Source organism: Hylobates moloch, unplaced genomic scaffold (genome assembly GCF_009828535.3).
Source record: "Hylobates moloch isolate HMO894 unplaced genomic scaffold, HMol_V3 SCAFFOLD_11, whole genome shotgun sequence".
Classification (NCBI taxonomy): Eukaryota; Metazoa; Chordata; class Mammalia; order Primates; family Hylobatidae; genus Hylobates; species Hylobates moloch.
Window position 1 is genome coordinate 25,286,603 of NW_026652286.1, and position 72,089 is coordinate 25,358,691.

General features: G+C 36.5%; 1 protein-coding gene across 2 annotated transcripts; it reads right to left on the reverse strand.

Moving 5' to 3' along the window:
• Positions 1–12,314: 12,314 nt before the first annotated feature.
• Positions 12,315–53,658, reverse strand: SLC17A6 (solute carrier family 17 member 6). 2 transcript variants are annotated; one of them, XM_032166400.2, is made up of 12 exons: positions 53,299–53,658; positions 50,267–50,519; positions 48,677–48,795; positions 32,209–32,323; positions 30,765–30,852; positions 28,921–29,007; positions 26,070–26,212; positions 21,575–21,724; positions 16,858–16,990; positions 15,671–15,781; positions 15,093–15,220; positions 12,315–14,361 (listed from the first exon to the last, which is right to left on the reverse strand). In XM_032166400.2, the coding sequence occupies exons 1-12, from the start codon at positions 53,382–53,384 to the stop codon at positions 14,026–14,028; spliced, it is 1,749 nt and encodes a 582-aa protein (XP_032022291.1). In that variant the 5' UTR covers positions 53,385–53,658; the 3' UTR covers positions 12,315–14,025. The 2 variants fall into 2 exon arrangements, with proteins under 2 accessions (XP_032022291.1, XP_058302561.1); XM_058446578.1 differs by having other exon boundaries at positions 26,070–26,208; positions 28,917–29,007.
• Positions 53,659–72,089: the final 18,431 nt, after the last annotated feature.

Genomic DNA, 72,089 nt, shown 5'->3' on the forward strand with positions numbered 1-72,089 from the left:
CCCAGCTACTCGGGAAACTGAGTCAGGAGAATCAGTTGAACCCGGGAGGTGGAGGTTGGGGTGAGCCCAGATTGCACCATTGCACTCCAATCTTGGCAATAAGAACAAAACTCCATCTCGAAATAAAATAAAATAAAATAAAATAAAATAAAATAAAATAAAATATATATATATTAACCACCCACCTCCTTAGAGAGGCTTTCTTGACAACCTGATCTAACCTCAACCCACCACTATCCTCTCTATCTCATTATCTTCTTTTATTTTTGCTCAAATATATACAATTTTGGGACTTTTTCTTATTTATTTACTTTTAAAAATCTGCCTCCGACACATGTAATAAACTTTACATGTCTTGACATACATACATACGTGACATACATACAAATGTCATGACATACATACATATGTCATGACATACATACATATATCATGATGTACATACATGTGTTTGGAATAGTGCCTGTTTATGTGTGGTCACACAGTCAATTTCTGTTGAATGGGGGGAATGCAGGCTTTAAATACAGGTGAAGAGAGAAAGGCTTTCTCTCCCTGGACTTCAATCCCTTGATCCTGGTCTCTGAGGTAGGTAGATGTTTTTAATATAGCTGCAGGTAAAGAAGAAAAAGGTGATCTCTACCTCAGGGACATAGACCAAGAAGAAGGCATGATGTTAGCCCCAAGCCTTGACCAGGAAATCAGCCTGGAGTATTCTATAAGAGATGCCTGAGGAAGGCCCAAATCATGCACCAGCCCACAGATTTCTGAGTCCAAATCTGAGGGCCAAATTGCTCTGGAGGCATTTAAATAAATGCCAACATTGTGAACTCGGGAAGCAGAGCTTGCAGTGAGCCAAGATCGCACCACTGCACTCCAGCCTGGGCGACAGAACATGACTCTGTCTCAAAAAAAAAAAAAAGCCAATATTTAAATAAATATGAAATGTCATACAAACATCTAGATTTTTAGCCTCTCTTGAAAATAAGTGATATCATTCCCACATGGCCGCAATCAGCCGGGACTGAGGCCCTGTTCTGCTGGGTGTGTTTTCAACGTTACCATATCCCCACTAGCCATTCTTCTTTTATTGCATAATATATTTGGTCCTTATATGCCTTTGAGTTTGTAATCCTCATAGTGACAGTTAAAAATCACTGTATTTAGATCTTTTTCTACAATCGCATATTCTTTTGGGGAATAACTTACGTTTAAAGCTTAAACTGTACTGTGAGTAACTAAAGGGAAAATTTGACTGGTAAACAGGAGATTATAGAAGAACCCCATATCTTGGTGTAAGGTGTACCCTGCACAAAGGGACTTGGAGAAGAGATCCGTTGAGAGTGTAAACTCAGATGGAATTCCACATGCCAAGCAATGTACCCAAGCATGAGTCAGCCTCAACCGGAAGAAGGGGTGTCCTTTTCAAAAATCATCTGTCTATTTGTAATGCGTTGGCCAATTGTGGGCCCTATGTAGCAGGTAAGAGCCAATGACCCCTTAGGACAGCATGAAAGTAGCAAAAAGAGTCCTTGCCAAAACTCTTAGTAGTTGTACAAAAAATGACCTGTGGCTGGGGATCGGTTCTCAAGCACCTGATGCAGCAAGGGCCCAGGTAGTGGCTCAGATAGACATGAGATCCCATGGGAAGCTCCCCAAAAGGAAAACTGCACATTGAGACAGGAGTAGACTTCAGGTTTAACTGTTAAGTAACCACATTAGAACCTAGAAGCAGAATGACTCACGGGGATTCTGGTTTTGCTTTTCAGGCAACTTTTCAGTCTCATATATTCTGCAGATCTCACACTGAGGTATACACAGTTGGTGGTTCTCAAATAAATACATTACCCCAAGTAATAGCTCTGCCTTCTGTGTGACTGATGTTGCTATTACACTGAATAGTTTCCCTGAATTTTCTGAGTGAAGTGTAGACTATGATACAAACCGCCAAGTAGAAGAAATCAGACTCTTGAGTCATTTGAGATGCCAGTCACACAGCCGAGTACACTTGTTTTATGCCCTTGTCTCCAGTGCTCATTTTATTTATTGCCCTTTGACATAGGACTTCTGCCATTTGATCCTTAAGGGAACCGACAACGTGTCTTGTCAGACAGACTTCTTGTCAGAAGAGTGGCAGTGTAGTGTCAATATGATGTCTTCCTCACCGTCAAGAATTCATGTTCGCTTTTCCATTGCTGACTAGCATTTCACATTCTGCATTTCAGATGTTATTAATGGTAAAATCAGATGTTCACATTCCTGCACATCTTGGAGACAATGCTAGAAAATCAATGCCCATACTAAGCCAAGTATAACAGTATTGGTCAAGAATCTTATTACCCATAGTAGAGGAGAGAGAAATGGAGAGATTATAAACAGTAGCTGTTTGTGGTCACTAATTGAACAAGATCTTAAAAACTAAGACCATGATAGATTCTCCTAAGAACAGGAGGAGGTTGCTATGCATTGAATTATGTCCCTAAAACCTCATATATTGAAGTCCTTATTCCTACTGCCTCAGAATGTTACCTTATCTGGTAATAGGGTCACTGCAGATGTAATTAGTTAAGATGTGGTCATACTGAAGTAGAGTAGTAACTAATTCAATACGATTGGTATCTTTATAAAAAGAAGTGCATATGAAGAGACAGACATACACACAGGCAGAACACCATGTCAAGATTAGAGTCATGCTGCCATAAGCCCAGGGACTAACAGAAGCTAGGAGAGAGGCCTGTAGCAGATCCGTCCATAGCACCTTCAGCAGGAGCACAACCCTGCTGGCATCTTGATTCCAGACTTCTGGCCTCCAGAGCTTTGAGACGGTAAATTTCTGTTGCTCTAGGACATTTAGTCTGTGATATTTCGTTAAAACATCCCCAGGAAACTAACATAGAGGTGTTGGGAGTTTGCAGATTTTGGGTTGAACACTATTCTCTTTTGTGCAATTGTGTATTAGTTAGATAGGAGTTACAATTTTGGGAGCCATGGGAAAATATGAGAGACCTAAGAGATGGTTCTTACCTTCAGTGAGTTTTCTGGGAAGCAAAATAGTAAGGCAATAATAAATAATATATAATAAATAAAATATTAATAATAAAATAATAATAACTAGCTGTCAGTGAACAGATAAAAGCATGATAGACAAGCCCTCTAGACCCATTCCCTTCCTTCTTAGTGCTACCTTTCTCACCACCCTACACAGGGGTTCCATGCAGTAATGTGACTGCTCCTGCCCTCCACAAAGGGTGTTCCTAAGACACCTTTTTTCTAAGTAGGTTCCTAAGACCTATTTTTTCTAGAAAGCAGCTCTTTCCAATTACCACTGCTCCTGGGATTCATTTCACTCGGATCTATCCCAAGAATGAGTACTGTGTTGTATCTGAATTAGCACTAGTCTTGTGTTCTAGTCCAAAATTGGACAAATCATAGAAAATCCCTGAATCTTGATTATTTTTCATTTGGAAAGGGGGGAATAATGACTCTTCTCCATTATATGTCAAATCATTGGAACAAGGATAAAATAAGGGAAAATGTTTGAAGGTATTCTGCAAATCTGCCATATATAATAAAATATTCATAGTTGCAGTTAGCTTAATATGTTTACATGCAATTAAATATTTATCTCTTACTAGAAGTCTCTGGGAGACCTACCACCTTCAACCAGATGGAAGAATTTGAAAATTTTGCATTTGTTTGGTACCTTAAAAAGATTTACAAAGCTTGCAAATCAAATAATCTTATTTAATTTTTACCACAATTCAGTGAGTTATGCATTGTTATGCCTGTTTTGCAGATGAATGTACTGGATCTTGAAGATATTAGGTAGTTTGTTCATACGTGTCTAGAGGTTGTGATGTGAAGTCAAGTCCATTGCTTCTCGTGTTGCATTTGTAACCCCTAGTGAGAGGTTAGTTTGTATTAACCCAGCCTTTCTATGGTTTTTAGAATAAATCCTTAATAAAGGCAACAGTAATGTTCATTATTACAGATGAAGAATGAGATTTTGACTTTGAAAGCCTTCCAACGACACATCAAGTTTTTATACATGTTTTAAGGCACATTATAAAGAACTAGGCTGTCAGAAGAAAAGAAAGACAATCTTTTTAAAAGCACAAAAAATGAAGGGGATATGGTCAGAAGCTTAAGTTAAATCTACCGTTAAGATGAGTCTATTGTTCCCAGGATTGAGAGCACTGATTTGTTTGTTTGTTGGTTTTTGTTTTTTTGTTTTTTTTTTTTGTTTTTGGAAAGAGACTAAACTGGAGATATCTCTAGCATAAATATGACTCTAGGTACGAGACGGAAAACAAAAATAATATTGATACACTTTCTCTTCTCCTTGTGTATAACCTTAATGTTTGAGACTGGATTCCAGAAAAGAAGAAAGAGAAAGAGAGAAGTGTTCTCATAATAAATATTGTGTGTGGTTCTTTTTGTCCAGAGTTATGGAAGTCAGGGACAAGTGGATCACTGTGCCTTTGAGTCATTATGCAAGATGCAGAAAGTATGAATTGTGTCTTTGTCAGTCTATTTTGATTATCTACATTCTGCTCTGGGGTTTGAGTTGTAAGTGGGTGGATAAGGAAGGAATAAATATGTCAAGTTTTGTCTTGACATCTGGAAACACGCCACCATTCCCAGGATACACCATTTTCCCCCTCCATGTCTTCCTTGGCACTGTAATACAGAAGCCACCTCCAGTCTCTCTCCACTTCCACGTAACGTTTTAGACAGATCTGATCATCTTAGTCCCCACCTAAAATCCCTTCAATTATAAGATAAAATTTGAACAAGTTAGTTTGACATCTAAAGCATTGCACAAGCAGCTTAATAGTCCTATCCAGCCTCATTTCTGCTCCTAAGCATACTTGATCTTCCAGTCACACTATCTTCTCACTTATCTCCAAACAGTATGGTTGACACGCCTCCACAATTTGTTAATGATGTGGTCTCTACCTCTATGCCTTTCCTCCACCTATAAGATGGACAAACACCTATTTCACTTTCAAATTCCAATTCAGTGTCTTCTCTTTTTCCCTTTTCAGACCTTTCTTCTTTCAGAAAAGTTAATTTAATGAGGAGGATAATATCATTCTCCCTACCTCTATAATTTTCTGGCCAAATCAAATATAACCATGTTTTCTTCCATCCATAAAGTTTTTATTGAGCTCCTAATCTATGTTATGCCCTTTACGCAGCATTTAGAACAAAAGATCTGCCTTGTGAGTTTTACGGGTTAGTAGGAGAAATATATTAAATTCCTAAAAAAAAAACAAATACCTCTTTGCAAATTATGATAAACCCTGTGTTAAAATGCTCTGAAAAATGTAAAGTGGTATAATCATGTAAGAAATGATTTATCTGTTGATATGTGGAATTTACTGCCCAATTAGGAGATGTCGTATAAAAAAGTCTCTTACATTTGTGCGGATGACATTCTCTTCCTACCTTTGTTTACATTCTTCTCCACTAAACCATGAGATTTTCAAGAGCAAAAAACATGTTTTATTCATTTTTGTAACCCCATAGTGCATTAACAGGCCAGCACATAGCTCGGTAGATGTTGAATGAAGTAATGAATAGGCAGAGGGTAGCTCTTGAAATAATGTTTTAGTATTGTACATTTAAGTTCAGTTGTTTAGCATTTCTATCTCTTAAATAAATGCCACTTGCTCTATATGCATACTCACTATCATTTGAGTAGTGCTAACACTAAAATACCAAACACCAAACTCTTTTCACCTTAGGGTGTTTTTCACATACCATTTCTTGTTTCTGAAACTGTCTTCCTGTCATGCTATGCCAGGCTAACTCATAATTATCTCTGAGGTCTCATGGTATATGTCACATCCATGAGTAAATTTTTCCCAAATTATAGACTGGGTCATGTACCCTGTTTAACCTTCTTGAAACACCTAACTTCTCTTTTATAGCATCTACCAGAATTATAATAGATTTCTCTGGTTATTTCTTTATTATCTGTAACTCACACTGCATTGAGAGTTCTGAGGAGGCAGCGTCCACTTAGTCTTTCCCTCCATAATATTCCTGGTACCTGTCACATAATACATTCTCAAAAATTTTTGTTGTGTGGCAAATTGATAGACTTACTGAATAAAAAAGTGGTTTTCAGTTACAGCAGAAACACTGCTGTGAGTCCCACAATGTAGGTTTGAGTTACCCTTCTGTTACTAACTAGCTGGGTGATATGAGCAGTCACTTCACCTTTCTGACTTCAGCCTTTCCATTTATAAAGTAGGCCAGGTGCAGTAGCTCACACCTGTAATCCCAGCACTTTGGGAGGCCAAGGAGGGCAGATCACGAGGTCAGGAATTCAAGACCAGCCTGGCCAACATGGTGAAACCCTAGTCTCTACTAAAAATACAAAATTTACCTGGGCGTGGTGGCACATGCCAGTAGTCCCAGCTACTCGGGAGGCTGAGGCAGGAGGATCACTTGAATCAGAGAGGCAGAGGTTGCAGTGAGCCAAAACCATGCCATTGCACTCCAGCCTGGGTGACAGAGTGAGCCTCCATCTCAAAAAGAAAAAAAGGTAAAGAATTTTCATATTATTTTCATTCTTTCCAGCATGCTAGTGTGCTATAATATATTCCATTAAACTAGTGACCAGTTATTAGAACTCAGACTCATGCTTTTTTATACAAGTATTCCAATTCACAGGAAAAGATTTAGGTAGTAAAGAGTTTACTGAAATTCTAAAATTCAAAATTCTGTAAAAATATACAAGATATTCCTAGACAAGTCAGGGAGTAGGGAGTGTCACACAAAGAAGCCTATCAGGTTGAAAGAAGCCTCTCTCTCCCATAGTGTCTATCCTATTAGTTATCAAAATGAGTGGCTAATAAAGTCAGTAGACATATAGGCAGAAAGTAAACATGTAGTCTTATATTTGATTGAATTCTTAGAACAATTTACTATATTTCTTCAAGTTGACCTGAGGAACTCAGTAATTTTTCGGAGAGATTAAAGCCAGAAAATTTTGGAACTGAGATTTTATGAACCATTGAAGCAGACCAATTCCTTATTTTCCAGATGGGGAAGCTGAGGCTCAGAGATCTGGTATGACATGCCTTTTATTTACCAAAGGGAAGTGGCAGGTTCAGGGCTCAAACCCAAACAGTTTTGTTTCTTCTGCTATCCCCATTGCAACTGCAAATGAGACAATTAATGTGCCTTTAGCCTAATGGTGACATACTAATTTCCACCTTCCATTTATGGAGATAGACAGCCCGCCCCCACAATGCCCTCCCTTTTCTAAAATCCTCAAGAAACAGTCCAATAGACTCTGATGAGATCTGTGGGAAAGATGGCTTTTATCTGTGACATTTATTCTTATGCACACTTTTGTTGGCTTTGTGCAAAAGAACTTCATTTGGATTCATAAACCTGTTCAAAAATGTGTATAATTCATTTTTTACCTTTTTTTTTATAAAATGAAAACATTCTGCCAATGCTTTAAAATTTATGGCTCCAGAAAACTGTCAAATGTTCTCGAAGATCATGGCAATGTCTTAATTGGCAGTACAGAGATTAAAAATAAAAGACTGGAGAGCAATAAGACTATATCTGGTTTGCTGGGTTTTGTATTTTGAAATACAGAAAAGTAGCATAAAATATAATAAAAATAGTTATGTGGATTCCCAGAATAAAGAAATATTGATATTTTATTCTTTGCTTCAGATATTCTTTCAAATTGAAAAAAGGCCAAATTTGAACTTTCTTTCATGCTTTCTGGCTTCAGCCAAAAAAAAAAAAAATCAGTGTAGTGTTTTATAGTGCCTATTGTTCTGTATTTGTTTTATGTCATATAAAATTTATAAAATATAAATAGAAAAGTAATTTAGGTAACCAATCTGAGTTACTTAGCAGTGTTAAAAATAAAAATACCTCAAGAGAGTTTCCAAAATGGTCCATTGTGATGGATCTGACATTGTAATCACACTTGAAGACTTCATACCTTATATTTACTTAGCATCATAAGGAAAGGGTGCAGAGAAATGACATTTATTAAACACTTACATGCTTACATACATTAAGCATTTATTACACTGTTAATACACAGGGTGCTGTGTTAAGCATTTCATACTATTTGATTTAGTCAAAAACTACCCACTAATTGGGTATCAAAGTACCATATTATGGATGAAAAAGCAAGGCTCAGATAAATTAAGGAACTTTTTTTTTTTTTGAGACGGAGTCTCACTCTGTCGCTGAGTCTGGAGTGCAGTGGCGCTATCTCGGCTCACTGCAAGCTCCGCCTCCCAGGTTCACGCCATTCTCCTGCCTCAGTCTCCCGAGTAGCTGGCACTACAGGCACCCGCCACCACGACCGGCTAACGGGGTTTCACCGTGTTAGCCAGGATGGTCTCGATCTCCTGACCTCATGATCCGCCAGCCTCGGCCTCCCAAAGTGCTGGGATTACAGGCATGAGCCACCGCGCCTGGCCAAATTAAGGAACTTCTACAAGTCACACAACTATTCAGAGGCAATGGACTGTAGTGATAAAGAGTTTAGGATATGAAGCCAGATGGCTTGGGTTCACATTCAAACTTTACATTTTAGCTCTGTGACCTTGGACAAGTACCTTAACTTCTCTGTGCCTAAGTTCCTTTATTTATAAAATGAAGTTTACAATAGTACCTACCACAAAGGTTTTTGTAAAGATTAAGCAAGTATATATATATACATACACATACACATATACACACACACATATGTGTGTGTGTATATGTGTGTGTTTGTAACTGAGAACCGTGGCTAGCATTTCAAAAGCCCTATAAAATTATTTCTATTATTATTATTATAATCATTCTTGAATACCTCATTCACATGGTCTTTTTAAAATTAAATCAAAGGTAAATACCACCTAAACAAGGAAACAGTAAAAGACAGAAACCAAATGTAAATGGGGAAGGAAGATAACAAATAACGACTGAGTCAAAAAGTGTATCTTGGAGCTCCCTAGAGGAAACAAAGAAGGAAACGATGGGCTTCATGTCTTTCATGTCTAATTGGTGACAGCACACGAGTGCATCACAAAAAGCATTCCTCAAACTGTTAGAAAGGCAAGGATCTTTATCTAATGCACATTGGGCAAAGTAATAAAACACGTCCTCAAATGTGGTTTAACGAGACTGAAGAGATTTCTTCATTTTGCTTGCTCTTGGTGAAAGCTAAGGGTTTCATTCAATCAATGATGCTGAATACGGGCAGGGGTCAGGATGATACATCCAGGTAATGCAATTTTTAGATGCCTGGCTGCATTTAGGGAAAACCTTGGCGAAGCTTGAACACTTCAAGGGACTGAACAGTGTTAGACAAACCTTTATAAATAAGGTGTTTTTGACAGTAGTTGAATGAAAATTCAGGTCTGAGTTCTTGAATGAAGATAGAAAAAAATTAAAATCCCTGCTAATTATATCACTACCAAAAGAATTCAATCTTAATAGTCTCTATTTGTGGTTAAAACTGAGAGTAGATGAAGGAAGAAATGGAAAGGGAAAATACAGCTAGTGAGAAGCCCAGAAAAGGAACACAACAAAAAGAAATGTGAAGAACTGGAAAACACACTGAAAAGTTTAGACCATCTCTTCTTCTACAGAGATTCAGGTATTGGAGACACTAGATGCTGATATCTCCCATGACCTAGACTCCCTGCAGCATGAGGCTTTCTGAGGCTGAGAGAAGCTTCCTCACCTGAAACTATGATCAATCAATCAATCAATTTGATATGGGGAGCAACTTGAAGGCAATTCATCTTCAGGAGTATGGAAGTTTAAGAAAATTCCTTTTTCAGAGTTGTTATTTAGGGCCCTGTGTCCAGAAGCTTCTCTCAGTCACATTTGTGTGGTCTTGCTGGGCAACTAGGGGCCATATAAATAAATGCCTCAGGGACTGGGTCATGTTCTCACCTGTGAATCTTCAGTGCCTCACATAGCATGAGTGATTAATAAACACTTATTGAGTTGAACAAATTAATTAGTAAGAGAACCCCAGAAAATGCAACTTGCCAGTAATATTTCCTGTAGATAAATACAGGGATAATAAACCACTGATGGTAACTTGATTATCCATCATGGTTATAGAGGTTGAAGATGTGTATATGTCACTTTGCATTTCCCAAAAGAGTCCATACATTATAAAGGTTAAAGGGTGCAAAGATGATAACACAAAGATATTCATAACACCAATGATTATAGCAGCCAAATATTGGAAATAACTAAAATGTTCATAAATAAGACATGGGATAGATAGATGAAATACAGTTCTTACTAAATAATCGAATATTAGATTATAGAACTTTATTATTCAAATAGGAAAATACACAGGCTCTACTGTTAAATGAACATTATGTAGCAATAGTAAATCAAGTATAATTTTGAACTTGCAAACTAAATAATATATAATATTATTTAATTAATAGAATGTAAGTTTTATGTGTGTTTTTCACAGAAAGGATTCTCGAAATGTTAACAGTGCTTATCCCTGGGTAGAATAATTATTGATTACTTTATTTTCATTGATTTGAATGCTGTCCTACACCTAATTAAGCTCCCCTACTCTCCAAATACTACACTTATGTCAGAAAAGTAATAAAATGACTTAAAAGTAAAAAGAAAATGCTCTCTTGCTGTGGCCAGATACTCGATATTCTAGTTCTATCTTTGCCTGGGGAATCTTTAGGAAGTTTACTACACTGTTTTAGACCTGCCCTCCTTACCTGGAAAATAGAAATACCGATAATGATACTTGGCCTTTTAATTATAAAAGGCAGATTGAAGACAAAATGTGGCAATTCATAGGAAAGAATTTTGCAAACTGCAAAAAAATAGACACATATGATAATGGCAGGAAATTGAGAAAAAAAATCAGAGGAAGAGGAGAAGGGGACAACGAATTTTTAGGGTTGAGAGATGAGAAAATGAATGTGGCTAGTGGTAATATTTGGAGACATCATTAGAACAATTTTTTTTTAGAGATGGGTGTCCCTCTGTTGCCCAGGCTGGAGTGCAGTGACCATTCACAGACGCAATCACAGTGTGCTACAGCCTCCAATTCCTGGGCTCCAGTGATCTTTCTATCTCAGCCTCAGGAGTAGCTGGGACTACAGGCATGCTCCATCTCTCCCAGGTAAGAACAATTTTCTTATGAGAAATGTAAACTTTTTGTTATGGAATTTGAGAAATTATATAGTGTTAAATTCAAGTCATTTTTATTCCTATTATCAAGCTCTGCAGAGAATGGCCTGTGAGCCTCCTTAAGAATTAGGCTGGGTCTCTGGCCATTGTTTTTTTATGCAGAAGATTGGAAGATGTGAGTGGTGGACACGGGAGTAGTGGTAGAAGCAATAAATGGTCATTTAATTAACTCAAATGGAAAACTTTTTTAAAGAGTAAATAAAAATAAATGCACAGCTAATCATCAAAATTTCTTTCCAATTCCATAACAACCTCTGTGTCCCCTTGATCAAGTCTGTTCCTTTTATTGCCCTTCAGTGTTCTCACTCATTCAACAACAGATATCAACTAAATCATCTAAATCCTCTGGGCAGTAAAGTTCTATGAGTCTTAGATTTTTATAGATTCTATACATAGATTCTATACATATTTACCCCTATTGTCTTTTACATATCTATAAGATAGGGAATCTGAGCTAGATTATTTCCATTCCAGTGACAAAGACATTCTTTTGGCTGCCTTGATAAACTTTGCTTACTGCTAATTGGTTTGGCGGAAACATTATAATATAATATCATTATACCATTTTAGCTTGATAAAGCTATCCAAACCTTCTGAATTTCTGTTTCTTCATTTGCAAGCTGGGAATAAAAAGAGCACCTACTTTGGATGGTCACTGTGTAGTTACATGAGATCCTAAACCAAAAAATGACTAGGACAGTTACCTAGCACAGGGTATGTGTGCAATTAAAATTAGGTGGTAATATTGATGTGACCTGTTTTTAGTTTTTTCCTAAATTTTTCTTTAAACTTAGCAGCAGTTGTGAGAAAACTCATTGAAATCTGGAGTTTGACTCAGAGACCTATTTATTGATTTAAAACTCTATGGAGCCACATTCCACACAATCTAAAGAATGCTGTGTTCTTTTCATTAAATCCCCAATGGCTCAAAAGCTTCTTGTTGTTCTTGAAGCCTCGATTTGGCTTCACTGGAGCCTCCACCAGCTAAATTCACATTAAGGCTAAATACTAAATAAATCCAAATTAATGTATGACCAATGCACTGCTTTGTAAAAAAGGATAAATAGAGCATTTTATTAACACTTTTTTGTTGCAACAAAATGACAGTCCACATATTTTCATTCAACACAACAAAAGCTGTGATCACATTACATCACTTTGAGGCACAAAGCAAAGGGTATTTTTTTTTCTTAAGGTAAAGAATGATTCGCATTTTTTAAACAAACTTTATGTTTTATATTTGCAGTAGCAGGTCCTCCAGTCACTAGCACTATACAATGAACAGATCAAATATCCAGAATAGACAAAATACACCAGTAATATTTTGAATTGAATTGGGAAATGTATTATCATAATTTTAGGACATTATAAAGAGGTCTGATGTTAGCTTTTTTAAAAGAAAAATAAAACCATTCCAACCACCCAAACAGCTACTACAAGCAAAATGAAGGTAATATACAGACAGGAAATTTTATGCATTGCACTTATTGCTTGGTACACAAATGTTGCAATTCTTGTTGAGTTATATTAAGAAATGACAAGCAAAATGCCTCTTCCCCACCTAAAATTCTATGACTCTACGAAAGTAGAAATTGCAATTCCCTAACCCAGCATTAGGTGTATGCTATTTTTGGTTTCGTGTGAAGATTGTTTATTATGTTTCTGTGTATGGACATGTATAAGATATACAGATATATATAGAGAGAGACCATTTTAATATAATGTATTGTCCTATATATTTAAGACAAATATTTCTTAATAGGACTTTAAATAATAAAATTGCCTACTTACAATATCTCTATGAAGTTAATCTTTTCATATTATATATAGCTCTGTGGCACAAGTTTCATATAATATTTAATTATGAAGGAAGAAGGATATCTAAACCATTTTCTATTTCTTTGTTCTTAATATTGCATTTTAAGGGCTATATCTCCATAATAAATTTCTTATTAGATTCTTTGTGGTGTATATATCTTTTTTTTTCTAACGCAAGTTACAACCAGTACAAAGTTGTAATAAAAAATACATTGAAGTTTATTTCTTTTTATATTTTTTGCAAAAAAGTTATGTGATATGTTACATGAAAAGTTTGATTTTATTGAAATGTGAAGTGTTTCATACTGTTAGGTAAATGGATGGAAGAACACGAAGCATACCCCTCAATTTACATGTTCTCTTTCACAGAAATATGTGTTTGTGCCCAAGCATTTCATAGAAAACCCTGCAAGATATTCCTTTTGAGGACTAACAAAATATCTCACATTATGCAATTCTAATAGTTATTCAGTACAACTTTGTAGCTGATAGTTCACAATGTACTTCTTTAATTGAGAGATATCCCAACTCCATGATTTTCACTTAATAAGTGTCGCCTCTACTTGATGCAGCCAACTTCTGTGTGCTATCTTGCAATACAGTGTAACAAATATATAAGTGCGTTTTGCATGATCAAGCAGTTTTGGCTTCTTAACTTTTGTAGGATGAGATGTTGTGCTTTAGTAAATAGTGATGAGTTTTAGCTCATATGAATCCAATGGGTAACTACTTGTTTCTATAATTTTGACCAGTTAACCTTTAAGTCACAAATGCAAGAATGGATGACTTGAATGGAAATGATGGAACTTCACAATTTTACAGATTGCACTTGATGGTAACCTCATGGGTTTGTTTTGTTTTCGTTTTTACAGCAAGACTTGCCTGGTTGATATGCTTGCAAGTTTACATCACGTGTTTTTAAATTTTTTGTGCAATCACAATGAATTTAATCACAAACACTAAAAATAAATCCAGTAATTAGTTTTGTTATGAACAATCAACTCGGTCCTTATAGCTATGTGAGTCTTGTACTTCTCCTTGTACAAATTCCTCTTTCTTTTCCCAACCACTGGGCCAACCTCCATTGGCCTGTGTTGTGGCACCATAAGACTTGGTGGTACCATAATTTATATAATTTTGAGTAATGTCCCCTGTTTCTTCATCGAGTTCATCTTCATGAATAAATCCACATTTTTCTTCACTTGTTTCCTCAGGGTCTGCCCAGGGTTGTTTCTCTCCTGAGGCAAATATTGCATAAAATATAACTCCACCATAGTGGACTAGGGCAGCGATCAGGAAGACATACTGCCACTCTTCACGTGACTGCAGTGACAAAAAGCAGCACTGTGAGAACAGACTCCCCATGATTTAAACGCCTAACATCTTCTCTGAATGCACCACCACTGAGTTTTCATAAAACACTATATTTGGGAAAATCCATGTCCTGATTATGTAAAGCAAACACTCTATATAACACTTCTGTACTATTACTTTTATTATTTGATGTTTTAAATCTAAAAGTTTAGAAATAAAATTCCAAATATATCTATGGCCTGCTGATTTTTAAAATATTCATAATCTCTTTTCATTTCCATTGATTTACCTATCTTTTAATTCCATTTCTTTTGTTTCTTCACTTCTAGTAAACCAGAATTTTAAAGCTCTGCGTCACATATAAGTACAAATAGCTAATGATAATATTCTTCCTTGGACAACTGCAGAGGAGTCTGAATTGAGGTTTACAAACAAAGCTCAGAAGATATCTGCTTGAGTATTTTAATAAGCTAGAGACCAAAGCGGTTTTTATCACATCAGGGGTATCAGAATTATTAAAAAGGGTTGAGAAACATATTGCTTATTGGTTAGGGAAATGGACTTTCTTGGAATTCTTAAAACGATATTTTATTCCGAGCCTCATTTATATTTCCCACTCAGAGATGTGGTTACTGGACAAGAAAGAATATGCTAAGGATAATATTTTAACTCTTTTCCAAAAAGATTATCATTTTGAGAAACTGTCTTCTATGACTAAATGTCTGTTTTGACCATCTTACCTTATTCTTTGTCATTGCACCAACAATGATAGGACAAACCATTCCTGACAATGTGCCAACACCATTCGAAATGCCCATTAAGATACTGGCGTATCTTGGAGCAATATCCAAGTGGTTAACATTGAAACCTGAAATACACACGTAAGTTTTGACTCAGGGCATCCTAAACTTCTTAGAATAAGTAACTATAGAATCACACATCACAACTCCTTAAAATATACCGGGTATACAGAGCACGTGCTTAATTACTTTGTGATAATTTCTCTCGGGGATATAATGAGAATAGAAGGAGGTATGAATTATTATCCAGTACTTAATATGTGATGTTCACTCCACAGAGAGGAGGTAATATTTTCTTAACAACAACAAAAAAAGGCAGTCCAGGAGGAAATTGAGTATTAACAAATCTAAATGTTTTCTAAATATTTTATTTTTTTCATTTCCTAGTGGAAATATTTGACTATTATACAACATATAAAAGATATATATGAATATATCTATAAAAAGATATATGTGTCTTTTATCAGCAGTCAAAATCAGAATGTCCCAAGTACAAAGAAAAATAAATTATAACTTACCAGATATAGCAAATCCACTGAATCCCACTGCAAGTACCAAGAATGAGATTGCTACCCCTCTAGTATGAGAATAGCCAACGACCAGGAGCAGTGTGGCTTCCATGCCAAAACCTTCAGAAGCAAACACATAGAAGTTCTTCAGAAATTTTTGAAATTTTACCAATGAGCCAAAACTGCTAAAAATGTTGCAACTTATTGACCTAGAAATTCCACTTCAGAGAGTCTATCTTCAAAACTAATAATAATAATAATTTATCCTAGAGATTCATGAAGCTTTCTTTGTGTTTTAATGAAAACACCCAGGCCGGATGCGGTGGCTCATGCCTATAATCCCAGAACTTTGAGAGGCTGAGGTGGACGGATGACCTTAGGTCAGGAGTTCAAGGCCAGCCTGACCAACATGGAGAAACCCAGTCTCTACTAAAAATACAAAATTAGCCGGGCATGGTGGCACATGCCTGTAATCCCAGCTACTCGGGAGGCTGAGGCAAGAGAATCGCTTGAACCCAGGAGGCGGGGGTTGTGGTGAGCCGAGATCATGCCATCGCACTCCAGCCTGGGCAACAAGAGCGAAACTCCATCTCAAAAACACAACAACAAACAGAGAAAAACATCCAAAACAACCTAAAGTTTCAATGATGGGAAGAGGTAAGTTAGTTACAATAAATACAAATGGCATTATTATTTATTTATTTATTTATTGAGATGGAGTTTCACTCTTGTCACCCAGGCTGGAGTGCAATGGTGTGATCTCGGCTCACTGCAACCTCTGCCTCTAAGATTCAAGCAATTCTCCTGCCTCAGCCTCCCAAGTAGTTGGACTTACAGGCACCCCCCACCACGCCCAGCTAATTTTTTGTGTTTTTAGTCGAGATGGGGTTTCACTATATTGGCCAGGCTGGTCTCGAACTCCTGACCTCGTGATCCACCCACCTTGGCCTCCCAAAGTGCTGGGATTACAGGCATGAGCCACCGTGCCCAGCCACAAATGGCATTATTAAGCAGTTACTTAAAACTAGGAGTTATGAAAAGTTTGATGTAATATGAGGAAGTTATTTTAAGTGAACAATGAAGGCACAAATGTAACTGCATCTAAGTAATTTGATATGTGTAGAAAAAGTTATTCTCTCGTGTAGATTAAACTGATTGAACTAAAAACATGTCCTTAGTGCCACTTATGTACTTACCACCACAATTCATGATCTTTCTCACTGTCGTAGTTGAAAGAATCTGCTTGCTTCTTAGAAAATCTGCAATTTGTCCCCCAATAGGCACAATAATTGTCATTACTAAGTGTGGCACAGCAGATAGCATACCAACCTGATGAAAAACAAGGGGGAGAAATAGACAAAACCGTAAATAATATGGGCAATTTAAGGACCTTTGTTTCTGAATCTGTCATCACATCTTTATGGACAAAGGAAGGAAAAATACTCTTTCCAAATGATCACTTACTCATTCCTAGAAAAAGTAATGCCTTCCACAGAATAAATGGGAAAAGCTAAGTAAATTTACTTGGATTCCTTTCTACCTTCTATGAAAAGGTAATTTTTTTTTTTTTTTTTGCTACGTAATGCATCAGTAAATTTTGAGTATGAATCAACTCTTCTGATGTTGTTAAATGTGTTTGCACAAATACATCCTTAGTGAAAGAGAGGAAAAGTGGTGAGAGACAGAGAGAGGAGAAATACATTTGTCACATCTTGAAGAGGCTGTATTTTAAATTCATGTTTAATTCGTATGGGAAAAATGCATATTTGCACTTTAAATATATATATCATGAGTTTTATAGCACAGACATAATTTCTATAGAGTAAGATCTCAGGTAATGCAGATAATTTCTTCAATTTTAAGTATTTTCTGTGTCAAATATCAATACTTGATCACATTTTTGTATGGTGGCATATAGTTTCTGAATTAATTTCATGCTAAATAGCCTAATTTAAAACTTTACCCACCAAGATCAGTTAAACACATATTTTTAACCATTACTTACACACAGAGCACTGTGTTCTAAGCATTATGGGGACAGTAAGTATACATAAAATGCATTTAAATTATGTATTACCACATACGTGGACTTCATAAACTTTGAATGTAAACAAATAAGGAAGTTTTTTTACTAAGTATACTTTGAAGAACAATTGTTGGCAGATGGCATTCATAATTTATGTTTAAGTATGTCTTTCCAATTAGATTATCGAAGGTTTGAGACAAAGATTCCATTTTATTTTACACTGGTGTATAGTATGGTATCACAATCGTGGATTTGAGTTGTAATAATTAACTGAGATACTAAATGATTCCACAATAGGTTAACTGTTCAGGCTATATAATGATCTCTTCCATCCCAGATGGATGATTTTAATGGTGTTCTTATTAAATTAAAAAAATTTAGAGTCAGAAGACTTAAGTGATTGTGAGAGCCAAGTTTTGAATCAGTTCTACGTGAATCGAAAGACTGGGCTCTTAGCCTTTATGCTTAGCACCACTGCCACGAGAAGGAAAAATCAAATAAAGTCAGACAATATATATTAATGTACTTAGTCTAGTACAAAACTTGGTATGTAGCACGGGCTCAACAGGTACCTAAATAAAGATGTCAGGTAAACTGACATTAGAAAAAAAAATCATTATTGCTTTTGAGACTAGCATCTTGAGAAAAGTACAGGGCTTTTTATTCTTAATATGGAGTAAATTTATTTCAAGCAGTCAATGTGTAGAAAGAAACCTTTGAACAACAACAAAAACATTCTGAAAGACACTATGTTAGGATTTATATAGAATTACATGGCATATTTTTGGCATTTATAAAGGCAGGCTAAAAGTTTGGGAGTAACCACATTGCCTAAGTCCACATAAACGACTTGCATTTTGACCCAGTATTTAATAAATCTGAAAAGTTTTTTAATTGAAAATCCTCTGTTATTTACTATCTATTTGAACAATCATTTTGACTACTTTGGATAAGAAAGGAACAAAGCTATGGTTATTTTTTCACACTTTTAGCAAAGTGTGTGCAAAGTACTATGAAAATGCAAGGCGCTAATAATCTACAGGGTTAATGAGACAAGTTTTAGACTATTTTAGCATATTGATTTAACATTTAAGGGTATTGACTCTCCTAGTTTCTTAAACAATATGTGGATATACTCTGTATTTGACCTCAAAAGAGCCAAAGAGGTTTCAAAAGTTTATGAGCTATTCAGTGGTCTTCTTGGCTTTTGGGGACTTATCATGAGTAATCACTTGACACATGATCAAAATGATCAAAACCCTCCTAAAGATCATTCATGTCAATCACATACAAGTTTGCTTATTATTTTAAGGTTTTGCAAGGCTAGGATAAATGTTTTTGAGCTTATAATTGATTTATTCTTCATAGAAACTCCAGGTAATTAGATTTTTGCCTCATCCGTCTTTTAGCTTTTCTGGGTCATAGTCTAGATCGTATGTCTTCCTATCTGATCCACGTCTTGTTCACAAATAGCAGCAAAGCACAGCCAGCCAACACTATTCTTCTCCTCCCCTAAATAGGAAGCTCAAAAGGAATGGATGTCTATTCTCATTTGGCTTGCCCCTATAATCTGACCTTTGAAAGTGCTGGTTAATCCTAGCACTGACCTGCTGATACGCTATTTTCAAGGGCCTGAAAATGTTACATATAAGCATAGGCTGATATATTAAATTATATATATATATGTGTACATATATATATATATATATACTTGTTTTACAAAATGAAAAAAAATGTATTTACCTGATATATATTGTATTAGCCTATGCCAATATATAATGATATATATATGTTTATCTCAGTTAACTAATATAATTAACTTATATAGTTAACTGATATAAAATCTATGTTACAATTTTATTTATATATACGGTGCTGTCTGAACTAAGTCAGTATACTTAGAATGAAGATTAAGCCATTGCACTCGTGTTTTTTTCTGTAGGATACCGAATTTAACTAAAGCTGCAGAGAATGACCTTCCATGTAAATATTTTACTTACTTTACCTAAATTTGGCTGCACTTCTTAAATAATATCATTATTATTTAATGGTATTAATACCATTATTTAGAGATAAGAAAATTTAAGCCAATAATTATTCAAAACTCTGCCCAAGATTATATACCAATACTTTGTTGTAGAACTTAGATTTGAAGCCATGTCAGTCTAGACCCGAAGCAAATTCTCTGTGTTCTCCATCATCTCCTATACAATTTTTTCAGCTAAGTCAGATTTTTTAAACTAATCTAATTAGTATCTGAAGACCAATCTGTGTGTGTGAATTTATCCACAATTTTATTTAAAAATATAACTAATGAATGAAATAAATCAACCCATCTGCTGGTTGATTTATAATTACTTTTTGCAAAATACCATGGCTTTTACTCAAGCATTCTCAATTAATTGGAGCTACAGGACCAAAATGACCACACAGTTTCATTAACATCAGTTGGCTTCCTCACTCTCCCCCCGAGAACTGGCTTTATTAATAGCCCGTCAGTATCATATTTGTCCTAGATTATGAAAATGGACTCACACCTCCAGCAGCCTTTGTTGAGAAGTATAACACCTCTCAGAGTTCCCAAAGGCTACCCTGGAATGTTTGATCAGCTCTAGAGAGAAGAGCTCTGTCTAAAGCAGCCATTCTTCTAGGGGATGGAGGAAACAGTTTCCTTAGAAACAGGAATTACAAAAGAGCTCTTAGAATAGCTACTCCTAAACTGAGGTTTTCTTCAGTCCCAGGTCTCAGATAGTCTTTCAAGTAGAGATAGAATATGAATAGCGAGCCCAGCTGGACTTATGTAATGACATGAAGAGAGATAGCAAGACCATTGCCAGCACAGACAATGTATTCAGGTCTTAGCAAAGGGCTTGGCACAGAGATGGCATTGAGCAGATACTCACTAAATAGTTGAATGGATATATGATTTACCTGAATTTGAATGGCATAGTAAAGATAATTAAACAGAACTCAAAGAATCTTTGTCTAAACTTGATTTTGTCATGCATCACTAGCGTGGCTTTAAGCAATTTAAACGATTTCCCTAGTTTCTGTTTCCCCATCATTTCAATAGAAATGACGATTGTTGTTCAACAGGTCAACCAGCAAAGGTTGTTCATGAATATGGGAGTAGTTTCTAAATTTCAAGTTCCTATATAAATATAGAGTAGTATTTTTGTGTTCATTTTATCCTTATAGAAAATCTCAAAATGATTATATTCCCATAGCTCTGAACAAATGTCTGTGGAAGTTAGCATGCTGTATTCTAGTTGGTAACTTACTTTCATGTTTACACCACCAAGCTGTGAGCATTTTGAAGACAGAAACCATGTTTTTATTTCTGCATCTCACATAAAGTTCTGCACATTGTGTTCAACAAATACTTGTTAAATTAATAGATTGGATGGACAAAATATAAGAGTGTTTTCAGATTTTCTTTTTACAATCCTCATATCTTGTAGCTGGACGAGAGTTCTAAGAGCATTGAAGAATAATTAGATTGGAAATTAGTAAGTACAATTCTATTTGAATGGAATACTTTTTTTGTTTGTTACATTGTCTGTGACCTGAGACTTAAAGGGAGTTATGTTTATTTACAGGGAAAAGATTACACTGCTGCTCGCCCCAATTGTGCTCTAAGTTCCATGAAGGCAGAAACTAGGTTTGTTTTGCCTGTATTCTCAGTACCAGAGAGCAATTCTAGCAGACAATAGAATACAGTAGACAATGAAACATTTTACTTTGCTTCTATTTCCTAGCAGTTATTTGTTTAATGAATAAATGAATAATCTCTGAAAATTAGAAGATAAAAATTTTTGCAAATGAATTTAGTATTCACTTGAATACATAGGTAATCCACAATTTATGTAAGAATACATTTTACATACCTTGCTAATTTCAAATCCAAAGACTTCCTCAAAATATGCTGGCTGACTAATAAGCAATAAATAAAAAGTCCAGCTTCTGCAGAAGTTTGCAACAATTATTGCATAGACTGGCATGGATGTAAAAAACTTCCTCCATGGAGTCTTGAATTTCTGAAATTCCAAAAAGAGAAACATTATGACCATTTTAAATATTTTCAAACTTAAATGGGAATAATAGGTGCTTTGCATTTTTAGGATGTATATGACAGGTCATAAGTAGGAGGTAGGAAGATGTAGTGAAGCATTAATTATAACCACCCAGTTAAACTTAGCTACATAAATAATCATTGGAAGAGAAAAAAATAAGATCTCAATCACTGCAACTTATTAGATTGTTCCAGCTTTAGGAATATACAGGACTACATAATTATAGAAAATTGATTCCAAAAGCATAGGTCCTAGTTTCTAAGTTTTTTTTCCATTTGTTTTATTTTTTTAATGGTGATAGATCGTATCTCAGCAAAAACTCACTGCCACATCAGTGAGCTTGTGATATCCAAAACATTTCATTTAAAACATTGAAAATCCAATGTATTCATGAAAAGAAAGATACAAAAACTTAAGAGTACAGTATTCTAGACCCTACCTGAAGTCAATTATTCTACTACCAATCAATCTAAGTCAATTATTCTACTATCAATCAATCATAAATTCTCTTGATAGCTGGTAGCTGTAACTATAAATTCTGTGACACTGGAGTTCAAGATTCTATAAAACTCAGAACAGCTGGGTGAAAGCATTTGTCTACCCCCAGCGTACCTTCGGCACATAATTAGTTACTAAAAATATTCAAAGCACTCAACATTAACAACCTAAATATGACCAGCTTTGCATATGACCACTTTAAAAAATTAAACCTAATTGTACTTAAAGTTTCAATGCATGCCAAAATGTAAGCAAGTACGTATTCTCCCCCAAGACTAATATTTTTAGCCATTAAAATATCTCTCATATTCCCCAATTATTTCTCAATTACTTTATTTTGAACACTAAAATACTGTTTGGTGAGGAAACAGTAGCCTAAAATAACTTTGTTAAAAGCTAACTTGGGATCCTTGACCTAACTAAATTACTGAAAGAGGAGGCAAACATCTTTCACATGGATTTAACAATTATTCCTGAATGGAAAACCTCTTAATTGCTAGTATTGGTTGTGGCTGTAATTAAGCCCTTTAAAGATCACTTTAAATGCAACACAGTAGGAAGTTATGATGTGGTGATCATAAATATATGCAAGACAAAAAAGAAACAAAAACAAAAATCTGTCCTAATAATATGTAATGAATACTGTGGCTTTGGATAAAAAATTTTAGTGGCAGTGTCATAAATGGGTTCCAAAAGTACAGTTTTTAAAAAGAAATCAATGTGTTCTGGGAAAATAATTCCAGATGAGTACACTTATTTCAGAGATAATAAAAATGTCAGAAGACAGAAATGTCTGCATTATGGGTATTATGTTAGCATAAGAAATGACTCCAGAATACTATTAAAAGTAAAAGAACTTTTCCCTGCTGGGCAAAGATCCTTTCATTCATACCAGGATCATCTTTCCTAAGAACTTGATTCTTTACATGGTAAAGCACTTCATCAAAAGCGATAGAAAAATATCTCACCTTATACCTTAAAAAATTGTTGGGGGATTAAAGGGAAGATTATGGTATTCTGATAATGTTCTGTTTATTGAACTCGCTGTTTATTTTTAGTTTATACAAATTAAGCAAGCTGATTTTTTACTATTAGTGATTTTTTTCTGTACATATGCTATATTTAAATATATTTTTAAAGAAAAATAGATTTAAAAAACTTTGCAGTAAGTTGCAATGTGTGATTCTTAATCAGATTCAGATTCAAAAAAATTGCTAAAAATAAATTTGAATATAGGTTAGATATTAGAATATAGACGGTATTAGAAATTTGAATATGATGTAGGTGTTAAATGATGATACAGAATTGTTCTTAATTATGTTAGGTGTGATAGTAGTACTGAGATGGTGAAGGAGGATATTATTTTTCTAGAGATATATATGAAGTATTTATGGATAAAGTATTTTGATGTTTTATTTACTTTGAAATAGTTCATCGAAACAAAAGTGAAATAAATATGACAAGATGATAATTGTTACACCTATGTGATGAGTATATGATATTCCTGTCAGTGTTCTTTCTCCTTTGCTGTATATTAAATTCATTCACAATAAAAAAGTTCAAATTAACTAAAATACAAGTTCTATTCCCACATAATCTCATTTTAAAATTTACTTTGAAGCTACAGGAACATATGAAACATCAGTAAGAAGTAAAATATTGTGTTTAGAAAAGCAGTGAGGTATGGGAAGTGGGGAGCTGAAGATTATGCTGTTTTTTCATTCTCCGGCTGTTCTTTCTGGGGTCATTTGTAGGAATTAGTTTTTACTTAGGCAGAATTTCTGATTATTTTTAAAATTCATTTCTAATCTAGACATATGACCTCTCAAGAACTGGCAAATAAAAGAACATAATGAATTAATAGGATACAGGCTGATCACATTAATTTGGGGCTAGAAATCGAGGCTAAACTCAGAACTTCTGCTCAAAATAACTGCAGCTAGTGGTTATCAGTGCATACTACCAATCTTCCACCCACTCCCATATCACCTCTTGCTTCTGAGTAGCCACCATAGGAAATTATTAGTCTATTTATAGAAGGAAACACAAAGGGGAAAGTTCTAATGCCAAGCTAACTCATGGAACAACTACACAGTAAAGATTTGTTTAAACCATTGAAGTTTAACTTCTGAATTATATATGATAATGGGATTTTTCTTATTCATTAAGGGCCAATTTGGCTCAACAATAATGGGTGATAGACTTTTTCTTTTAACCTATGATGAGATGTCAAAGGCAGGCATTCTCTAACAAATGAAGTAGAGAATCTGAGCTAGAATCAAACACACCTAGAATAGGGAGGGTGAAGTGTTCGTTTTAAAAGAACAAATGCATATGTAAGGGGCATTGACTCTTCAACTAGTGTATAACACCTTTCAGCTCTTAGCATAAGGAAACTATCATTGATCAGATCGCCAAATGCCTCAATATGTCTAAATACACTAATTTTACTAAACAGTGTTTTCCTTTTTTTTTTTTTTTTTTGAGAAGTAGTCTTGCTCTGTCGCCCAGGCTGCAGTGCAGCGGAGTGATTTCAGCTCACTGCAACCTCCACCTCCCTGGTTCAAGCAATTCCCCTGTCTTAGCCTTCTGAGTGGCTGGGATTACAGGCTCACACCACCAGGCCCGGGTAATATTTTTGTATTTTTAGTAGAGACGGGGTTTCCCATGTTGGCCAGACTGGTCTCGAACTCCTGACCTCAGGCAATCCACCCGCCTTGGCCTCCTAAAGTGCTGGGATTACAGGCGTGAGCCACCGTGCCCAGCCACGGTGCCCTGCCACCTTTTAAAAATATAATAATAGGTGGCTTTTGTATTAATTACTATGTACAATATATCAGTGTTACATGGAATAAAACATTTGCATTATTGAAATAGAACTACGTTTTCTCTCTTTTTAGATAAATCAGAAGAAATCAAATCATCAGAAAAAAGGGCTTCACAACATTGTCTTTATAATGCTTGATATTCATAGTAATAATCCCGAAAGATAATGATACTTTATCAATAAAATAATTACATTGTTATAATTCTTTTATATCAGCTGCCTTATTATTGGCATTCTAATGCTTCAGTATCTCCTAAACCACATATGACATAAATACACATGTATTAAACCTACATTTAGAATATAGTAGTCCTCCCTTAACCACGGTTTCACTTTCTGAGGTTTCAGTTACTACTTGTACAGTACAATAAGATATTTTACGGTGGGGGGCACATTCACTTAAGTTTCCTTACAGTATATTGTTATAATTCTATTTTAGCATTAGTCACTGTGGTCAATCACTTACTATACCCAATTTATACATTAAATTTTATCATAGGTATGTGTGTATAGGAAAAACATTATATGTAGGTTTCAGTACTAGTCACAGTTTTAAGCAATCCGGGGGGTCTTGGAATAGATCTGGTCAGGATGTGGGGGGACTATTGTATTCAATAAACCAAAAATTTCCCTTTTCATGGCTGATTTGGATTTTTTTAATTTAAAACGAACAACTATTTATTGTATTTGTTTAAATTATAGACCATATTGAACTGTTTAAAAATATTGTTTAGGTTTGCAGTCATAGTTATCACACTGTGTACATTTTTAAATGCTTAAGAAAGGATAAAGGAAAAAAATAAAGGACAGATGGAGGAAATAGCTATTATTCCTAAGTCAGAGAATATGGATGGACAAAAATAAAAGAAGTTATGATTGATACCAAATTAGTTTTGCTGAGGAAGAACTTGTAAGATAGTTTGGTTGGTCAATGGGAGCGAGATGGGAATAAGATAGGAATATACACCATAATAAATTTCTTACTTCCATTGCACCTAAAAGATTTGCACTCTCTCCAATGCTTTCTTCTATGTACCTACGTTCTTCATCTGTAATAGTAGGATGCTTTGCAGGACTTTCATAAGACACCAAAAGCCAAAACATGTACCAGACCATTCCAAAGCTTCCTGCAAGCAACAGTTCAGAAGGAGAAAGTCACTTCCATTTAACAGTGATGTGCTGGAATAAAACTGCAATCATCTCATGACAAACATATTCTATTAGAAAGAAGAATTCAAGCTTATGTTTCTCCAACTGACATTAGCCATCTTTTCTTCTCTTTTGCCATTAAGCTTCAAACTTCTTAAAGGCCAGTCCTGCGGTTTTATCTCCTTGTCTCTATGAAATAGCACTGATATACAATAAGCCATAAATAATTATTAGAATGGTGTAGTTTGTAAGGTATTCATTCAACTGACAATACTTAGCAGTTAGCATTCTAGGCACTCTGGTTAAGTGAGAGAAATATAATGAACAAAACAAAATTCCTGTCCTCAAATAATTATTCTGGGGGTGAATTCTTTTCTTTATTGCCTGCCTAGAATATATAAAAGTGGTTGTATTTCCAGAGAAAAGAACTGCTCATTTCCCTCTCCTGTTAGCACTTCCAGATCGAGGAAAGACTATTAAATAAAACCTAGATATTTTAGCATGAGTGGCTGCATTACATAAAAAGTGGGCCTCTGTAATTAATGTGGTAACAACACTTTACGTGACTATATACCACATTATTTTCAGCACATAGTATTGCCTATTGATCCTACTTTGGGCAGACAAAAGTTATAAATTCCAAGGCCCTAAACTGTAAATCCTTTTTCATCCTCTTCCTTATTTAATACTTTTACCATTAAAACATGTCCTTTTTGTGTGATATAAATCTGTAAGCATTAATAATAGCAAGAATCTCAAGTGATTTATTCTAATTTCCCAGCAGTTGGCCATTTCATTTTTCCCTCACACTGTTCTCTTTGTCCCTTGGGTAACAATCTAAATGCTCCTGAACCCTACAACACTTTTTCTTTGGCCTATTCGATCTCTAAGAAGGATTCCTTAACACCATACATAGCTTCTGATGAGCTGTGTTCCTTTTGATTACTGAACATTGCAGTAAACATGATTTAGGTTCAGACAGTGCTTAAAAATTCAGTATAATACAGTGTTTACAGAATATAACTCCCAGATTCAAATCCTGACTGTGTCATTCATTCGCTGTATGATCCGATCGGTAACTGAATCTCTCTAAACCTCCACTATAAAATGAGATAATAATTCATTTTTATGGGATTATAGAAAAGTTAAAGGAGGTAATGTATAAATCAGCAAGCAGAGTGGATGGCACAAAATAAACATTCAAAAAATGAAAGATATTGTAATTTTATAATAATTATCATTACCACTAAGAGAATTCACTTAAAGTGCCAGGTATGCTGCTAATTACTTTATATATATTATCTTTTTTAACTTCACTATACTGATCTTATCTCTTTAATCTTTAAAATATGAAAACTGAATGTGTGACTCCAGACCAAATTATTGTTACACACACCAAGTAAGCAAGTACTATGATATGATATTTTCAGATTATCTGCTTACATTTTGTATCGTTCAATGATAAATATCAAATGAGATATAACTTGAAATAATGATATTGGTTGTTTATGAGTGCCTTGTTTAAATTTGCATTCTTACTTTAAGGTCACATATCTTCAATTAAGCAATGGACAAAGGCACAAAACAAAGTATTTAATTGGATAGCCATACCAACTTGCACAATACATCCTATAAAACAAGTGCTTTTAAACTTTGTTGAATTATGCACTCCTTTGAAAATCTAATGAAGAGTATAAATTAACATCTGATTTTTAAAAAAATCTCCCTAAGAAAAAAAAAAATGTTCATGAATACCTATATGGCTTGCAATTTAGGGCATTCATGGATCCAAAAACCCATCCATGGCGTTTGAACCACAAAAAGAGTCCCTATGATAAGTGACATTTAATAACTTTCTACAAGCATAATAATTTGTTCTGATGGGAACATTTCAAAATGGGAATGAATCCGGGCAAATTTAGAAGCAGCCAGATACTGTTCTACCACATGACTTCATTAATATTTCAGATTCTCACAGCAATGTCCAAAGATGATATTAATCAGTGACAATATCAGTTGGGATCCAGCTTTCCTTTATTTTTCCTTTCCTCATTATTAAAAAAGTGCCTCTTAGAAAGAAAGACTGTAGGGATATTTTGAAATAGTTACAAAGTGAATATCAAGAGTGTTTTAGACTTAGGATTACATATTTTATGTCAAAGTGGAGGATTAATTGCTTTTAATTCTGGGGAAATGAGGACTGAGATATGCTGCTACAGCAGCTAACTGCTGATATTTCATCAAGGAATTGAATAATCGCATTAGCACCACCACCCCCTTTCAGCTTTCCACCCTTACTCAATCTTGAAGAGGCGGAATCAGGAAAATGACCAAGAAGGCAATAGCAAAGGAAGGTGGCTGCTGCCTTACTCTTTCCTCTTCATCAGCTTTTAATCAAGAGCTAATTTAATATTTTTTTCGTAATAAAGGACATAGATTTACTAAATGACAAAGTTCCTGTCAGCAATGTGGTTGCTTTTTAAAACAAGAAATAGCAATCTTAGAAAAATAACAGAGATGAAATATTTTCCTAATCCTCTCAGAATACAATGGAAGGATTCTTAAGACAAGAAAATAAGTAAGTAAACATAGAAATGTATTTAGTGATTGATCTCATTGTCTGCAACCATTTTCTTTCAGCCTATGCATATTTCGTTTAACTCTATTGCATAGAAATATAACATACCATAGACATAAAACACTGAAGACCAGCCAGTGTACTGCACAAGAATGCCAGCTAAAGGCATTGCAATCACAGCTCCGGCATAGGAACCTAAAGTGTAAGGAAGAATGGGAGAAAGGTGAGTGAAATCAGTAGAAATTATTGATTTCATCTCACATTCCTTTGTTGATTCACACAGACGCTTGCACACTCAAGTACATGGGCCTCACACACATGCACATACCCAACACCACCAAACACATATATGTCTACATACGTACACAGGAACAGGGGATTACACAAGTGGATACCACCTACATCCTACCCAAGACACAACAGAGATTTAAAAATAATAACAGAGACATGCTGACTGGCATGTGTCCTGCATGTCTGTGTGCTGGACTTGGGACAGAGTATGCCACCACTAACCAGACACCTGAAATCTATTCTTGCCACCTCAAGCATGTATCTCCTTGTAGCAAATTCATGCAGTTTCAGGTTTGTGTAGTTTTTTTCTGACTTTGTTTTAATTTTTTTTCTGCCAGAGGTCTCTTTATTAGTATCCATAATTGAAGGCATATTGCTTCAGTTCTCAAAGCATGGCCAGAAGATATCATCAAGGTAGGTTATCACGTTTTTCCACTATGGCAAATTTGTTTTCTTTGCTGTCGCATAAAACAGTTTAAAACACACTGACAATTCTCATAATAATAGGTAGCATTCATTAGCTTTTCTAGTGAATATCACCTAATTTATATCTCTTTAAATTTTACATACTGGGTTATTAAAGGCAATTGTAAAAAAAAAGGTCTTAGACATATAGACGGAAATGGTAATATTTATGCCCTGTGATTTAGACCCAAATGCATGTAAATTCAAACTCTATAGGCAATAATACTGTTACTCTTATGGCTTAAATATACAGCAAAATCACAGCAGCCTTAATTTCCTATTACTAGGATTATTTACAGCAGTTCTAATATCTGATTTGGAAAGGGAATTGCTTTCTTGCCTTACTGCTCTGGTAGAAAGAGTAAAACGTGCATTCTGCAGGCATAAAATGACCTTAAATTAAACTGATTGTCTTAAAATGTTTTAAAAGTTAGCAATGAACAAAAAGTAGCTTCAGATTAGCAGAAAGAGCTATACAATTTAAAAGCTGGGATTGAAGATTTAATACATGTTCATTAATTCTATTTCCCAAAATAGTAGTAAGGTTAGTTACAATCCCCAAAATAAAAGTTCTAATGAATGGGAAATTATAGCAACAGTGCTTAGGAGAATACTTAAAGATCGCATTAATTTAATTAATTTAAATTATAATAGTTATTTTCTATGGGCATTTTATTCACTATAATTCAAACATATAGCTGTATCAAATACAAATTCTGAGAAACTGTTAGATTTAAACCCCAGGCAGAATTCAAAGTAAATTTAATATTTATTTGTAAAAATAAATACATGGTCTAATTATGTTTTTATCTCTGTAAATGTGTTTAAAATTTGTATTTTTATATCTTTGTGTCTAGGTATAATAAAAACAAAATACTCCCAAAGAAATTCTCAAAAAAGGTTCTCAAAAAAATGTACTGCAGTATAAGAGTATTATAAAAACCACTCATGAATATATTTAAAATCCTAGATGAAATGGATCAATTCCTAGAAAAATACAAACACAAGAATAAATAGAAGATTTAAGCAAAACAATAAAACTAAAGAAATGGAAACGGTGGTCAAAAACCTTACCACTCACAGACGTTCTCACAAAAGCCAGATGGTTTTACAGGTGAGTTACCAAATTTTCAATTCTTATTCAAGTTGTTCCTAAACTTTTACCCACCATAGCTGCATCTGCACACAGTACTCACCACAAAAGGAGGTGGTTGCCAGTCTACTCCTCTCTAGAGGTGGGGCCCATTTGCTCCATATACCATGACATGCTGGGTAGGTAACACCCTGTGATGGGGGAAGATAGGCATCACTGTCACCATTTAGGATCAAGAGTCTTTTTAGTATCCTGTTCAAATCCTCCCTGCCCTTCAGACTTCTTTCCATCTCATTTTTTTTTTTTTCTGATTAAGGTAAAAGAAAAGACTGTATATTAATCAATGTATCTGCAATTCTGAACAGTTTGAAAAAATTTGGGAGATCATTTTGTAGGGCATTAAATTCAGTAAATCCCAAATATAAATATCTATACAGAGAAAAGTGAAGTTTGGATCCTTGGAGCTCACACTTTCTGAAAGCAGTGTCTAAAATTTAAGACCTTTAAAATATTTAATCTTTTTTATTATTTTGAACCTATCTTTTTTTTTTGGAAGGCGAGTGGGTTTTTTGGTTTTGTTTATTATTATTATTATTATTTTTTAAGTTCTGGGGTACATGTGCAGGATGTGCAGTTTTGTTACATAAGTAAATGTGTGCCGTGGTGGTTTACTGGACCTATCAACCCATCACCTAGGTATTAAGCCCAGCATTCATTAGCTCTTTTCCCTAATGCTCTCCCTACCTTGCCCTTCCCCGGTAGGCTGTAGTGTGTGTCGTTCCCCTCCCTATGTCCATGTGTTTTCATTGTTCATCTCCCACTTATAAGTGACAACACGCAGTGTTTGGTTTTCTGTTCCTACATTAGTTTGTTGAGGATAATGGCTTCCAGCTCCATCTGTGTCTCTGCAAAGGACATGATCTCATTCCTTTTTATGACTGCATAGTATGAGAAAAGGTTTTTTTTTTTTTAGTGTCTTAATATTTTACATTATTTATCTATTTCCATTATACTCCGTGGAAAGAGAAGGGGAAATTGGTAAGCCGAACTCGAGTTTTTAAGTGGGATTCTTTCAAAGTCTGCAGGCTGATGGAGCAAGGGTTGATCATTAGAATTGGATGCCTCAAAAATGCATTCAATGAAATGTTTCAGTGAAATCTCATATCATGATTCAAGGCCATCAGGAACTTAGTATAAAACTCCCAAGATATTAATTCATGGTTGTCACCAGCAAAGGACAAACTCTAAAATTCTTATCATGACACATTAACAAAAGTCCCTGTTTTTTAAGTCAAATAGGCATTAAAATATTTCTTTAATCCCACTCAATTCTAGAGAGAAGGAGGTAAGCAGTGACGTTCATAGTTTCATATCACTTATGGACAAAATATCTGATTGTCTAACATTTGCAGTGTTTCATTTTTTGTTTTTACTCTATTTAGATACAACCTAATACAATATATCTATTTATAGATAAAGACAAAGATAAACTGGTGGTTCTCAAATAAATGCCAATCTTAAAAAGGCTTCACCCTGAAGTTACATACTTCAACAAGTCCTTGCAGTATTCTGACAAAGATGACACATCCATAATGCACTCTGGCTGCTGATGGAATTAGCATATTTAGGGTAGAGGTAAGAAGTATGGCAGCTCCGAAAACCCTGAAATAGAAAAGATGCGAACACTGTTTAAATGATTCAGCATCTTACATATACATATCTAAATTTCTCAGGTGAAGTTAAACATTTAAAGTAATACAAAAATTGCCAATAATTTTAAGGTAGATTGTTTTTTCTAATATATGTTCTGGACTTGACAGGCTAGCCATTGTAAATACATACATGGGCCATCTAGAAATTCTATATTTGATGCATCAAAAAATAAAAGGAGTCAATACATTTGGTTATACTATTATTTTCTTTATAGACTTAATTACAAATTGTAAATATTTAATAAACCAATATATGTTTTGGACTCTATTTCATTCTACGATGTAAACTGCTTAAGGGTAAGAGCTTGTTTTTCGCATCCATTGTATCCTTGACACTTAGCACAGTGCCTGACACACAGGTGGTAATAACTGAAGAGTTACTGGAAATAATGAATGCATAAATAAAGTTATTCCTCACATTACACAACTACTTGTAGCTTTCCTAGAAGCTGCACATACATAGAAATTTTATAAATGAACTCATATTTTAAATGTCCCAAGAAGTCTCTTGATTAAATCCCTTAGCACATGTTCTCGAAATAATGTAAATAATTATACTTAGTATATCTCTCTCAGGTTTCTCATTTTCTTCTTCTGTTTGAGACACATCTCGAGCAACCTACATACAACCATTCAAGAAAAAAAATGCTAGAAACGTAATGCTAAAGCTTTTATCCATCTACAAGTAAAAATTCCATTCCACTCCTTCGTTAAAGAAAGAAAAAAAAATCTTCTGGTCGGGTGCAGTGGCTCACGCCTGTAAACCCAGCACTTCTTCAGGAGGCCAAGGCGAGTGGATCACAAGGTCAGGATCTCAAGACCTGTCTGGCCAACATAGTGAAACCCCATCTCTACTACACAAAATACAAATAATTAGCTGGTTGTGGTGGTGTGCGCCTGTAATCCCAGCTACTCAGGAGGCTGAGGCAGGAGAATTGCGTGAACCCAGGAGGCAGAGGTTGCAGTGAGCCAAGATCGCACCATTGCATCCAGGGCGGGCAACAGTGTGAGACTCTGTCTCAAAAAACAAACAAACAAACAAACACTTCTATAATGTTTATACCAAGTAAGAAAAGTATTCCTTTAGCTCGGTTACTTTATAACTATTCCCTTGCAAAGATGTTTTGAGACATGCTAACTCCAATGAGCTAATCTATATATTTTAGGCAAAATTTATCAAGTCAAACATGAGCCTTAAATTCAGTCAATGTTGGTTGCCTCATAGAAGCTCTAATCTTTCTTGTGGGCACTTTCAAATGTTACTGTTAAAGACCTGGATTTCTGAAAAGGACTCTCTATGATTATTATTAATCTGCTACAGAAAGGTGAGAAATGACATCACAAACAGCAGTGAATTAAAACTTTTTCTATTGATTATATACTGGTCAAATAATTTTGTGTAAAAATATATGTAGCCTGTATCCGCCTTCCCTTAGTGGCTTCTCTCCACTGAGATAAATGATCACTCATGAAGTGAATATTCTGCTCCATTCTACCTCTGTGCTGTTTGCCCAAAATAGATGTCCTTTTGTTTTAAGCCAAAGATAATTTTGCATGCTAAGGTTTGAGGAAAAACTTTTATCCAGGTTTATCCAATATGTGGGTCTTATTTTATTATAATTGTTTTAGAGGTATGATGCATAAATTTTATTTTCTGTGAATGTAACATTCTATCATCACTGTCTCTTCTTTTTTGAAGTGCTTGTAAGTACGATTGTCTCGTTATAAGCTGGTCAGAGATGAATATTACCCATTCTTTAGCTTAGTTTCTTAACCTCTTCATGATTGAAATTTGGGCGTAGATAACCCTTTGTTGCGGAGTGCTGTCCTGTGTACTGCATGACGATTAGCACCATCTCTGGTATTTATTCACTAGATGCCAGTAGCACACACCCCTCCTCTAAGTTATGGCAACCAAAAATGTCTTCAGTAATTGTCAAATGTTCCCTGTGAGAAAAATCACCCCCTTAGTAAAGCTGAATCAAGTATGAATTATTTGTTGAATGTACACTATAGTCAGAGCTAAATTTAATGAGTGCTTATTCGACTTGCTAGATAACATATTAACACTTCACATGCCATAAACTCCACAAGCACTTAACAACCCAGTGACATGGGTATTATATTATTCATATACCAATGTTATAGATGGAGAAACTAAACCTAAGATAAGTAAAATCACTAGTTCAGGTGGTTAACTAGTTTTAAATAGAGGAAACCTGTTTCAGAGACAGTTCTGTTTTATTTAAAACCCAATGAGTTTTGCCACTAGGATTTATACCTGATTATGCATATACTAGGTTGTTAGTAATATACTTCAGCATTCAAACTGTAAATTTAAATGATAATCTTTACAAAGTCACTTTATATCACACTATTATTTCTGAAATAAAATGCCGATAGATTACTTTTAATGTTTACTTTTCATTCTTGCTCTGAATAATGTTTCTAATTATATAATATCATGGCATAATTGAAGTGGTTTTAATTTTAAGTTCCTTAATTTCTGCATAGTCTTACTCTGTCACCCAGGCTGGAATGCAGTGGCACTATCTTTGCTCACTGTAACTTCTGCCTCCTGGGTTCAAGCAATTCTTATGCCTCAGCCTCCTGAGTAGCTTGGAGTACAGGCTCACACCACCATGCCCAGCTAATTTTTTGTATTTTTAGTAGAGACTGGGTTTTGCCAGGTTGACAAGGCTGGTCTTGAACTCCTGACCTCAAGTGATCCACCCGCTTCAGCTTCCAAAAGTGCTGAGATTAGAGGTGTGAGCCACCATGCCTGGCCTCTTAATTTCTTTATCTATCCTTTTTTTCATTATTAGTGGGCACTTCACCTCAAAATCCATTGAATTCCCTGTAACTAGTTAAGAATTCATCAAACTTTACAAATCTCATCTTCTTATTTAATTTTATATAATTGTTATCCTAATTAATATCTAAGTAATTAAAATTCTGATTATCAAAATTCTTGCCCTAAATGGAAAGCCTTTACACCTTGTCTTGCCACACAGCCAAAACTGAAGCAGCCTCCCCATTCAATATTCATTCATGCATTTACACTTCAAACTTCTGTGAGACTATATTCACAGGAGAGTATTGTGTGGAGGAGAAGGTAAGATTTACAGGTCATTTACTGTAATTTCTCCATTTATATTGACTCATTTAATCCTCACAACAACTCTCTGAGTTTAAATAAGGAAATTGAAACAAAGTGTGGCCAAGATTAAAAGCAAGTAGTAAAGCTCAGATTTAAATCCAGGGCTCTCTGACATGAAAATCTGTGTTCTTTCATTCACATGATGTCAGCAGACACTTAGAAAAAGAAGAGGATGGACCTCAGTGTAGTAGGAGAGGGAGAGACCAGTAGTCCAGAGACAATGTATGCCAAAGGCCACAACAGAAGTACAGATAGACAACAACAGAGGAAAACATTCATCTCAGCTGAGTTGACCAAGTCACAAACCTTTGGTAGGGAAACTTTCAAAGATTAATATAAAAAAGAAGAAAGACTTTCCAAAAACAAGGAATGGCTCAGCAAAGCTTCGCAAATGGAAGAGGGTACTTTCTGTACCAGAAACTAAGGAAGTATTGAAAATGGCTGAACATAGTGGCTCAGGTGCTTAGGAGAAGGAAAAACATCTAGAGTGGGATGCTGGATGAGGAGGCTTTGAGGAAGTGTTAGATAGTCCAAGAAGGTGAAGGGTGAAATCCATCAGTCTGTGACATCTTGGAAATTACTGAGTCTGGGGTGACCACAGAGGGTGACAATTATGCCCCTAAAGTGAGGTAAGTGTGAAGATTAGTGGGATTGAGGGGAGAGGGATCTAAAAGCCAGGACGCAGGAGGTAGTTAACAACCACCGAAGTTCAAGCAGGATGATGGCTTGCAGAGGAGCAAGGGGTCAAAGTCACTAATGGTAGGAGAGGGTGGGGGGAAAGGCTGATATAATGCTACAGAAATTTTTGTAGGACCCCAGCTTTGTCACTTAATAATTATGTAACTAGTACATTGTTTAACTTCCCTAAACTTCTGCTTCCTTGTCCTTAAAAACGACATCAGTAGGTAATGGTTCAGAGCATGGATTCTTGAGCCAGACTATCTGGGTTCACAGTTCATCTGGCACTTATTACTTGAGTGACCTTGAGCACTTTATGTAACTTTCTGTTCCTCATTTCTCATCTAAACAATGGGAATATTAACAGAACCTATGAGTTATTTGAAGTAAAACAACCAGAAGAATGGCTGGCACACTCTAAGCATTTAAAGAATGTTGGAACTTGCATGGTAATACTACTAATGTATTGTATCTCTTAAGATTACTGTTAGGCTAAATAGAATTATGTACCTAAAGGACTTAGTCTGATGCTTGACATATGACAATAAATTCATAACTATGAGCTAGACAGGTAGAGACTGTAATTGTCAATTGTTATTGAATTGTTAGTGTGGATATCACTTCTAGATTCTCATTTTTACTGAACAACAATATTAGAAAGCTCTTACTGCTATCTTTACTTCACAGACGGTGTAACCATGCCCGAGTGAGTAAAAATAACTTGCCAACAACATATAGATAGTAAGTAGAGAACTATGGTTTACATTACTTATCTGTTGTAGATCCTGGATATCTGACCACTAAGATCTACTTACTGTAATAGCAGCAGAATGAGTACTGGCATTAGCAATGCCAACAGCAATATATAAAATAACATAAATTTTGAAGATGAAAATGTTATTGAAGGAGGGATGGTAGTAGCAGTGGGAAGTGAAAGCAGAGTTCTACCCTGTCTCTCCTATGTTTTGAAGTAAGTAGTTAAATGGAGAGGCTCATTTATGAAAGTTTTGTATTTTCTTAAACAAAGTATAGGTTTCAAAAAGAAATGAAAGAAGTAGTGGAGCTGAATATGAAAAATAATTTTAAGAATATAAAATTGCCAGGCGCGGTGGCTCACGCCTGTAATCCCAGCATTTTTGGGGGCCGAGGTGGGTGGATCGCCTGAGGTCAGGAGTTCAAGACCAGCCTGACCAACATGTTGAAACCCTGTCTGTACTAAAAACACAAAAATTAGCTGGGTGTGGCAGTGGGCACCTGTAATCTCAGCTACTCAGGAGGCTGAGGCAGGAGAATCACTTGAACCCGGGAGGCGGAGGTTGTGGTGAGCCGAGATTGCGCCACTGCACTCCAGCCTGGGCAACAAGAGTGAAATTCTGTCTCGAAAAAAAAAAAAGAAAGAAAAAGAATATAAATTGTTTAGCACAGTAGTTTCTAGACTTTCACATGCGTGATATAAACCTGGGGCTTGGCCGGGCGTGGTGGCTCACGCTTGTAATCCCAGCACTTTGGGAGGCCGAGGCGGGTGGATCACGAGGTCAGGAGATCGAGACCACGGTGAAACCCCGTCTCTACCAAAAAATACAAAAAATTAGCCGGGTGTGGTGGCGGGCGCCTGTAGTCCCAGCTACTCGGAGAGGCTGAGGCAGGAGAATGGCGTGAACCCGGGAGGTGGAGCTTGCAGTGAGCCGAGATTGTGCCACTGCACTCCAGCCTGGGCGACAGAGCGAGACTCCGTCTCAGAGACTAAAAAAAAAAAAAAAAAAAAAAAAAAAAAAACCTGGGGCTTGTTAAAATACAGATTGCTAGGTTTCTGAGTTTCTGAGTCAGTAGATGTGTTTGGGGCCTGAGAATTTGCATTTCTAACCAGTTCCCAGGTTATTCTAGTATTGCTTATCCTGCTTTGGGAATCACTGGTTTAGCAGTACCATGCCAGGTATTCCCCCAGGACATCACAAAAGGGGCAGATATGGGGTGAAGACCCAGACCAAGAAAAAACAAAGCTGGACATAGTGGAAACAAAGGGCTTACATTTTATTATAGAGGGGAGAGGCAAGGGTAGAATAGAAACACTGCTAAAATGGAAGATGTTCTTTAAAAAACACAAATTGATATTAGATTGTTAGATCAAAAATGAAAGTGAAGTTCTCTGTTCTGCTTTTGACCATTCTTATTGACCAAATTGACTGAGCAGCTGCCATATTTTTCTTGGGGACATTTAAATAGCATGATATAATATTAGTTAAAAAGACAAGTTTCTTTTTTTATTACACTGTGAAAATCCAAATCCCAACTCCAATTTCTTGCTAAGTATGACTTTGAGCAAGTTGTCATTACTTAAATTCTTTTAACTTCATTTCTTGGTCTGTTTCTTGTAGACATTTAAATAGCATGATATAGTATTAGTTAAGAATGAGAGGTTTTTTTTTTTTTTTTTGGTTACACTGTGAAAATTCAAATTAAAATTCCAATTTCTTGCTAAGTATGTCTTTGGGCAAGTTGTCATTACTTAAATTCTCTTAGCCTCATTTCATTTCTTGGTCTGTATAATGGAAATGTTTCCATACTTCAAAAAAAGTATCATGAAGATTAAATAAATCAATTATGAAAGGGGACACTGTCTGGTCCATAATAAATGGCTTGTCAAGGTTAGCCGTTATTATACAGAAATTTCCTAATCTTTAATAGACTTTTCAAAGAATGATTATTCCGCATCTTTTTCTCCAGAATGATTTTGCACTGATTAAATAGTGTTAATTCTGTGCCCATGAACACACGGTTGTTCCATATCAGGCTAAAATTCTAGCAGCTTTCATTAAGTGTAGAAGACATGTAATGGGAATTTTATCTCCCATTCTGAATTCATACAGAATTGATTGAAATGCATCAGCCTCTTAGTCTGTGCCTCAATAGTCCATCTAAAGTATCTGATGGGAAATGACCAGAAAAGAAAATTCACAGTCTTTTTTAAATCAATAACTGTCTCAGTATCCTTCCACTTTATCCTTCAGTACTCACTCATGCCCCCACCCTCAAAAACACACCTCTTTTTCAACTAGTCTCCTCTCTCAGATATTGCTGAGCTACTGTAGATCACCTTTGTAAGACTTAACTCATGAGGCTGTACGTTCCCCAAGCCCTCCCATTATTTTTTCTCTTGGAGAGTTGGGTCCAGGTCTCCACTTCTTTAAACTCCTTGGTGCTAGCACAATGCTTTTCATATGGCATGTTCTCAGAAATGAGCATCCAATTCTTTTTGTGTAAAGACTCTCAACTGAGGGTAATTATAACTTCCTCTCCTGTGGTATATGTAGGTGATAACAGATCTTTCTTCTATGAATATTTATTTCAAGCAATTGACCATTTATTTCTGCTCTAGCTTTTAATGGGGACAGACCGCTGTTCTGGGTATCCTATCAATTCTAGGAAGCTGAGTTATTTTCATAGAATAACTGTAGGTTGAGAGCTATGGGCTATAATTTAGAGTGCTCCTGTAGATAAATCCTCACTTGAGATAGTTGCCGAGTTCAAGTACATGGCCCAGTCTGGCCTCGTTCTTACATCTTGCAAAGAACACTGGAATCCCCTGAAACTAGCAGCCATCACATTGCCTGTTACTGCCTGTTCATCACTAGATCCTCATCAGCCTCTGAAACCACTGTCTCTGAAGCTCTGCTTTCAAAATTAAATTAGGAAGTAATGCTTCAGAGCCGATATGGTGTCCTCTTAAAGAACCTCACCATTCATTAATATTTGATATAGTTATATATATTATATTATGCTTGTTTCATCATTTTTTTGGTCTGATGCTAGAAGTCAGAAGCATTAAATATATTTTCTGTATATTAACAGACAGAAGGAAATAGATTATATAACAAGAAACATTTAATGTTCATGTGAGTTTTATTATCCCTAGGATTACTCTTAACTTTCACACTTATAATTGGGTTTCACAGCACTACTGCCCTGAAAATGATGCTCATCATTAAAACGTTTTAAGGTTATTCTCTGATCAAAAGACTTGTCTAGCAATGCAAACCACACAAGTAAATCAATTCTTAAAATTGTTCCACAGGCTAGTTCTTTCCTATTGACCTAGCCCAGCACTAAATAATATAGTGATTTTTTAAGAAGCTGTAAAATACAACGTTTTTAAAGAAAACACACAGTAAAGATATTTAATAAGAAATATGTTTAGTAAAGACTGATATAATTTGAAATCAGACATCCTGGGGTCTATAACCAAGCTCTGCTTCATACCATCTAGTGGTATTTGGGAAAACGATTCTGTATTCAGTTTTCTCATGAGTAAAAGAAGTATCAGTATGCCTGCCTTCATGGTCATAAACATAGAAATAATAGGCACTGGGGACTCCAAAAGAGAAGAGTGTGAAAGTGCTTGGGGTGGTGGTGAGGGTAGAAAAATTATCTCTTAGGTATAATTATCTATGTAGGTGATGGGTACTCTAGGAACCTAAACCTCACCATTACACAATCTATCCACATGACAAGCCTGTACATGTATCCCTTGAATCTAAAATAATAATAAAAGAAAGAATGCCTGCCTTATAGAGTCATGTGCGGGATAAAGATAATGTACATTACGAATTTTGTGATATATATACTTATTATTTGATTCAATTCTAATTTCACCTGCCTCCCGAAAAAACAAAGGCAATTATGAAGATGATTTTATAATATAATTTATATATTCTCTTTCCACTCTAGAAAAAGCATTTTCTAGAAATAAATACATTTTGTAAAATTAAATATTTATTTTTTGATTTTTTAAATTGTAAAAGTAAGCTTTATATAATATCAGGCAGTATATTTATATCATTGTATATGAAAACAAACTATCAATGAAATACTCTAGCAAATTACACAATTTTTAACAATAAACTCAGTAAAACATGCCTTTCTCAGAAGAAATAAAGAAGTCACATATATATATATAGCTGAAATTGAAGTTCTAAATAGTAAGATGAATCTCAAGCAGTCTGGTATTTCATTTCACTTAAGATCTTTCTCCTTAAAATTGGCACCTAAGGTGTTAGATTTAAAACCCACTTCTGGTGTGAATATAAGTCAGAGATAGGCCATCAGTAATTGGGCTGGGGGAAAAAAGGAAAGAAATGTGCAAACTAATGTGTAAAATAATAATTTTATTATTTCTTAAGAAAAGACATAGAAATTGATGGGTGTTCTTAATTTTTCAAAGAAAAGTATTACAGTCTCTGTGAAATAAAATAAGGGCCATTTGCTTATTAAAGATGTTTTCAAAATTATAAACCATTTGAAAACCACTTAAAATTGTTGTGTTTTTTTGTGATTTCCTCTGCAGCAAATAATATTCTCAAATAAATTTGCTGATTATTATCAGGTTAAAGCCTGATTTCTATTTTTCTTCTACTTGTCACACACACATACACTTTCCTCTGCTTTTACAGTATGAAATAATCATATGTCATTATTTTATGCACACTGATGTTCTTAAATGGCAGGAAGCTCTATACCACCATAGAGATTGCCAAAATCAAGAGGTATAATAGTAATCATGACACAGAAATGTTTGGAAAGGCAAATGCAGCTGCTGAAAACCTATATCACAAACTGCGTGATGATTAGCATTCAATATGGCCCATAATGAGTTAGCTTTGAAATTCCTAGTCGTGTTTTCTATGACCCACAGCCACAAACACCCTCAAGTATCAAGCCCACCCCAAAATGATTTGCCCAGAAGAGGTGAAAAGAGCACTGGTGACTTGTCACTTCTACAGATGATGTTCATTTTCCCTAAATCAATCAATCCACTTCCATTTGGGCAGTGGATTGTGGCTTAACAGGGAACTAGTGTTCCTCACCTCAGGTGTGGAACTAATTCTTTCCTGGAGGGTCTGCAGTAGACTGACTCAGGCTGTTTAATCTATTTAATCTAATCAAATCAGGGCTTGGATATCTCCCTTTGTCACATCTGATGCCCCCACTCCCATATTAAAAAGGGAATACACAGACATGAGCCAACCCTCTGAGTCCCTTGATACATCATTAAGTTGTAAAAATGACTTCATCACTCATGACAGAGAGATTAGACAGCCCCAGTGGTAGCATATGGCAGTAGGAGCATCACTCTACCAGCTGCCCACATGACTCTCTCCTTCCTCAAATCATGTCTCTCCCCTCCAGAAGCTGCCTCTGCACTGCAGTAGCAGAATGCTGCAGCAGCAGGAAAAGCCAGAGCTAGTAAGGGGTAAGGGATTGGAGAATGAAAAGAGAGCTAGAGAAACTCGTATTGGCAAAGCACGTGCAAGCCCTTGGAGACCCCTCCCTCCTCAATCCATCTATTCATCTTATGGTAAAGGGTATTTTCTTTTGTCAGAAAAATGCAGGCTTCTCCTGCCTTACCCCAGATACCTAACCTATGAGGCCCACAATAGGAAGGCAGCTAGATGTTTGATTGGCAGCTAGATGCACGAGATAGAAAAAGTCACCTCTGGCCTTAAAAGACTGGGTGCTTATAAACCATTTCCACTGGAACGGGATGGTGGTCCCTTTCAGCAGGATTTATGTTCATAGTCTGAATTATTTTCTCACACATAAGGAATTCACAAATATTTCTCACTGGAAGGATTGAGGAACTCCTTCTTGCAATGGAGGTTGCAATGGATAGGTAAATAGAGAGGAAAAAATATTATATAGATAGACCAACAGCGTGTGCGTGTGTGTCTGCATGTGTGTGTGTTTGTGTGTGTGTGTGTGTGTGTGTGTTTGATGATGGTGCTTAGGAATTCATTTCCAATGCTTATTCCAACAAATAAATAAAGCACATCTTTATTGTTTCATCTCTCTGAAGAAAAAAGACAGAACAGCACCAGTAAAATTGCTCCTTTCTGGGCTTAACACATGAAGATACTATGTTTAAAATGTCTTCTTCTCTTTTTGAAAATTATTCTAACAAGAGATTTTTCATAATTATATCAGCCATAATATTTACCTAAAGTATATTAAAATTTATTTTTATAAATACAAATGCACACTAGTAAATTTTAAAACCATGCTTTTGGGTTTGCTCACTTTTAAGTATAAATTACTTTCTATTTTATACAGCATATAAATTGAGTTGCATCAGTCAAAACCCCAAGGATAAATCCCTTCATTTCTGCAGACAAAAGTCTAATCTACACCCAGTCATGTTCAAATCTCTGCAATTGTAGTTCTAAGAGCCCAAACTGTCAAAGTGTCTGAGTGGCAGAAAAAGTTATAAATACCATGTTTTCTGCTATAGAATATCAGATTCTTTGTCTTAGTCATTATCAAGTGTGGAGTTTGCCTTTTGCAGAGAAAAGGGCGGAATCAGCTATGTTGTCGCCAAATAGCTTGGGAGCCAGTACACACACACAAAAAAAATTCAGTATGATCCTCCTGCCAAAATAAAATCTAAGGATCCCTTGGGCCCGCTAAAGGCTTCTCTCTCTAATTCACGAAATTCTTCCCTGGATTTGGGGCATGATAGATTGTAATCACTCATTCAGAGAGCAGATGGCTCAGCCTACTGCTGAAAGCAAACTTTGGAATGAAGCATATAGTAACAGAGAGAGATGTTAAATTTCATTGTAAAGGTACCTTGCCATCATGTATTAACAGACACGTGAGTTCTAGTCACAATCACTTTGTGACCTCAGATAAATCACTACTCCCTCAATTCTCTATTTCATTTCCTGCTCTGTAAAATGAAAGGGTTGGATTAGATGAGTTCTGTCCAGCAATAATATGGGTTCTTCCTGTTGTGGGGTTTACTATATGCTACAGTCAAGTGTGATCCTAAGTGTCTTATTCAAATAAAGAAGTATTTTTTCTTTAGAAAAAGCCAAGTTAGAAATTCAAGAAATACTTGAAAAGACAAAAATAAAGGATTACAGTAGGGGAAAATAAACTATAACTTTGAATACGGAAGTCTAACCTCAAGCTAAAATGCATTTCTCTAAGTATATTTGTGCTTGGCTAGAATTCAAAGATTGGATGCACTGAATCACTAGCACTCTATACACCTGGCTAAAAATATTTTTAAAACAGCTCTTTAAAGGCCTTCAAATAAAATATATGGAATTTTTAGTGAACAATAATTTCAATTTGAATAACGTACATGGGAAAATAATTTTAAAGGTAGAAATATGACTCATGAAAAAAGGCATTTTTTATCACATTAGAAATAAACCATTTGCATTACTAATGCTTCAGGTAAATTTATACAAAAATAAGCCGAATAGTCACAGAGGTTTTTTTCCTTCCATTTTTTTGTCCTAAATTTAAGATTTCATTAATACTAAATAATAACAGCAAGCAATTACCTAGTTCCAGGCACTTCAAAAAAACTTTACATATATTTAGCTGTTATGACCCACATGAGGCATGTACTTTGATTAGCCCTCCTTTACAGAAATACAAACTAAGGTGTAAAGGGGTTAAATCACATTTTATATCATTCAGTTACTAAGTAACACATTCAAGAGCCTGAACCTACAGTTTGGCTTTTAGAGCCTAAATCTTACTGCTTTTTTTTTTAAATCCCCAAACACCTTGTTGCGATATTTATTTTATTTATTTAACGAGTATTTATCATGAGTCAGGTACTCTCTGAGATGCTAGTAATACAGCAATAAAAAAAAACAACATGGGCAAAACTACCACTAGACAAACAGATAAATAAGTAAAATATTGATATGACAGGTGGTGATAAGTGCCATGTAAAAAAATAAAGCAGGGTTGAGAAATCAAGAGGACAGGAGCAGGGTATTAAAAATATTAAATAGAGTTTAAATAATATCACCACCTAAATAAAGGCAAAAACAGTTTTGTGATATAGTGCTATACATTAAACATATAATGTTCATCAAACTCCCTTTGCTGTATCTGACCTTCTATGGTTATGCCTTTTGCAAAAAAATATGTATATGTATATATTTATGTTTCATATATTTATATATATATCATATATTATATATGTATGCTATTTATGCCATTAAACACTTGTCCCGGTTCTTCACAGCAATTTAAATGCAGGGTAAAACCAGTCCTTAGGAATTTCATATTTGTAAATATCTGGATTACTGTAAACCCATGTCCTGTATTATTTCAAGACAAAAATAATTTGCCCCCTCATCTTTTTATTACCATATTAATATGTTCTCATCTTAAAACATTGAAGATTTTGTAAAGAATCTTCCTTTGACCCCCCCACCCTAAGGCCTTTCCTGGAGTTGACTAAATTCTCCAGCCCACAATGTGCAATAGCTCTTTAAGGGAAGACAAAGGAAAAAGTGATGCAAGAGACATCCCTCCTCTGAGACTGGGTTTACTCCCCTCCTGACTCTTCCAACTCCTCCTCTCAATGATCAGGAAAGTAAATGTACTTAGAATCTGAGTAGTATAAGAACCAGGAGTCTGCACTGTGACCCAGAGTGGGGCTGTCTTTGCTTAATCAATAAATTGAAGAAGCCAAATAATTGCTGTTTGTTTTTCATTGATAAATTTGCCAAGATGTGTAGCCAGGAGCCCTTCTCTCAAGTGGCTGTCTCCACACACCTCAGTTTATCTTCCTCAGTTCCACCCACAACAGTGATGGCAAACACTTTCCAAAGTGAGACTCTTTTACACCTAGAGGGAAAGGAATCTGTCCCCAATATCACATGCAAGGGAAATCTCATTCTACTCCTAAGTGATCAATATAGAGAAGCTTATGTGAATGCGTACATGATGCTTATAGGTGGAAGATTGGTTTTGCTGCTTTGTCTTTACTGTTTTTGAAAAAGAGATCATAATAGGAAATATACATCTTTCAAACAACTTGTAAAAATATCTGATTCTGTATTTATTAAAAGCCTTCTAAGGTAAAATTCTATGTAGCATTTGTAGTACTAGTTGGACATTCACCATGTTAATAATAGGGGTATCAGGACGATTAAATTTTTATCATTTTTATAATTTTTTTCTTACTAATGTGCAATACTGTTATAATCTGAAAAGAAAATGTTATACATGTTTAAAAACCATTTTCACACAAGCCTTCAACTGCATTTTGCAATGTTTTGTTATATTTTCAAAATGAAGCAAAATGTCAGAATCTTCAGGCAAGATAAGGTAGTTGATCTCTATAATTTTCTATAGGTTCATGATATTTTACAATGCATTTTTAATTTAATTTTCTCAGTAACATAGAACATAACATATCATATATGAAAATATTAAGGCCTCTCCCGTGAATACCCATTTAAAGGTAAGATTAATTTGGATCCAAATAGGAATTCCAGAAATTAAAATTTTTTTCTATAAAAAAATTAGCTGGGCGTGGTGGTGCATGCCTGTAGTCCCACTACTCGGAAGGCTGAGGCAGGAGAATCACTTGAACCCAGGAGGCGGAGGTTGCAGTGAGCCCAGATTGTGCCACTGCACTTCAGCCTGGCGACAGAGGGAGACTCCATCTCAAAAAAAAAAAAAAAAAAAATCCTTTGAGGAAAATCTACCAGATAAATTAGAACCTGGGTCAGCATCACTCTTTTCATTGCTAAACATGTCACAGATAGTAATGATTTGCTTTTTTTTAATTTAAATAATCAGAAAAACCCGTTTACTGACCTCCTAGTGTTACAAAGAGGAAAAGCTGGAGCATCCCTGGTGTTTTTTCCTGGCAGGAAAATGTTAGCATTTTAATATTTGGCAAGGTGAATATTTTGACTCTGAAAAAAACCCTTACAGTCACCACCATTACATTTTCATTTGACATCATATTGAGTTCTTGTATCATTTTTGTTTTTTGGTGAATTGTTGGATTTTTTTTCTCCTGCAGTGAAAACATTCCATGCATGTATGTTTAGGGTATCTTTCTGAGAACTTTGTTTTAATTTAGGAAATACTTTTTAGGGAAAAGAAAAGGAGTGAAGACTACATATATTGGGGATATAAAAACCAAAAATGTAACATGTTCATAATCAATAATATTTGACAGAATATTTCTTTAATTTTTGCCTAATATCAATGTTTTCTTTGATTTATCACATCCATAAAAAGGGGTTCTCTATGTAGTTAATGAGTTTCATCAAGTGTCCATCAGCAGATGAATGGATAAATAAAATGTGGTACATACACACAATAAATTGATTTTTTTAAAAGGGACTATTTGTCTACTACTTGGTCTTAGTGTCAGCCATCCGTATGTCAAGTAAAGACGATACTCTTTAAAGGCATTATTAGGAAAAGCATTATTCCTAATGTATGGCACTCTCCTCTTGACATTTTAAAGCACTGCCCCAAAACCCTCACTCTAGGGATCCTTAAGCCTAAAATAAATTTCCAAAAATTCCTCCCCAGGCCCTGAGGACTCTGAGAAGCCTTGGGCAGAAATGACACCGCTAGTGAAAGGGCTAGTAATTGACAAAAGCCGCAGTATGGGCCCTAAGAGATGAGGTGTGCCCAGGTTACAAAGGGCCAGGTTGCATATGACCACTACTAGGGAGGTGTCAACTTCTAGTCCTCTTCCGTTAAAATGTGAGTTTTGAGTGTAGGAAGAGGAATGAAGTTTTAGGTACAATAAAGACTGGAAGTCTTTATTTGCGGTATCTAAGCAGAAAGACCAGAAAGAGCTGGTGCATGTGTTCTATGTGGGTTCAACAATTCAGACGTGAAGAGCATTTAATTTTGTTTATCAATATACACACAGTGAAGCAAAGGAAGCTGCCCCTCACCTTCTGGTGGCTAGGCGTGCCCCTCGACACCCCCACCCCATCAGTCCTTAGGTCTTATGCTTTAGGGGTGTCTCTGCAGGTGCCCTTGGTGGCGCTTCCGGGAACTGGCGCTAGGACCTTGGTTGTGGACACCGCAGCAAGGCAGGAGGCCACTGAAAGCAGCTGAGGGCTCCTCCAACCCCCGCCCCTACGCAGCTCATTAACAGGTGGAATCGCATCGCTGGTGCCTGCCCCCCTAGAAACAAATCCTTCTAACCCAGAGCACCAACTGGGCGGGTGACTGGGCCAGGCCTTCGAGGCGCCTTGCCAGGAGGTCAGACCCTCGGGGAGCCTGGGCGCCTGCGGGGAGTGCAGGAAAGAGCGCAGCATCTGCCGTTCCGCACCCCTTTGTGCACTCAGGCGCACTGTCCCTGCTCTGCCTGCTCCCGTCTGTCCTCAGCTCCTGTCAGGCCATACAGCACGTCGATTATTTCGCCAAAAGCAAGTTCAGCCACAGCAGAGGGAAGGAGGCCGCGTGCGCGGGTCCCAGAGAGCCTACATTCTTTTAGGCGACTAATTCAGGAAGGAGTCACCAGCAGCTCCAGCCCTGAGAGAGTGTGTCAAGGGACTAGAAGACTTCGCCCGGGACTCCTCAAACCCTTCTGGGCTGTTGTCTCTGCTCCAGCTTCTGCTGCCCCTTCGGGGGAAACAAACACCACGCCCTGAGCCCCAGTCCCGCCTGGCGCATTACCTGTTGGCTGCCAGCCGAGACGCGATGTAGCCTCCCGGAATCTGGGTGATGATGTAGCCCCAAAAGAAGGAACCGTGGATCATCCCCACGGTTTCCGGGTCCCAGTTGAATTTGGCTTTCTATGGAGGAGTAGGAAAAAAAGCGTGAAGGGAAAGAGTAGAGTCAGTGCCAAAGGCTCACTTTCAGCGGTTCACAAGCCAAAAAGCCCCCAAGGCTTGGGCGCTTCATGCATGCTGGGGATAAGAGTGGCTTCATTTTCGTTTCCTAATAAAATTGCCTCTTGCAACGAAAAAACCTTGCTCATTAACAAAATGTATTGTGATTAATAGTGAGGCCAGGCGCACTGGCTTTGCTCCCCGACTGCTGTCAGGCAAATCGAATCATCTGAATGAAGGAGAAATCTAGAGGGCCCCCGTCTTGGAAATTCGGATTCCCCATGAAGAGATTTGTTAGCCAGATGTGGAGACGCCCGGCAGGGGTCCACTTAACGAATCCGGCCAATGCGGACGCAGTAGTGTAGTGACTTCCAACCCTGGAGACTTAAATAGGGAAATTCTGGGGAAGGAAAGTGGGGAGCGAAGGGTGAAAGGTGCAGGCTCTTAGTGGCTAAGAGAAAGTGTGTCCCCACAAATGGGGATGGATATGGGCCTGAAGGGTTTGGAGTAGTCGGTGAATTGGGAAGATAAAGGAAGAGGGAGTCATTGCTCAGGGGTTTTAATAAATACGGGGCAGGAGTATTTCTGAAGATGGAGGTCTAATTCCGCCCTGATCAGCCTGGGTGACTCCCCGAAGGGAACCTCAAGGTAAACTGGGGCGCAATATTTACGTCCGAAAGGTGGGAGCGCGCTTTTCTCGCCTGAGAACTGGGGACCCTTTTTCTCCTTTAAATAATATTTTGACACCCAGCGGATTTTGCAAGGTGTCCCGGATTCCAAGAGTCTTTCCCAGTTTCTCCACTCAACCCCTGCTTAGTCTGATTTACGGCAGCTGGGGTTTCTAAGAAGGAAGTCTGGACTCAGGGGTTCTGTGACCTTGACGTGACCCTCCCCACTCTGGGCGCGACTCCCTGCCACCCTGGGACCCTCTTACGTTGTGGCTCCTCCTGGAGGAGGTAAACCTTCCGAAAGACCCCTCAGCTGAACCTGCTGATATGAACACAGCTGATTTTGTTTTCCAGTTTGTTTCATTGTGAATATTAAGAATGCTTTGGCCGGGATTGAATGAAGTCCTGGGAAAACTATAATTAATATGCTACACTATTCATCCAAGTAAAACAAACACACTTCTATTTAGACTTAGTGGACATTGCTAGTCACCAACGTCTTGTATTAAGTCACAGTTCACAAAACCTTGTGAGCTAGACCCTCTTTTCCACTTTGAGGATGAGGAAGGGAAGGCCCAGACAGCAGAGCGAAAAGGGAACTGATAACACTACTGGGGTCCATTCTAGAACGGCAGAGCTAGAGAGGAGCTTAGGGAGCACCCAAACCTTCCTGTCAGTGGGGGGAAAACGGGGCTCAAACAGGAGATGTGGTTTTGCGACGCCGCATGGCCGAAGGGCAGGAGCCAGGGTGGCCAGACGTTGCCCACCTCCTTGATGACCTTGCCCCCGCGGTGGATGGTGCTGTTGTTGACCATGTCCACAATGGCCACGCCCAGGTTGCAGCGGATACCGAAGGAGATGCAGAAGCCCAGGCCGCTCATGATGGCGATAATGTAGCGGCGCGGCAGGCCGAAGCACGTGCAGTCGCACAGGGGCGCCTTCCTCTCCGGCACCTCTAGGGGCTTCCCATCCTCCGTCAGCTCGATTGTCTCTCCGGTGTCTTGCTTCTTCTCCAGCACCCTGCGTGGCAGAGCAGGGGCGAGTCAAGGACGTGGCGGCTTAGGCACCCCCGACGTTGACCCATTCCCATTTTTCAGGACCCGTCGGGGTTGGGAGGAGGGCCGTCGACCTCGCCCCACCGTAGGGGATTAGGGTGGTGGGGTGACACCAAGCTGCAAGACCTCCCAGGCTCTCTCACATTCTGCAGGTGCCCTTGGCCGCGGCGGCGGCGTCTCTTCAACTTTAACACCTTTAGGCCCAAGGTAGCGAGTCCCCATCTCCACCCCTGGGTGCTCTGATTCAGACACACAGGCCGCTTGGGCCTGACTTTCTTGCAGGGTCTGCATTTTGTGAGGGCAGGGGTTACCAGCGCCTCCTCTGCACCTGAGTAGGCGCCTCCCACTCCTACCCGCGCCCAGCAGGGCTTTACCCTGACTATCGCGGTGTCCTCCTGCAACACAGCATCAGAGGGCTGCTCCGCTGCAGGCGGGCCAACTAGAGAGCCTTTTCCACCGCGCTGCCTTTTCCGTTTCTAACAAGTTGAAGCTTTCCAGGTTGACGATGCTCGTATTCCGCCCCCCAACCCACTCCCTGAGCTGAGCCTGGAGCACCCCCTGGACTAAGGCCTCTCTAGGCTAGTGCCTGTGCGTGCGGAGAAGGCCTGAGAGCTCTCGCCTTCATGCACTCTCCTTCCCCTTCATCCCGCCCCAGGGTTCTAGTTCAATGCTTACTCCCCTGTTACACTTCTTACTATTTTTTTTCCTTACTCGAGTTGGAGACAAAAGGCTCCACAGCATATGGCCGACACCTAAGCTTCCTACTGCCAGAACATGAATAATTAATTATTCACAATCTTGCGTCATTACTATCTCTCTTACAAACACCGAAAAATGTCAAGGGTCCATTTCCCAAGACGCAAAATGCGACTCCCAGATATACAAAGACTCCCCCAAATCAACTTTTGTAAGATATTCCACATCAAAGGGGAAGATCTCACTTAAACATTTGTTTTTGCATAGTGTTTCATAAGACTTCAACCATCAATTCATTCTTGGCTTTGGTCCTTGGGAGAAGGGACAAATGAAAAGGGGAACGCAGAGAAAACGAATGGTTTTACTAAAAGGTGTTAGTGTTCTAGTCTACAACACATTCATGAAATTTCTATTAACAACAAACAAACAAACAAAAGGAATGTATAAGGTAACATCTCTGTATGTAGCCCCTTGCGATTGATACTTTCGATATTTAAACAAAGAGCCTCTCCATTTACAATTTGCAGATATTTTTTTCCAATCTACCATGTAATTGCTTTTCACCTGTGCCGTTTTGAGTGCTATGTGCACACCCAATTGTTTTCACACACTCAGGTAAAGCAAGTGAAATTTTTAAACTAATTTCAAATATGCATAGCTTGGAATACTGCTGTCAAGCAGTTTGAGGCCACCAGAAGAAAAATGTCAGGCTTCCGAATTCTATAAAATAGCACCTGGAAAATAAGTTATAAAAGTATTTGTGGCTAGGTTAATGTTTATTCTTAAAGTCCGATCATAATGTTGGAAAACATTGCAATTTATTTTTACTGGGAGAAAAAAATTCAGCCAATGCGATTTTTTTTTTTCTTTTCCTGCATTTGCTTCGTGTGCTCAAATATACAAAGTTGAACTCTGCACCGGATGGCAGTTGTACTGGGAAAGGACATCCTTTTCCATGGGAGCTGTGGGACTGCAGGGCCCTTGCGGTATCTACTGCCGCATAGATGCATAATCGTGCCTACATGAAGCCCTCCAAACCTGAAGAGATTTGGAAAATCTAGGAGTTGTTTGATCATTTTCTTTACATTTCTCATGCGTTTACAGAGACTTCAATTTCCCAAATATTAAAATTTGTGCTCCTTTGTAATTCTTTTTCCTTTTATGTCTGCCCTGTCGCCTTGATTTTGCTCTAATTATTAAGAAAAGCTGTATCCATGTAACGTACTTGAAATGATTTAAAGTTTTGCAAATTACAGCATAATTAGTATAGTGACTACAGGAGGATTAAATAATTAAATCATTTCTAGGACTTTCAAAGTAATGTTGCTTGTTATATTTATGGCTGTTCTTCCAGGCATTGACATTTCCTATGCAAGAAACAGACTCTAGGAGATGAAAATAATTAAAAATGCATATACATTGTTTCAGGCTCAGAGAAAGGAATTGCTTCAACTATCAATTATTGATATATTTTGATTCTTCTTCATTCAGTGCAGAAGACATATTCCACTAGGGGATTCTCTACTATGCTTTTGAAGCTGAGACCTCTCTCTCTCTCTAACATATATATATATATAAAACATAAATATATAACATATATATAACATATATATATAAACCATTACTCTTTGGAATTTCTTGTTTAATTTTTTTAGATGGTTGTGTTTTATATTCATTTTTCTGCATCAAAGGAATTTAATTCGGGGTATCTATAAGCACCAAAAGAAACGCTGTTTGAGCAGGGGCTGGCCATTTCTTAACTGTAAAGAAGATAAATCCTGTGTAGTAAAGAATAAAACCCTGCAGGCACCAAAGCAAGAATGAAACACACACACACACACACACACACACACACCAGACAGGTTCATTTAGTGCAACATTCCTGCATTAATAAGCAGGTTTCCAGAGCACCCCCGCTCCAAGCAATGGGCAACAAAAAGATTTTCCGATCATATTACAATCTTTCTGAGCCACCAGGGTTTACGGAAACGGCCCTGCAGATTTTTTCATGCTGAGCCCCAGGTAAGCAAGTGTTTGCTTTGTCTTACCTGTAGATCTGGCCGAGGGATTTTCCAGCAAAATTCTTTAGCCCCTCTTTTCCCGGGGCCAAAATCCTTTGTTTTACGGATTCCATTCTTGCAAAGATTGTTGTCAGTTCTTGCCAGATTTAAATAGTGATCGCTAGGAAAGGCGAGGATTGCGCATATTGTCTTAATCTCTTAAAGTAGTTGTGGGCTTCTCCTTCTCAGTAGAATGGTAGTGGCTTGCCTCCAGCAAGAGTGAGAGTGAGAGAAGGGAGGGAGAGTGAGAATGAGAATACAACAGAATAGCTGCATGCAACCCACGGGTTTCCTAATAGGAGAGTTGGTAGACACAATCAGAAAGTCTCATTGGAAGGGGAGGATCCGGTGGCAAAGGGCGCAAGCAGTGCCATGGTATTTGGGTAGATGCGGTTGAGTCCTTGTCCTGGAAGTCGGTCAGCTGAAAAACAGTGTAAATTCCCGGTTTTGAAGACTTACTGCTCTCAAATCTGCTGGCTTTTAAACGGAGGGGCCGGAATATCACAGAAGCCTGGGTAACAGCAAAGTCAAAAGAATGGTACTTTAAAAAAATGGTGTCTTTGCTGTAAGGAGCACAGCATATTCAAAACTCATGGGAGCATCTCAGGTCTCAGGTGAGCAATGCTGCTATTAGTTTTTCCTCTCTGCCCGTGATCTCCTCCCATCACGCCAGCGTAACTCTGCTCTGCGGTAGAGTCAAATTAAGATGGAGAAGGCTTGCTGCTCTTTAAGGACGTGAGTAAATAAAAGATACACAGTTCTGATTTGGGCAGCCTCAGGGAAGATTTTTTTTTCAGCAGCTGACAGCGCCCGTCTGGGCGGGTCTCGTTACAATAGTTCAGCACCACGGACAGAGTAAGTCTCAGGGAAAAGGGACTCTTCTTTTGGCTAGCTAGGTTGCCAACTTTCTAGCGGAGCTGGGCGGATCGCCCTGACCAAGGACCATACTGGGGCTCTTCAGGAACGGATGCTATGGAAACCATGTGGGAAGATGTCATCATCTCCAGAGTTTGCAGGGAGAATGGTGCATTTAGCTCTGCTAGGGAAGACAACTTTATTAAAAATTGACAAGTTACTTCTAGTTTGCTATGTTTTGTCCAGCACGCTGATGTCAGTATTGCAGGGAAGAAAGATTTCAATATATTTAACTTATGCTTGTGGTGTTCCAAGACACCTAGGCTCCCTTGAATATAAAATATGTGCACACAAAATACATAATTACATTGTTCATGTGTTTGTTTTAACCCCTGACAGGAAAAAGATGAAAGAAAGGGAGAGAATGAAGAATAGAGGAAAGGAGAGATAAAGAAAAAGAGGTGGGAGGTATGGAGAGGAGAAAAAAAGAATAGCTATAAACTCAGTGAAGTTGATTAAATAAAAGACAGTTAATTTAATATAGATTCCTTGGAATTTTAAGCATCTTTATTTAACTAATTTACAATACACTACTGAAATACCAATATACTGATGAAATATGTGGCTATACCTTGTGCTTGGCAACAAATTGTAATTGATAATTTAAAGATTTATTTAAAAAAAGATTTATTTTAATTTACATATATTCCATTCAAATCTTATTTTATTTTTCTTTGTATCTCCTTATCCTAAAGCATAAATTTTGAAAGACATTCATGTAAGACTTTTGGCTTTATGTATATAGGTACAGCATCAATGAATTTATCTCATTAAGCAAGCAAGAAAACTGTTCTAGATTAACGTAAATTATGAATCTCTTTCACATGAATCACAAACTTCTTAAGTACATTTCAGGCCAATGCTTACAGAACAGATTGGCCTTGAACCACATTTTCAAGGTCAAAATCTTGGATGTCACATAAGCCAACAGACAGAGTCAATTTTACTTAAGATCCTGAGGCAAAATCTCAAAAATATAGATCTAAATTGAGAATCAAATAAGAATATTACCCAAATAGTTCAAATGATACAATGGCTATGTATTCACTGAATGGATACCTGGAAAAAAAGTCAAAGTAGCTAAAACCATCTGCCATTATTAAGTTTGATAGTTGTCAAATTATTTTCCATTGTGAAATATAATAAAGAAAATGATAATGAAGACATTTTAATTTTTTGATAAATTTGTGTTAAAATATATATCTTCAATAAAACAGTGAATTTGATTTTTCTCTAAAACCATGGGATGCCTCAGAATACTATCTATTTCTCAAGATCAAGTATAAGGAGACAAAAAAAAACCCTCATTAAACTATTTCCTTGCAAAAAAAAAAAAGAAAAGAAAAAGATTAAAAGATTCAAGCTACACAGGACTTGACTTATCTAGGTGTTTTCAAAATATCTGTATTTTTCAAATCTTTAGTAACTAGGTTCATTAAATTATATTTATTTAGAGATAATTGATTTGGAATGATTTTGGAATTCTGGGAAGTTATACAAAAAAATAGAATTTACAACAAATCTTTGTGAAGCTGGGGTGATTATATATAAATGATTTTCCTCAGCACTCCACCTTAAGTTGCACCACAAATGACTAGAGATCTATCTAAACCATCAGTAAACATGACAGCTAAGTCTCCAATATACAAATATGAGGGGACACTAAACAACATAAATCCAACACAAAAGCGTTGTTTTTAGAGTAAAACAGTTATATTCACCTTTATTGAAATGAATGTCATCCTCCTCTCTCTTCCACTCTCTTGAAAATAGGGTGAGCAACTGAAACAGAATAACTGGTAATATTGATCTACTCATTCTAAAAATATTCATTGAGTGCCAAGAATAATACTAGATCTGGGAATTCTCCCTGAAATATCTCACAAGCTACATGGGAGATAGACACAAAAATACAATTTCAAATAATTATGGGCGAAATTACACAAGTCAAATAACCCAACCTGGGAGTGAAAATGTCCAGAATATATTTCAAGAGACAATGTTTTCTTGTCTGTCTTAATAGTTAAAAGAAATGTAGTTCTATAAAGATGATGGCAGCCCGGTGGAGTTTGGCAGGGTGGAGTGGTGGTATTTGGATAGCACCCCAGCCAGAAGGGGTGTATTTAATGGTATTTCCATAAACAATGAAAAATGTTATGTGTGGAAAATTACAAGAAATGTTACCAGACCACCTGAGACTGAAGAATGTCATTTAGGCTGGCTTTAAACCCATAGCTGCTCCCAGTGTAAGGAACATATATTCAGACACCATTTGCTAACCCAACAGATTTTCTTCATGGGTGGACACAAATTGCAAACGCTGAACATGTACTTTTGCAGCCCTAAATTCATCAGATTTATCTTTATGCAAAGAAACACTAGTAGTTATATGTAAGATATTAATTTAAGCATATCAAAAAAGACTTATTTTCTCTCGACACTCTCCTTTATCCCCAATATCTTACATCCAATTTTAATAAGCCCTAAATTGCATTATTAGACCACTTTTCTTCTAGGGGAAGAATTGTCCCTCTTGTCAAGAACTGTTAACAATAAAAGGAGAAGTTTTCACTGAATATAACTAATATAATGTGTGTACCATATTACAATTTATGAGTAGCTTTTATTTACATGATAAACTTGTTCATTCCTTATAATTATTCCTTAAACTAAAATAGTTGTATTCCCATGTTATTGAGGAGGAAAGTGAGATTTAGTAATTACCCGAAGTCCTGTGACTGGTGATGAGAAAACAGCTCAGGTTAGAGGAGTTTCTCACAGTTTATGGTCTTGTTAAAATACAGATTCTGATTCAATAGGTCTAGAGTGGTGCCCAAGATTCAACAATTGTAACACGTTTCCACAACTGCTTGCCTAAGGATCACATTTTGAACATCAACATCTTGGAGTATGAAATGTGAAATCAGTTTACCTGAGTTCGGTTCCTAGTTCCACTGATTATCATCTCTGCAATTTTGTATCAATCATTGAACACTAATAAGCCAGTTTTCTTACTGGCACAAATGAAGGCTTGTATTGTGCGGTTTCTATTATCCTTTCTGCTTGTAAAATTTTATGCCTTTTCATGACTTTAGATGTAAAGTCTTTAGATGTAAAGACTTTAGATTTAAAAAGATGTAAAACTTCTTTTCTTTTGTTTCTCCCATCCTAAGATTTTTTTAATTATATTTGAGTTAAATGATTAATAATAAACTGAAAAAATACTAATGTGTAGAAATGTGCTTCTTTCTGAAAGTTCTGTCTTTTTACATATTTAAAGAAGAGCTACCATATTTGTTGTTTCACTATATGTATACATTGAGTTTTATATGCAATCGTTTAAATAATTGTATTCATAGTATTTTTCAAGATGTACATAGGTATTAGCCAACAGCAATATAATAGGTTTCTATTTGTTTATATCCCTGTGTGAGGAAATACTTTTGAGTAATCATTTAAATGTCTTGCAAATGTTGCCCTCTGGTGGAAAGATATGATAATATTTTAGAGACAACTGTGGTCCTTAATTATGCAATTACACCTACTGTTTTCTCTCTCTCTTCTTTCTTTCTTTCTTTCTTTCTTTCTTTCTTTCTTTCTTTCTCTCTCTCTCTTTCTTTCTTTCTTTCTTTCTTCTTTCTTCTTTTGGATATTTGTTAAATTAAATCTACATCTGAAACTATAAAGTCTTTTTTGTGGGCAACACATTTGCAGTTGTCTTAGTACTAGATGTATTTAGAAATAAGTTGATTGAGAATCCCCCAGTTAACCAAAAAACGAGTACTAAAGGAAACTTCACTGTATTAAGATTTAGTAATGGTATGATAATCACATAGGTAAAAATGATACACAATAGAATAAATTGTGATAATTTTATAAATAGTTTGAAATAGTAACATAAATTTGATGTTTCGCTCCCCATTACCAAAAATACAAATATATTTTAAAGACATTATATTTAAAATCATTCAAAAACTATTTCTGGGGTATTTTTAAGGCAAATTGATTTTAAAAAAATACCTCAAGTACATACCTCAAGGTGGTGGTGTGCATCTGTAGTCCCAGTCACTGGGAAGGCAGAGGCGGGAGGATTGCTGGAACCCAGAAGTTTGAAGTCAGTCGGGGAAATATAGCCAGACCCCACCTCAAAAAGAGAAAAACAAACCTTAAGGTGACTGATTCTGAGGCTATTTTGAATGCAACAACTTCTGTTTATTATTTCAAAAAAATATTCACTAAACAGGGATTTGTACCTACTGTGGGCTAAGGGATATAGCAAACAAATGGACTCAATACAGTTTTATAGCTTTTTATATTATATGTAGAGAGTGGACATTCCTAAAGACAAAACTGCTTTGAAAAGCTTTTTTACAGTATGGCTTTATTTGACTTTGAATTCCTGAGTAAATGTTCAGCCTAATAATTACACACTTCTTTCAGGTCGAAGCTATACAAATAAGCTCTAGAATTCATCTGTGACTTTTTTCTTACCAAGGGTTTTTAAGCAGACAATTTTTAGTTCAGCTTTATTTGATTTTACTTCGCAGTGTTAGCCTCAGAGACAATTTCTAAGAAATTATCATTATATAATTTCCTTAGAGCTGGAAATAGAAGAAATAATTCAGTTTGTCTTAAAAACGACAATCTGTGCACATAGCCCAATACTTTACACTGCTATATTTAGTGGCCTGGTATAAAATATCTTTTGACTTTTCTGTGAACTGCCTGATTAAAAAACTGGAAGCAGGAATAAGCCTATATTGTTACTTCAAACATATATCTTAATTACCAAAAACACATGTATGTAGTCATATATGCAATGCTTCCTTTTTTGTGTGCATCTACTCTGTATTTATAATTTACCATGAGAAAAGTGTATACATCTTATTCTACCCTTTTATTTCTGCATTAATGGGAGAAAACAGCCTTAATTCACTACAGGCCATTGTGCCTTGGGAAAATTAAGATTTTAAAGTGAATGGAGAACAAATGCTGCTCCTCTAATGCCAGAAAAGTATTTCTAATTTTGAATTCCACACTATACACGTAGAGTAACATGATAAATTACAGAAAGACTTTGAAAGCATTGGTGTCTTCAACTCTAAAAAAATTTCTTAAAGTGAAAGGCTTAATTGTATACAGGAAGTTTGAGAAAAATCTAAGAATAGAAAAGAAATGCAAATCCGTAAAGACAGTAAAATAAATATACACTTCAGTATGAAGGAGATCAAGGCAGAGACCACCAGGACTTATGGTGTTTTACAGATAAATAAATAAATTGAATGACATGACAAAACACACCTAATTGAAATGTCTCTCCGTGTAGGTCCCATAGGGATCCTATTTTACTTTTACCATCCTAGATTGCTGATTCTCTTCCTTTGGCTGCCATACATTTTGTTGTCACAGATGGTGAAATACTATCTTCTTTGAAGGAAGACTACTAATATTATTGAAATTTCCCACTTGGCTATTAGCGTCTAGGAAGTTTCTGTTTAATTTCACACTATTTTCTCAGTTACTCATGCCACTAGAGGCAGAGAGTGGGATGGTTTCTACTTCTATAATATTTAGAGTAAAATTTTCCAAAGCAAAAAATCTGAATACATAGTTTTGTAATAGAACAGAACATATAAGATCCAGAATATTTCACTGCTGTAAGCGTAAGCTAATTATAATTTTGAAGAAGTAAAAAAATATATACAATAGCAGTCACTATTAATATTTTCTAGCTGCTGCCCGCTAGTGGTAAAAATGAAAAAATATTTATTTGAGTTAAAAGGCAGACCTACAACATTGACTTAAATCATTTGAAAGTCAGTGGGTAAACATGCTTCCCATGATATTAACATTGTATGTGGCCTTTTTTCCTAGTACAAAGAAGAAAGGGTTGCTGATAAATCAGTGAAAAAGCGTGCCACCACTTATTCTTTTGTGCCTGCTTTTGGGCATATAATAATGGTAAAGACACCATTATACTGTGGTGAGAAGCACAGTGGGCAGATCTTATTGCATAGCATGAAGAGTTTTCGTTCACTCATTGCAACTCTTTGGATATTGAGTGCTAATTCATTCATTCATTCCTTATGGAGAAACAGAGTCAGAGGTCTGATCAAACCACACTAAGTCCTGCTAACTAGACTGACTTTTCAAATTTTTGAGCCAATGACATTTTTCAGTTAATATTTTAGCCAGTTTGAGTTAAGATATCTACTGCTTGCAACTGCGAACACCTTGATATATCATCCTAAAGACATTTGATAGATGGATAAATGAATGGAAGAAGGATGGATAAACGGAATCAAAGTTTAGAATACAAAGTTAAAACACTGGAATGAGGAAAGAATCATGTAAGAGTAATTCTAGACCAAAGTATTAGAAAGACAGAATAGGCCCAGACAAAAGAAAGCCTTGAATTTTAGGGTTGGTTAAATTAAATTTTTATTTAACATTTCTAAGTTATGACTATGTGCCCAGTCTTTGTTGAGTACCAGAGAAACAGAGATATGTAAGTCACAGATCTTGCTCTCAGAGAACTTAGATTTTTAACTAAGAATGTAAAACTTTTCTTATGGTCAATAGAAAAGTTTTTTAAAAATGTATAAACAAATAAATAATTTGCTCAAGGACAGTAACATTCTTAGAAGTTTAATCAGGCAACTATGTGATAAATTGGGTAGAGAGATGGAGGCAGGGATTTTAGTTCAAAAGATGACCATTGCAATAGTCTGTGTGTCAGTTGATAAAATATTTTTTAAAATTATTATTCTTTCCCATATAATGATGAAGCTTTCAACTCACTCAGGGGTGGGGGAAATTACCCATATACACACAGATGGTACACAAGGGCTGGAATTAGAACACAGGTCTTTTGCTTAAATCAATATGAAAATAATAACTCAAATAATATTGGGAAATTGCTTCTGTGGGTTAATTCAATTTATAGTAAGCATATTTCCTCTTATCCCTAGCCCACTCTCCTATTTCATCTCTGTTATAACAGCAAACATTAGGAAAAAAATTAACACACTTATTTAGTGAGTAGAAAAGAAAAAAATGTCAATGATAAACGGCATCGATCAGCAACCCTAACTCATCCTACACTTTAGCCCAAGGTAGAAGATGCCCATTATCTAAAAATATCTTCCTCAGGGCAAATGATGCTCTCATGGATCTAATATGATGGACTCCTCTTGAATTGAAATTTGTTAGCAAATGGACATTTATATTTTTACCATTTGTATTATTCTTTTAGAGAAAGTCTTCAAGGTTGAAATGGATCTTAAAACAAAATCAAAACATCCAAAATGTGCCAAACAGTAGCCCCGCCATTTGAGTGGAGCTCGGATTTCTTACAGCGCTTTCTGAGAGGCTATAATATCAAAATAGGGGACAGAAAGAGGGGAGAATTATTTTCAATAGTCCATTACTTCATATTACATCCATTATGTGAAGAGAAATTTTTGGCAATCACAGAAATTAAAGCAGTATTCTAACATAGCAGGTAAGACAACACAAAAGTTTCTTTAATCCATTACATATTGTATGTCTCAATTAGCTTTTATTTTCTCAAAATAATACGTGTACCAAGATGTAAAGGTGAAATAATTAAAAAAAAAAAAAGCAGTTGTTTCACTCATTCCATCTACTGGCAACTCTTGCTACTAGGAGTCATCGCTTTGGAGGAGAAAATTAAGTGTGTGTGTGTGTGTGTGTGTGTGTGTGTGTGTGTGTGTATCTTACAGCATAAAGGATTGTTTGGCATAGAATTAACGCTATATGTTTTCGCTATTATGATCATTATGCCGCTGTTCGTTGATTTTCTTTTTCTTTTCTTTTTTTTCTTTTTCTTTTTTTTTTTTTGAGACGCCCGGGCTGGAGTGCAGTGGCGCGATCTCGGCTCCCTGCAAACTCCGCCTCCCGGGTTCACGCCATTCTCCTGCCTCAGCCTCTCCGAGTAGCTGGGACTACAGGCGCCCGCCACCACGCCCGGCTAATTTTTTTGTATTTTTAGTAGAGACGGGGTTTCACCGTGTTATCCAGGATGGTCTCGATCTCCTGACCTTGTGATCCGCCCGCCTCGGCCTCCCAAAGTGTTGGGATTACAGGCGTGAGCCACCGCGCCCGGCCTGTTCGTTGACTTTCAATATTTTACATGTCTGTTGACATCTTCCTATGAAAGATGAGAAATTAGTTTAGTTCTCTATCTCTCTTTCAACTGTCTCTCCCTCTTCATCTCTCTTTCCACCCCCGGCATTCACATCCTACCCTCTATCTTTTAACTAGTTTTATGGAAATCAAAATTCTGTTTATATAATTAGTATTGTTAAGCGATTGTCTCAAGGTCACACAGTTCAGTGGCAGAGTTAAAATTCTAACTCGGGTAACCCACTTCTTATTGCTCACAACCAAACCATAGGGTTGCTTTGTTTTCATTTCCTTTTGCTTTTTTTTCGTTTTTTTTTGTTTGTTTGTTTTGTTATGTTTTTGTTTTTGTTTTTTTCAGAGTTTCTCTCTTGTTACCCAGGGTGGAGTGCAATGGCGCGATCTCGGCTCACCGCAAACTCCACCTCCCGGGCTCAAGCGATTCTCCTGCCTCAGCCTCCGGAGTAGCTGGGATTGTAGGTATACACCACCACGCCAAGTTTTTTTTTTTTTTTTTCTTTAGTAGAGACGGGGTTTCTTTATGTTGGTACGGCTGGTCTCGAACTCCCAACTTCAGGTGATCCGCCTGCATTGGCATCCCAAAGTGCTGGGATTATAGGCATGAGCCACTGTGCCCAGTCCATTTCCTTTTTTATATAGCATTCTCCACCCCCCCGGGGTTTATAATTGCATTTCTATTTGTTAATGTTATCTTATATTTCTGTATTCCTGTCATTAATCCATCTCAAAATGATCCAGGAGAACTATAAAATCCCCTTAATATAATCAGACTTGTCAGATAACATATCAATTCTACTTTTTTTCACTAGATGCTTTCCTGTTGGAGCTCTCTGCCCTTCTACTTCAGTTTGAACTAAACGCCTTCTATCCTGCTACACAGTTGCTGATTTGGGGTCCTCCATCACCATCATCTTGGGAAATCCCCTCCAGCTCTCTTCTATGTCACCTCCTCGCTTTCTGGATCCCATAACTTTCTGGATTATATACTCCTGTAGTTTCCTTAAACAGGGGCCTGGGATGTAAACTCTGAACACTTGTGTATCTGAAAATTGATGTTTTTTTTCCTTTTCACACTTGATTGATAGTTGTTTTGCTTCTATGAATCTAAGAACAATGTTTTTTCTATTTTGGCAGTTTTCTCCCATTACCTATTATCTTCTAGTATTGCTAATGGGTAGACTAGTACCATTCTGATTCCTGAAGCCTCATGTATGCTTTTAATCCTAAATCTCTCTAGAGACTTTATGATACTCTATCTCTAGTGTTAAGAAAATTTATGACATCTTAAGAAGAGGCTTTTTTTATATATAGTCTTGTGCTTGTCACTCAAAGGCCGACCCTCTCATATCCTTCAAATCTGGAAGTGAGTTAGATACAGTGTCTCATTTCTGTAATCCCAGCACTTCTGGAAGCCAAGCAGGAGGATTGCAGGTTGCTCAAGGCCAGGAGTTTGAGACCAGCATGGGCAACATAGAGAGACCCCATGTGTACATTTTTTTAAAATTAGCTGGTTGTAGTTGTGGGTGCCTGTAGTTCCAGCTACTCAGGAGGCTGAGATGGAAGGCTAACTCAAGCCTAGGAGTTCAAGGCTGCAGTGAGCTATGATTGCACCACTGCACTCCAGCCTGGGCCACAGAGCAAGACTTCATCCCTTGGGGAAAAAAAAAAAAAGGAAAATGTTCTTACATCATCTCCTTAATAATTTCCTTTCCTCTAATTTCTCTGTTCTTTCTCAAAACCTTGTCAGTTGGATATTAGCCATTCTGGATTGATCTTCAGTTTTTAAAATCTTATTTCTACTTTTTTATTTCTTTTGATGTTTAATTTTTCTCATAAATTTTCTTCTTTTCTTCCAAACCATTAATTTTAAAGTTTCTGCTATTATATTTTTAATTTGCAAGAGCTGTTTATTTTTGAATCTTTCTTTTTTTCAATAGCATCTTATTTTTGTTTTAAGGCTGCACTGTCTTTTCCCCCTGAAAATGTTAATTTTAGTTGTTACTATTTTAATTTTTTTCTGGTCTCTTCCAATTAATTTTCCCATGTTTGATTAGCTTGTTTTAGCTTCTTTTAGGGTCCTTCCTTAAATACCTAGTGGTCCTTAGGTGTTCATTTGTATTTAAGAGCAAGACACTGTGGGTATATAAGACTTGTTAACTGGGATTATTTTGACAGTCCTTTACTTGTGGGTCTCAGATAGCAATAAATTAATGCCTTTTTCTGAAGTTGATAAGCTTCTCTATATAGGAGCTCTTCAGTCTCTTTCCTAGAGATGATTAGACATCTGGCAACTAGAATTCTAGAAACTAAGTAGAAAGGAAGTTGAGGATAGAGTCTTACCATTCAGTATGCAACCTTCGATTTTTCTTCCTGATTTCAATAAGGCATCTAACCGCACACCTCAGCAATGCCTGCTGTTCTTGAGGACTGGGTCTGCGTGATTCACTCTGAAGAGATGAGCTTCCATTTCTACCATGATTGGTGAGGTCTGTTTGTCTTGCTGCATAGGCTGGGCTAGGTGTAAGTCCTCTTCATGTAGACTTGCAGCAAACCATCCTGTTTTTAGCCTGGGCCCACAGTCCTGGTAATCCCAACTCCCAAGCTTTTCCATGGTTTGTGCATGACTTGAATTGCTTTCTGCCAAAAGGCATTTAGGTTTCATCTTTCTTCACTATCTAGGTCACTTTCCCCTTATCAGTCAGCTTTCCATCTTCTAAAATCCTGTTAACATCTTCTAAATGCTATGGCTTCATCTGCCATTCTCTTTTATAGCTTTTCAAAAACTGCTTTTCTATCATTTTGGTGAGTCCCAGGAGAAAGTGGACACAAACTCATATGCTCAATCTTCCAGATTTAATTGGAACTCTGTGTCCATTCATATTTACCCCTGAAAAAGAGATGTAAACTCTGAAAACTCGTGTATCTGAAAATTGATTTTTTTCCTTTTCACAGTTGATTGATAATTGTTTTACTTCTATGTGTAAACTTAGAAGCAAACATCTCTTTTTCAGGGGTAAAAGAAACATAACACACAGAAAAAATCTAACATTTGAGTTTATACAAGTGTTAGATTTCCTTATTCTGACTAAGACTAGATGACCACATGCAGAAATTTGAAGCATTTTGTTTCTAGGGAAGGCTACCTCTCCATCATCATCTTAACTCTTCTCTTTCTTGCTCTTATATACCATGAACACAGGCCAAGTGTGTCCCTGTGTTAGTGCCTTTTTACTGGCCTGCTATCATATTATCCTTTTTAACTTTTCTTTATTCTACAACTTATCACTATCTAAAGTAACTTATTTTTCTAATTACTATCTGTTTTGTTTTCCTATTGCTGTCGTGAGGAAGGGCCACAAACTAAGTAACTTACTAAAACACAAATTTGCCACAAGTCTGTAGATTAGAAGTCTGACATAGGGCTTCCTGGGCTAATGTCATGCTGTCAGCAGGGCTTCATTCTCTGGACACTCTAGAGGGAATATATCCTTGCCTTTTTAGCTTCTGGAGGCTGCCTGCATTTCTTGACTTGTGATACAACCAACCCCCAAGTTAACAAGCAAGACGTCTGCTTTCATTATCACATCTCCTCCTCTGTCTCCACCGCCTCTCTCTTTCCCCAGAAGTCCCCTCCTTATCATTTCACTGGGCTCAGCCAGATAATCTAGAATAATTGCCATGCTTCAGGATCCTTAACATAATCACACCTGCAAAGTCCCCTTTGGCACATCAGGTAAAGTATTCACAAGTTCTGGGGATCTTGAAGAGAACATCTTTGGGAGGCTATTATTCTGGTTACCACAGTATTTGTTGGTTGTTTCTTGTTCTGCCTTCCTAAGTCAACTAGAGAAAACTTCTAAATGGCAGGAACTGTGCCTACCGTAAGCAGAATTCTATTTCCAGCACGTGGAATATATTCTCTGCAAAGTGCTTAATATTTTTTTTTTAAAGAAATGAATGTTTATTTTTTATTGAACTTATTCATATTTTGCTGTTTAACAGCATATGGAAGAACAGCTTAACACCTCTCAATGGTTGTTCCTGCTCATTCAGTGGCCAGAACAGTGGAAGCTGCAGACCTGTCTTCAGTGGTAGGCTTGTTAGCAGTGGAGGGTGTCCAGGTTCTTGGCATCTTGAACAAAGTGAATTCTTGGAAAGAATTTGAGAATATCCTCATCCTTCATCTATAGGACTCCAGACATTGTGAAAGTGTCCATTTAAGTTACTATGGGAATGCAGGACAATGTCAGATGGATCCCTCTTAGGGTAGCATGGAAAAGGCTCAACAGGTATTTTTTGAATAAAAGAATAATTGAGGTTTGATGATAGAGTTGTTTTCCAAGGAGTGAATGGATTTTGTCCCCCTCTCTTGCGGCATTTGTCTCCCTAAATGGATACCTGGTCACTAATCTTTCCTAGTCTCCAGTCCATTATCACACTCTTGAGGAATTCATCTCCCAAAGAAAACCCAGATCATTCACTTGTTTTAGCAAAATCTTACAGGACTTTAATCTCTTTAAGGAAAAATTTCCCAGCTCCTGACATTTGCTTATTAGTCAGCAACTGGTCTGAATCTACAATTTTAAATTGATTTCTCCCTTTTCTCTGTTACTGTTCTATGCACTCCGGCAAACTGGAGCCTCTATTACATACAGAAACTCCATTCCCTGATCCTTTGTCTTTAAGCTCACTATTATTCTCACCCATAATGACATTGTCTTTGCCTCCACTTACCAATGTCCATCATTACAGATCATTCAAAACCCATATCAGATACATTTTCTTGAATTAAGTTTCCTCTATCCTCCCATTGGAAATTGGAATCTAATGCTGTCATTGGTAGAAATGCACATCTTTGGAGAAGGTAATTCAAATTATTTCAGACTCATTTTATTTATCTAACTGGAAAGAATTATATATACCATTTTCAGATTAAATAATGCATGTAAGCCACCTCTCAGTGTCTGACACATAAGTATACTTAATATATCGGAGTGGCAATTATTGTTCTTTGTCTAAATTTTTTAAATCACACATCAGTTTCTACGTTGCAGTCTTTGAAAACAGGGTCTATATTTGCATAGTCTATATTGTCCATAACTCTTGCCAAAATATCTGACACACAGTATAAACAGTAAAAATGGTTGAATAAATAAAACCTCCTAAACTTTGTTACAAGGCTCTTCTGTAGCAAAGGGTGTTGCATTAGTTCCCTGGAGCTGCCATAAAAATTACCACAAATTCAGTGGCTTAAAATAACATGAATTTATTCTCTTATAATTTAGAAGGCTAAAAGTCCAAACTCAAGGTATCAGTAGGATTCGTTCCTTCAGTGAGGGAAAATCATTCTATGTCTTTCCTACCTTCCAGTGGTTGGTGGCAGTCCTTGCAGTTCTTTAGCTTAGAGATTTGTCATTCCAGCCTTTGCCTCTAACTTTACACTGCTTTCTTCTCTGTGCTTTTGTGCCCTCTCTTCTTATAAGGGCATAATGAGTCATTAGATTTAGGGCATACACTAAATCCAGAATGATTTCTTCTCAAGGCCCTAATTACATCTGTAAAGGTCCTATTTCCAAATAAGGTCACATTTTAAGGTTTTGGGTGAACATGAATTTTGGGGGGATACTATTCAAGCCATGACAGTTATACACAAAGTTCCTCCCCACTTAAAAAATTGCATTTATATATTTAAGAATATAATTTTAGAGCTAGACTGTCCAGGTCCAGGCAGCTGCCCATCCTTACTGGATATAAGGCTTAGGCTATGTTACTTTAATTATGCCCAGTTTCTCTTTCTGAGCAAGCGAAATGAGGATAATCGTATCTACCTGGAAGGGTTTCCGTGAGAGTGAAAAGATATAATCCTTGTAAAGGGCTTTGTATAGCCTGGTTGTCATAAATCCATCAATAAATGCTTATTGCTTCTTTCCTTTACCTTTTATAAGGTGGGTCCCTCTGCCTGGGAAACTCACCACCACTCCCACTTTTTACCTGACTAAATCCTTATAAACATCCATGTCTCTGCTTAGGTATCACTTCCTCAGGGAGGCATTTTCTGACATCCTCAATAGAATCTAATAACCCACAATACCTCTTTTCATCCCTTATCACAATTATATAACGATTGATTGTTACAATCGAATCACAATGAAACAAATATAAGGGAGTTAATATTTAATATCTGGTTCCTTGATGATGATGGACATCTCATAGTGACAAGAATTCTATTTAGCGTGACATAAACTCAGATTGCTTGGAATTGAGTTCTGGTTTCTTCAGTTTTTCTACTTGGATAAATTCCTAAATCTGCTTAAATCTCAGTTTCTTCATATGTAAATGGTGATAATAACATCGCTTATTTCAATCAAGTGTTGTGAGCATTAGATGAAATTCTGTTTATAAAACACATAGTTCACTGTACCTGGCACATCCTCCTAAGTGCCTACAACTTGCTAATTAGTATTAATATTTTTTCATCTCATGGCACTAGTCAGTTAAATGAATGAATTAATACTGAATGAATGAGCCAGGTTATTGGCCTAATCTAGAAATACAATCTGTGCCACAGAATTGTGTGAAAATTCAATAGGTTCGAGTTACTTTGTCCTCATTAGAGGTTTTCTCTAACCAAAGGGACTTGAAACCCCAGGGGAGGAGCTAACACCACCGCCCCCAAATAATTTCCTGTATTATAACCCCTACAATCCTATTTAGAACCAGAATTGAAAAAAGAAGAGAATTGGTTCAAAGAGTCCAATTTGTTTCTAGCCCTAAGGTGGTCTTTCGGAAATGGAGAAAGGCTTCTGGGAAGGTAGTAAACAATATCAGGCTAAGGCAAGTTTTGTTCCTTAGCAGGTGAAGCATGCCTAGAGAGAATAATACTTTGGTGTGAGGAGAGATGGAAACTCATCAGGACTTTGCAGATTTTAACGTGCATCTCTATGGTCTAGGACAACGACACTGTTGAGTAAACATTAAAAAGTAGCTTTAAAGTTTAAAAGAAAATTGTTTCCTATCTAAGAATAAATTGGTGCTCTAGAATAAATATGCCCATTGAGGAACACATTTATTTCTGCATTGCCTTTGCGGTAGAGACAATTTAGTGGCATAACTTTGCCATCAGACTGACCTGGTTTAAAAATCTGGTAAAAATGTCACTTTCTTTTTAAAGTGAGTCATGAATCACATAGATTTTAAATCTACTTTTTGGAGGCTGACAGTTTGATGGTTGAAATCACATATTTCTTTAAATAGAAGGAGCTGAAACAACGATGATTTTTGCTGAGCCACATAATTTTAGAACTTAAGCCCAAAGCTCTCAGTTAACCAGTGACAAAACTGAGGAGCAGAGAGGTTACTTGATGCATCCAGGGCCACATCACAATACCCACACTGATATTTTAGATTCAGAGTTGAAAACTAGGTCTATTGTGCACTTACCAGAGACTCTCTCCTTACCTTGGCTCACTTACTAAGGAAAGCTGTTCCATTTATAGTTAAGATGCAAGATCATGCAACTCCTGGACTAGAAGAGCTTTGAGGATTTGTTCCATCTGATTACTGAGTTTCAAGGTCACAGTTCTTTTATCTCCAATATGCAAGAGTCTATTTTTAGATTTTATTTGTATAGTGACCCAGGAAATATTATAGACTCGCTCTCTTTCTTAGTAACAAACTGTGTTTAATAACTGGAAAGGATATGTGGATAAAATACAAAGGCATTTTTATGTATAGAAACACACACTATATATATATATTTTAATTTAGGAGGAGGCATCTGACTTCCTTAGCTCCACCTCTTTTCTTGTTACTCCCTCAATTGAGAATGTATTACCCAGAAAAAATTTAGAACATCAGTTAGGCCACATGTACCACTTGAGCACGTTACTGACCTAAAGTATCAAGCACTTCTTTTGCCTTTTATACCTTTGTCATTAATGCAACTGAGGGAGTAAGTTAAGCAGATGTGGTCTTCTTGTTTCCTTTGTTTTGTATTTATTCTTTCATATGGCTGTACAAAGCTTGGTACAAATTTAAGAATTAGATTGAGAAGAAGGCATCCAGTTTCACCCACAAGTTCCATCCAGCTGCATGTCCCATCTCAAAGGTCTGTATAGGGACACCTAAAGTTTAACACCTATAATAAAACTTTTAATAAAGGGGTTGTTTGGTTTATTTTTGGAAACTAATGTATGAAATTCCTACAGAGGAGGGGGATCATTATTTGTAGGACAAAATTTATGCATTTTTTAGGTTCTTCAATATATTTCCATCAAAACTCAATTAATTCATTCACACAAAGAATATTTATTAAGCCTCTTCTATGTGCCAGACTTTATTCCAAATACTGGAAATAAAGAGGTGAGCAAGACAGACAATTTTCCATCCTGATGGAGCTTTTATTTTAGTTGGAGAGACAAAAACAAACAAATATATCAATATGTCATCCAATTTCCAAAAGCATTGTGTAACTTTGATCATTTATCAAGATTTAGGTACTATTTGAAGTATTTCTGAATGATATATCATTTCATCCTTATTGCAATCCTATTAAGTAGGTATACAATAAAGTATAATGATATAATATGTTATACTACTATATTACATAATAGTGTAATATTTTGCAGATGATAAAGCTGCAAATTATCCAAGTTCCCACTGCTCTTCAGTGCCTGAACTAGAACCTAAACTCAGAGGCATCTGAATCAAACTACATATAAGTGAACTTATATTTTTCATTTACCCTTATTATGAAGCAATCACAAGGTCTTCGGTGCTATGAAAATAGTGGAAATATAAAGATAAATAGGAATGGTCTTTACTATCAAGAAACAGCCAGCTGGTAGAGGAGACAACTGTACAAGTAAATTATTGTAATGATGTGCTATAAGAACTGTGGCTGAGAGCTGTAAAAGGGGCAGTGGGAGAAAAAGCAGAGAAACAAGGTGATACAAATTGCTAAGAAGGCATGGCTTCCGAGTTGCATCTATCACTGTGTTGAATGCCCGTTTTCATCTGGGTCCCATTGCATTTAGAGTGAGGCAGTTATGTGATCGCAGTGGAAGGAAAGAGACAAGTCACCAGTCTTCAGATAAAACTTTGTTTCTAACTCACAATGTGAGAAACAGCTAAAACCTCTAATATTCTGAGGGTTTGTTTTTCGTGTATTTTTTTTGTATTCACAATCAAATGAAACACACCTGCCTTATCCCCCCCATGGAGTTGTATGCTACAAATACAGGATAACTTCTATGCTGTAATAGTAGAATAAGTGAGGAGTGATTTGGGAAAAATAATGTATCATAAGAATATGCAGCATGTTTAATATTCATAAATATTATTAAATAACTTTTTCACCTTTTAATCTTCTCTTTTCTAGGCCAAATCATTCAGCCTGTCTTCACACAGCCTGAGCACAGTGATTTATATAAAAACTGTTTCTCTTGCGCCATCACTTTTTCACTGCGTGTCATCAGTTTTTGGAATTTGTCATTGTTCCTACAGAGTTTTACTCTCCTTCCTTATCCATGTCATCCATATATTTATCCATTCTTTCTTTCATTTTACTTTGATCAAAGTACGAGTGTTTTGTCTGATTCTGCCTCTGCAAATTTAAAAACTGCTCTAAGAATTGTTCCTGTGCGTTCCAAAAATTTGAATAAAATTCTAAATTCACCTATAAACCTACTACCAAGATA

Excerpts from the sequence above, each read along its gene's own strand:
- SLC17A6 (XM_032166400.2), bottom strand. The coding sequence starts at position 53,384 with ATGGAATCCGTAAAACAAAGGATTTTGGCCCCGGGAAAAGAGGGGCTA. Across the intron at positions 30,853-32,208 it reads TACTGCAAGGACTTGTTGAA|GGTGTTACCTACCCAGCATG; the intron begins GTATGTAACTTC and ends CCCCCATCACAG. Across the intron at positions 29,008-30,764 it reads GGCAACCACCTCCTTTTGTG|GTTCCTATGCCGGAGCTGTG; the intron begins GTGAGTACTGTG and ends CTTACACTTTAG.